The sequence below is a fragment of the Crinia signifera genome, chromosome 7 (genome assembly GCF_055691185.1).
Source record: "Crinia signifera chromosome 7, ASM5569118v1, whole genome shotgun sequence".
Classification (NCBI taxonomy): domain Eukaryota; kingdom Metazoa; phylum Chordata; class Amphibia; order Anura; family Myobatrachidae; genus Crinia; species Crinia signifera.
This window is the reverse complement of record NC_139223.1, coordinates 27111563-27183651: the sequence shown is the minus strand read 5'-3', so window position 1 is coordinate 27183651 and position 72089 is coordinate 27111563. Positions and strand designations below refer to the sequence as shown.

Sequence of the window (72089 nt, the reverse complement as noted above, 5' to 3'; positions counted from 1 at the left end):
GTATCTGTCTCTCATTCCTTTTTCCCCAAGAATGTAACAGTGTAATGTGGGCTAGGTGACACGAGGGAGATTGCTAGACTAATGAGGGAGAGAGGGAGATTGCTGCTATGTCAGGGAGTCTCCTGCAGAATGCAGGAGGGGAGGTAACTATGATGTAACAGTGTAATGTGGGCTAGGTGACATGAGGGAGATTGCTAGACTAATGAGGGAGAGAGGGAGATTGCTGCTATGTCAGGGAGTCTCCTGCAGAATGCAGGAGGGGAGGCAACTATGCTGTATGTATACATACCTCCCAACTTTGGTAGTCCAGCAGTCGAGACGCTGCTGCGCCGAAATTTTCGGGGGGCGTGGCCTAATTTGGGGGCATGGCCTATACTCCCGGCTCCCCCCGCGAGGCCACGCCCCCATTTTGCCGCTATGGGGGCATGACCCAGAGGCTCTGTGAGCCTCTAGCCATGCCCCCAGCCCCCTGGCTGCAGGAATAGACGCTGTGTGCATGCGCACAGCGTTTATTCCCCGCTGCTTAGCAGCTGACAGGGGGGACTCCCGACAGCCCCCCCCACACCGCGGGACACTGCCGCCCGCGGGTGGGACAGCGGGACAGGCCCTGACAATCGGGACTGTCCCGATAAAATCGGGACTGTTAGGAGGTATGATGTATATGTTCAGAAGTGTGTGTGTGTTTATGTATATACACCCTTATATTATACTTAACGTCAGGCTAAACTGATGCGCTATCTGCAGGAGGGGCATCGCACTTCGGTGGACAAGATGCTGATACATCTTATTGGGTTCCATTTCTGCCTCACCTCGTTTTTGTGGGGAAGCAGGAAGTGCTTGATTGCAATGCTAGGGTTGTTCTTTATATCAGGCTGTGGACAAGAGGAAATATACTGGACAGTATATATATGTATATATATATATATATATATATATATATATATATATATATATGTCTTGGTGTTGCTGTTGGTTGCTTGGTTGTGTGTGTCTGTGTCTTATTAGCAGAAGCAATGGTGGGCGTCAGGCGTTAGCACTGTGTGATGGAGGTCAGTCCACATGAGGGACAGCTTAGCATCTAGCTAGAACGGAGGTTGCTGGTCATCACAGGATTAATGCAGCAGGAATTCCATATAGAAACATACAGCATTGGAGAGTGCAGTCAGGAGGATGTGATGCAGTTTACACAGCGGTGACTGCGGACTGTATATAGTACCCAGTGGTGTATATATATGTACCACAGTGTGTCTGTGGCACGGCTCTCTCTGGAGTTACTCAGGGACATGTCACACATGGGGGGCTAATTCTGCATGGATTTCTAAATAGAGTATTTGTAAATCGAGCGACTATTGAACTACTGTATATGTACCGTACATATTGCACAGTGCCAGGCTCCACTGGACGTGTGCTATGTTCCTGAGACTAATTTTAGTACTGTGCATGCGTGGCGGACATTTTGGCTGCATTTTGTTACCACGGATTCAGTGCCTGACGCAGGACTCTGGAAAGGTAAGTATGGGTGTGGTGTCTCAGTGACACATCCCACATCTCCTGATATACTCTGTGCTGCTGGGGCCCTGCTCCTCCCACTATATAACTCTCTGTCTGTGGCTTCCTCCTACCCCCATAGGGTCAGGATTGGAGGTCTTAATGAACCTAATGTGGATCCAATCAAGCCACCTCACATAAGCTTCGCCCAAATTGGTCCGACGGTCAGGGCTGCCGCTATGAATTTTGTGACCCCCTCCTCCCTTCACTTACTGCCCAACTCCTGCTCCCTCATCCCCTCCTTATCTGTGCTGACTGCGCTCAGTGCACTGACTGAACGCAGCATGTCCCGAAGCACAGGCTTCTTCAATGCAGGATGCTGGCGGCCAATTAAACTGCAGCACCGGCTGGTGAGCCAATCAGAGCTTGTGTACCGGCAGTCGCTCTGATTGGCTCAAAAGCCAGTGCAGCATTTTAATTGGCTGCTGGCGTCCTGCACTGACGACCTTTGGGACCTGCTTTTTTCAGTGCACCGAGCGCAGCGCAGGCAGCACAGCGGAGGCAGTCGGGGGGTTGCGGTGGGCAAAATGAGTTGCACGGGCCCTTCCAGAGGCCGGGGCCCGGGACAGCTCTACCCCTATTGGCGGCCCTGCCAACGGTTTCTGAATGGGTAAGGATCATGGGGTCAACAGACTAAAGGGTGACACGCATCAAGATCGACACACATGGGCTTAGGTCGACAGGTCATTAGGTCGACACATGCATTAGGTCGAAATGGGCTTGGTCGACAGTCAAAAAGTCGACATGTGGTTTTTCACTTTCTAACACACGAGAAATATGTAAGAGATTACTACTAAGCAAGTGCTACTGTACATTATACAGCAAAGCCTTAGACCGCCCTCTGCTGGACAACTTACATACAACATCTCCTACATTGTTTTTAGGTTTTGAAAATTATTTTAATGCCGCAAACACTCCTGTAAAGAACCAATATATATAATTTTTACCAACTTATATATATATTAAAAAAGTGATTCTGCTAAATATTATCTTTGTAACAAATGCTATAAAGAAGGAGATCATGCCAACAATTGCAGCCAATGTTCTAATACGTACTAATAGATAAACACAGGTGGACGGACTCTGATTTGGAGGTAAAACTAAAATTCAAGTAACTGCACACCTGGGAAATATTGTGCTGTGCCGCAGGGGGGCAGATGTACCGTGCAGAGAAAGTTAGATTTGGGGGGTGGGGTGGTTTCCAAATAGAAATCTAAATCTCTGTCTAAAAATAAAGAGGTTGCAGTCAATTTATCGACAGACGCGTTACCGACGGTCGTTATACCGACACTTAGACGGCGTCCATGCCTACCTATGTCGACAGACACAAAAAAAAACATAGAAACACATGTCGACGTGTCAGCATGTTAAATGTCAGTATATTGACAGTGTCTGCATTTTGACTTTCGGTCAATGGGGGTCTGTATGATGACGGTCTGTCAAACGTCCATCGGGAAATCATACCAAACCCAAATAAAGATTACATTTGTGGGCTACATGCAAAAGCAGCCAGTATTTACCATGCACATAACAAATCTAAATGTATTTCCTCCTCTTGCATTGCATCATGGTTTGGTTTAGATACAAAGATACTTGCTTATTTTGTGTTACAAATCCCAACCTCAGGCCCAAAGATCAACCAGTAGCATGAAGCTGTCACCATTGACGACAGCCATTGTATGTATTGGAATAATATATATCTTCCTAATGTCCGTGAGACTCCGGAATACCACCCACATCACAGTGAAATTGTCTGGACATGAGGCATACGTACTTCCCTATTTTTAAAAAAACATTTCACTTGAATGGCCACCGAAAGCTCCACGCAATTGAGTGTGTGTCCCCTACTGTGTTCAAGGGGAAGGGATGGCCACCTCCCATCGGTAGTGTGTCTCCTACTGTGTTCAAGGGGAAGGGATGGCCACCTCCCATCGGTAGTGTGTCCCCTACTGTGTTCAAGGGGAAGGGATGGCCACCTCCCATCGGTAGTGTGTCCCCTACTATGTTCAAGGGGAAGGGATGGCCACCTCCCATCGGTAGTGTGTCCCCTACTGTGTTCAAGGGGAAGGGATGGCCACCTCCCATCGGTAGTGTGTCTCCTACTGTGTTCAAGGGGAAGGGATGGCCACCTCCCATCGGTAGTGTGTCCCCTACTGTGTTCAAGGGGAAGGGATGGCCACCTCCCATCGGTAGTGTGTCCCCTACTATGTTCAAGGGGAAGGGATGGCCACCTCCCATCGGTAGTGTGTCCCCTACTGTGTTCAAGGGGAAAGGATGGCCACCTCCCATCGGTAGTGTGTCCCCTACTGTGTTCAAGGGAAGGGATGGCCACCTCCCATCGGTAGTGTGTCCCCTACTGTGTTCAAGGGGAAAGGATGGCCACCTCCCATCGGTAGTGTGTCCCCTACTGTGTTCAAGGTAAGGGATGGCCACCTCCCATCAGTAGTGTGTCCCCAACTACGTTCAAGGGGAAGGGATGGCCACCTCCCATCGGTAGTGTGTCCCCTACTGTGTTCAAGGGGAAGGGATGGCCACCTCCCATCGGTAGTGTGTCCCCTACTACATTCAAGGGGAAGGGATGGCCACCTCCCATCGGTAGTGTGTCCCCTACTGTGTTCAAGGGGAAGGGATGGCCACCTCCCATCGGTAGTGTGTCCCCTACTACATTCAAGGGGAAGGGATGGCCACCTCCTATCGGTAGTGTGTCCCCTACTATGCTCAAGGGAAAGGGATGGCCACCTCCCATCGGTAGTGTGTCCCCTACTATGCTCAAGGGGAAGGGATGGCCACCTCCCATCGGTAGTGTGTCCCCTACTGTGTTCAAGGGGAAGGGATGGCCACCTCCCATCGGTAGTTGACAAACATCATGGGCTAACTAACACTAGCGAACAGGATCGCTCAGAAGCCCCTTTCGCTTAGTGTGTATGGGGCTGAACAGATCATGTTTTCCAGATCTCCTGTGTATCTCAGTTGAAATAATTAGCTCCACACGTGGATCTTTTATGAAGTGTCAGTCTTTAATAAATGGGTCTCTAACTTGGATATCAGGAAATCATGCACTGTTCGGCGTTTCCCAACTCCAGTCCGCAAGTACCCCAATTAGAGAGGTCATGTTTTCCAGGTCACCTGTAGATTTTTAAAATGTGACCATTGGTGATCTACATTGCGCCTGCTGGGTGACTGGGAAAACATGACCTGCGTGGGGTCGGAGTTTGAGAACCACCGTCTTCTCAATGTCCATTTATTTTTCTAATCAGACCTGGCCTGTGTTCAGTCACTGCCGTAGGCTGATTACAGAGCTTTTATGGGAAAGCATCTATTCATTATTGCGCACCTATGTTCTTGCTGATGTTATATCATTCATACTGGATATTTCTCCCCCACCCCCTTCCTCCTCCTGCTGCTGCTATCCTCCACGTCTGAGAAGCCAGGAAGAGAGAGCGAGCACAGATGCCTCTAAGCTACTCCATCAAGGCCTGTGCCTTGTACGGGTAATGGACTGGCCGTGACACTGAATCAATTAGCCGCGGCTCACATGACATGCACACATGTACAGAGGGGACTAGCAGGAAATCACCCAATTACATATGCTTCCAATAGTTCAAGACATTTTACTGCACAATTGCAGAGCAGCCCAATACGTAACCAAAGGCTGGTTTCACACACTCCGGCTCCTGCCGGACGGTGAAATCCCGCACGGCCAGGGAGCCGTGCCGCACACATTAGTTGTGAATGGACACTATTGTGTCCATTCACACGGGACGGCCATGGCCCGGCCGCACGGCTGCAGCCGGATCCCACCACTGGAAGGGACGGCTGCCGGGCAGTGGCCATCCCCTCCATGATAAACTAGTGTGTGCTGCACGGCTCCCTGGCCGTACGGGTTTTAGCCGTCCGGCAGGAGCCGGAGTGTGTGAAACCAGCCAAAGGGATGATTCTGATTCCACACCTACGACAGACGCACTTTCTCCTTCTGGGATGCGGTCATTTGGTCTACAGCATGATGGTCGACAGTCATTAGGTCGACATGGGAAAAGGTCTACATAGTTCTAGGTCGACATGGGAAAAGGTTGACATGGCTCTAGGTCGACATGGCTCTAGGTCGAAAGGTCATTAGTTCGACAGCGTCTAGGTCAATTGTCAAAAGATCGACATGGGGTTTTTCACTGTTATTTTTTGAGCCAACATGTGCCGACAGGCAGTATTTCATGCCCTACCATCATCTAGGGCGTGGTGGGAGAATAAAATAGTGTGCCCGACACATAGCGAGCGCAGCGAGGGGATGCAGTGCACTTTAAACTGTGTCCATGTCGACTGTGTTGACATTCAGGTAAAAAAAACAGTGAAAAACCCCAATAAGACTCTCCTCCAATCCTTCAAGCGTTCCCTGAAAACTCCCCTCTTCAGGCAGCGAATCATATTCCAGATCCACCCCACGACCTTCATAAGCCTTTCCCATCCAAATCCCAACTGTACAGCACAAGCATGCTCACTGACCCCTGGCCAGCATTGCTGGCTCACCTTATCATACAGCCCACCAAGAACCTCTACAATCTACTGACCATTATGCAATAGATAGTACCTAACCTTGTGTATCAATGCCCATTTCCCTACAGATTGTAAGCGTGCGAGCAGGGCCCTCCTACCATTTTGACTGTACTGTCCCAGGTTGTTTTATCCCTATTTCCCATTGAAAAGCGCTATGGAACTTGCAGCGTTGTATAATAAACTTATAATTACCCTTGCCATGGATTTATTTGATTGATTTAAACACAAGCTGTGTTAAAGGATATCCAGCAATGGGAAACAGGGTAACCATAGTACTTCGTTCTTCAAATCCCTGGTTTTAGCACATGAATGTGCATTGATCCGTGATTTTGCTGTGTGAAGGCAAACAACACTCTGCTCTTTACCAGGGTCAGGCTGATTTTAAGGAATTTGCCAGGTTGACCGACACAGCAAATTCCCAGGTTGTGTGTGTGAAAGAGGTATTATTTGTAGTGTTCATTGTAGCACCCTGCATCTTCTAAAACCCATGCAGTTCCTCTTCCCTTCCTGTGGTGTCGCTCTCTGCGGTGGTTCTTCTAGCACAATATGGTCTGTATTTCAGCACAGATATGCAGACCAGACCTGTACTGGAAGCACCACAGCAGAGAGAGACACACCAAACAGGAAAGAAGAACTGCAAGGGTTTTGAAAGATGCAGGGTGAACACTAAAACCTCATACACACTGGGGTGATTCAGGTTGGTTTGCAAAAGCAAACTCCTTACAAAACCATGTGCACTGCAGGTGGGGCAGATGTAACGTGTTTAAACTGAAATCTAAATTGCAGTGCAAGAATAAAGCAGCCAGTATTTACTCTGCACAGAAACAAAATAACTCACCCAAATGTAACGCTCTCTCCAGAATCACCCTCACTATACGATAAAGGCAGATGACGATATTGTTAATGATATTATAATGCATATCGTTGAGTGTGTACGAACGATAATGATGCACACTCCCGTGGATCGTTGTCAACCCCCTTTCTTGTCAAAATTTGGCGGTGTTGTTTATGACATTTTAATAAGCCGGATCTGTTTTGCCGGAAATGGCCGCGGATTGTCGAATTAACGGACGTTTTACAACAATCCGCAGCAGTTTTCACCGAACCACGGACTTTCCGACACTCGACAGCCGGAACATTGAATTCCAGCTGTCTTATGGTGTGTGCACACGGCGAGAATCCCTTGCTATTCAACTTAAGATTCGAGTGCTATGCAATCTCTGCTATCTCTGTACTATTTACATACAATCTGCATTATATATAGTCATTGCTGCCCTGTCTATCTGGGTTTCGATTTGTGCTGTCACAGGAGCGCAAGGTAAAAAACCTGTGCGATCTGCATGCGATTTTGACTATATAGTCAAATCTCACCGTGTGTACACTGCATTAGTCGGAAGAAACGAAAACTGCCCGTGATTTTAACTGTTGGGATTTCCCAACAGTCGGAATACCGAAATAGAATAACCCCCATAGTTGCAACCTGTCACGTTCTACTGTTGTGAATTGTAAACAGAGGTATACACTCAGATTACCGGTTATTTTATTTGTTATTTCCTAGTGAGACCCAATCAGGTCTTTTAGAGGAAGTAGAACATACCATTATATGTGAACATGTCGTATGTATAATAATAATAATACTGAAAGTCTCGCTCCGTGTGACTTCCTCTTCCATCACAGCCCATCAAACTGGCAGGAAGCAAATCTTTGTATACGGACACAGGACCTTATTCTAAATTGCTCGGTCCCCCACGCGATCGCACGGGGGACTGATGTTTTTCTAATATGCATACGCAGAAATGCGCATGCGCTGGGTGCAAACAGGAACTATGAACTGTAACGGGCCCCACACACAGCACAATTTTCAGGCATTTTCTGAGCGTTTTTACTATATCGCTCAGAAAATGCATGTAAATCGCTGTGTATATAGCCCACACAGCGATTTACATGTGCGCACCTCTCATTGAGCTTCCCTCTCATTGAGAGGGAAGCTTGCATTACTAAAGTGAAGCTTGATTACTTAAGTGAGTTGGAAACTGAAGCAGTTCCTTGCCTGTTACCTTCTCTCTCACTCTGTTTTCTACCAAATTTACTACAGACGCTGTCTGTCCTCCCAAATCCCTCTGTCTGCTTTCACTAACCTACCCTCTCACCTTCGGTTCCTCATGGCTGTTAATCTCTCAACTTCACTTTCTCCAACTGCTCCTCCCCCCTCCCATCCCATACCTATCCTGACCACTCGCCCCCGCACCCCCACCCTCCCAATGACCCCCCCTCGCTTCTGCAATCCCAAAAACCTTATCCACATAAATACACAACCCACCCCCCCTCTTTCCTGTGCACTATGGAACGCCAGATCCATCTGCAACAAACTCCCTGCCATTCATGACCTATTCATCTCCAGAGCATTCCACCTCCTTGCTATCACCGAGACCTGGCTCTCCACCTCTGATTCTGTCTCTCCAGCTGCTCTCTCCCACGGTGGCCTCTCTTTCTCTCACACTCCCAGGCCTGACGGTCGCCAAGGTGGCGGTGTGGGTTTTCTCCTCTCAGCCTCATGCACCCACAGTGTCATTCACCCTGAACCCTCTCTCCTTTTCTCCTCCTTTGAGTCTCACTCTATCCGTCTATACTACCCCTACCACCTCCGTGTCGCTGTAATCTACCGCCCCCCTGGCCCTATCTCCCAATTTCTTGACAACTTCGCCGCCTGGCTTCCACACTTCCTCTCCTCTGACCTGCCATCTGTCATTCTTGGTGACTTTAACATCCCCTTGGATAACCCCGCTGATCCTGGCACCTCCAAACTCCTCTCTCTCTGCTCCTCTCTTGGCCTATCTCAGTGGACTACCTCTCCCACCCACATCCAAGGACACTCCCTCGATCTCGTCTTCTCTCGCTCTTGTTCCCTTACTGACTACACTATCTCAGCTTTTCCTCTTTCTGACCATCACCTCATCTCCTTCTCCCTCACTGCTTCCCCCTCTCCCACCCCCCCTCCCAAGCGCATTGTCTCACGGCATAACGTCAACACACTTGATCTTGCTGCCTTCTCAAACACGCTGTGTCCTCTTCTCGCCCCAATCGCCCTCATGTCCTGCCCGAACCTCGCTGCCTCCCTCTATAATGACACCCTATCTTCGGCATTGGACTCTGCCTGCCCTCCCTCCTCTATCCCCCTTCGATGCTCCAACCCCCAACCGTGGCACTCACCTATCACCCGATTCCTTAAAAAGTGCTCTTGCACTGCTGAGCGCTTCTGGAAGAAATCATGCTCCCTTGCGGATTATCTCCATTTCAAATTCATTCTTTCCTCCTTCAGCTCTGCCCTTGCTCTGGCCAAGGAATCCTACTTTAAGTCCCTCATCCTTTCCCAATCATCCAATCCCCGCAGGCTCTTCGCCACCTTCAACTCCTTGCTCTCCCCCCCTCCTCCAGCTCTTCCGTCCTCCATCGTAGCCGCTGATTTTGCTACCTACTCTTCAACCAAAATCTCCTCTCTCAGGACTGCCATCACTGCTGCCATGACCTCACCCTCTCCCTCCTCCCCTCCTACATCTCCACTCCCCTCCTTCCAACCCCTGTCCTCATTTTACCCCACCACTGCTGCTGAAGTCCACTCTATCCTTCAATCCGCTTCTCCCTCCACCTGCCCGCTTGATCCTATCCCCTCCAATATTATCCTTCGTCTCAGTCCATCAGTCTGCTCTCACCTGGCTCACCTCTTTAATCTTTCCCTATCCTCTGGGATCTTCCCTTCCTCCTTCAAACACGCTCTTGTCTCCCCAATTCTCAAAAAAACAAATCTGGACCCCAACTCTCCATCCAACTACAGGCCCATCTCCCTCCTCCCTTTTGCCTCCAAACTCCTAGAACGTCTGACCTATAATCGTCTCCTAAGCCACCTTACCGCTAACTCCATTCTAGACCCCCTCCAATCCGGGTTCCGCCCTTTACATTCCACTGAAACTGCCCTGACCAAAGTCACTAACGATCTACTATCGGCTAAATCCAAAGGCCTCTTCTCTATCCTCATCCAGCTTGATCTGTCGGCTGCCTTTGACACTGTTGACCACCCTCTCCTGCTCAACACCCTCCGCTCCTTTGGCATCACTGGCACGGTCTTCTCCTGGTTCACCTCATACCTCTCCGATCGCTCCTTCTCCGTCTCCACTCCGAGCTCCTCCTCTCCTACTACCCCCCAGCCAGTCGGTGTTCCCCAAGGGTCAGTCCTTGGCCCTCTCCTCTTCTCCCTCTACACCACCTCTCTGGGCACCCTCATCAGCTCCTATGGTTTTCATTACCACCTTTATGCTGATGATACCCTAATCTATCTCTCCTCCCCCGACTTATCCCCATCACTTCTGTCCAAGGTCTCCGAATGCCTCACGGCCATCTCAGCCTGGATGACCCAACGCTTCCTGAAACTAAACATGGCTAAAACTGAACTTCTAATCTTCCATCCCCCGAACATCCCCTCTTCTCCCACTATCTCCATCAGCATTGGTGAAACCGAGATCACGTCCACCGACCAAACGCGCTGCCTCGGTGTCATCATTGACTCCTCCCTCTCTTTCACCCCCCACATTCGTGCTCTCTCACAGTCTTGCCGCTTTCACCTACGCAACATCTCACGCATCAGACCATTCCTCTCCACTGACGCGACCAAAATTCTCATTCACTCTCTTGTCATCTCCCGCCTTGACTACTGCAACATCCTTCTCTCTGGGCTACCTCTCACCCGCCTCGCACCTCTCCAATCCATTCTTAACGCTGCTGCTAGGCTCATCTTCCTCTCCCGCCGCTCTACCTCCGCCTCCCCCCTCTGTTTATCTCTTCACTGGCTCCCCATTCCTTTCCGAGTTCTCTTTAAACTCCTCACCACCACCTACAAGGCTCTCTCCTCCTCCACAGCTCCCTACCTCTCTTCACTGATCTCTATCCACACTCCCTCCCGTCCTCTTCGCTCCATCGCTGACCGCCGACTGACCTCTCACCTAATCACCTCCTCCCACTCCCGTGTCCAAGATTTCTCTCGCGCTGCCCCCCTGCACTGGAACAACCTCCCGCCACCCATCAGGCTATCTGATTCCCTTACCTCCTTCAAGCGCTCCCTCAAAACCCACTTTTTTCGACTAGCCTATCCCTCCTCCTAACCTCTTTTGATCCTCCTATCCTGCCTCCGTTCCTACTTATCCTATTGTATTTCGTTCGTCCACCCACCTATTTTTAGTATGTTAACTCTTATGAGCAGGGCCCTCCTTCCTCACGTACTCACCCTACCTCATTACCTCACCTGTGCTCCTGTCCTTCCCTTCCTCTACTTCATCTTCGGTCTCCTTGACTATTTTGACACCTACTTCTGAACTGATGCTGATTTTAGTTCTACCAGCTATACCCCTATTTATACTGTATCTTTCTACACACCCTGTACGTTACCTTGTAATTTTTTTTTTTTTTTTGTTTGCTATGTACGGCGCTGCGGACACTTTGTGGCGCCTTATAAATAAACGTACTACTACTACTACTACTACCCGCCGTTCTGAATCTGTCCAAGCGTCATAACGGACGGGCTGTTCAATTCAGAGCAGTCGCTCAGAAAGCTCCTGCTCATCTCCCGCATGTGTGGCCGCGGGCAGATGAGCCGGGCTGTTCTGAGCGGCTGAAGCCCCGCTGAACGCCGCCGCTGCAGCTGAGAGGACAGTGGACACCGGAGTCCGGACACCACCACCGCTGCTGATCCCAATGACCCGAGAACACCGCTGAGCCGACGACGTCACACCGCCGGAGACCGCCGCCCCTCCTGATGACGCCGCGGGACAGAGAGGCCGCGATGCTGGAGTAGGTAAGTATATATATATTTTTTCCCACTGTGCCACCTATGTTTGGGGGGCGAATATTGCTATACCACCAACGTAATATCTTTTCATATCTCCATTCTGGGGTGGGGGACCCATGCACTCATTCATATCTCCCCCAATATATAACACATATATATATATATATATATATATGTGTATGTATATACATATATATATATATATATATATATATATACACAGTGCAGTTTGATGGCATGTGCGGCTGTGGACAGTCGTGACAGAATTGAAATCTCCCGTGCTGAATCTCTGACACAAATCTCTCTGTATGTGGCTCATTGTCTGAAATGAGCCACAAGAGTGAAATCTCTTGTGCTGAATCTCCCGTTATGAATCTCTGGCACACATCTCTGCGTATGTAGGGCCCTTAAGTTTGCTGTCCCATTCGCACCCTACAGTGTGGGCGGGGGTGTGTGTGTAGCGAGGGGACGTTCCAATGGGAACGCCCAGTGTTTCCTGGGCATTCCCCAGGAAATTGCTGGGTGTTCCCATGGAAATTAGGCAGGGACGCGGCTGCCAGGGGCACGCAGCTGACCTCAGACGATGTCAGACGCCCACCCTGTTCCCGTACAGGGCGCAAGCAATACTAAAGGTGCCCATAAACTTGTCCGATTTGGGACAATTTCACCAGATCCGGGAGAGAAATTGGGCCAAATGGGATGTGTTTGACACCTCATCCGACCTGATTGGGTCGGACCCTACAGATTGAACCTGCTGCAGGTTCATTCTGTCTAATCAGACCCATCAGCGGCACATCGCGGGTGCTTTTTAGAAATTCGGACTAGTGTATGGGGCCTTTAGGAGCTGAGAGTGTCTTCGTTTTGCATGCTCCTTCCAAATCATTCAATGGTTGGCGAATATGCAATGAAATGGTCCGCGCAGCACTGTGTGTGTATCAGAATAAGGCCCACAGCCTCTAGGACACGGGTGTCAAACACAAGGCCCGCGGGCCAAATCCGGCCCGCCAGACCTTGTCATGTGGCCCATGCAGCCGCCGCCACCCACCCCCGCCTGGCGCCGATTACATTTCTGCAGGAAGCCATCACAGTGTGAGTGTCACATCACATTCAGTGACACTCACATGACTCGAGACTGAGAGACATACCTAACAACATGAGGAAGCCGGTGACACAGTCACTCCGCCGCGGCGCTCGCTGGGAGGTGGAGGGAGGCAGGACAGAGGACACAGACTTGTTAGTGTCACGTGCCCGACTCCTCCTGCGGGTAGCGGCTACGGCGCTGCCATGTGTGACACACGCCCGCCTGACAGCAGTGCCAGTGACACCGTGACGTGCATGCTGCTGCGGCTGCCTGTCGGACTTGGACGCCGGCCCGGCGGTGAGCTGCCTCCAGCAGTGGCATCAGTTGGCAGCAGTGGCATCAGTATATTTACTGTAAGTTCGGCAGTGGGGTGGGCACAGTTGTGTTGTCTCTAGTTGTCCAGACCAGCCTGTCCAGTCCAGAGTCCGTGGCCGGGCAGGCGGAGAGCCAGGCCAGCAGCACACAGCCGCAGCCTGAGCCCACAAATCTGCAGTGCGGCTGCCTCTGTCCAGGGTCATTATCATTATCTGTCCCACTGTCACCACCAGTGCAGAACTCTAGCGAGAGTCCTGCGAACCCAAAGGCCCAGGTCACCTGCTGGGCGATCTGACGTCACGTCACTGTGCCCTGTCCCAGGCTCCCAGCCAATCTCCCAGGCCCAACCAGCTCCGGCTGTTCCACTGTCACCAGTCCAGGACTCCAGGTAGTCCCCTTCTGCGGCCCTTTGAGGGTGACCAAACTGCTGATGCGGCCCCCGATAAATTTGAGTTTGACACCCCTGCTCTAGGACATCTGCCTATCGGGTGCAGCTCCAGGCAGGGTGTACAGACACGATCCCTTTCTATTAATAATCTAAACAAAACCATAGGAACTGTTATACACCCTGATGCCACCGACTCGCAGTGTAAATGAAGAGCGGACACAATAGTTACATGGGAAACACAGCCAGATGGGTTTAATGAGATCACACCAGAAACATTGGCAGTTCGCTCGGTAGCGTCACAGGAATCTTTACAGCGCCCTAAGACAGACACATGATTCTCATAGGTCTTCTAAATTAGTGCAAATAGTGACATAGAAAGAAACAGGAACAAACAAAAATGATATATTTATATATACATATACTGATCAGTGCATATACAATTACAAAACAATATAGAATGGCAACTTAACCACCAATCAGGCAGCGAGACCCAGGAGCACAGAACCAGTCTGCAGCCAACTCAACCCATTGTAAACTGTGCATGCAGGACTGGGCGCATGGAGCAGCAGCTAAAATAAATAGATCAGTGCAGGGTATGCCAGGACCGGATAATAGGACACTAGGCTAGAAGGAGGAGCCCCCCTGCCTGCTGGGAGTTGTAGTACGCACCAACAGTACAAGGCTGGACACCACAGTTTGTAGGAACATGGGCTCCGGTTAGGAATCATAAATGGGAGAACGGTCCTGCAATTTCTGTATAAAGCAGCAGCAGTATCTTGTAACCCTCACACTCCCAGTGCTGGTTAAACTACGATTCCCATGAGCCCATTATCGGTAGCGAATGGTGTTTGAGATACCTACAGGGACCTGTTGGAAGGTGGACTACTTCCCCCGCAGCTTCCTCCTGAATACCGACAGGTTATCAGAACACGTGCCCCGTACAGTAATTCACCGTGTTGCCAAAGTGGACACTTTCTAGGCAGCAGCCAATCAGCTCCTAACTGTCACGTTAGAGGCAGAGTTTGAACAATGACATTCTGGAGCTGATTGGCTGCTGCTTTATCAACTTCACCTTTGACACTTCTCCAGGGTTCCGAAAGAGCTCCTTTCATGATGGGACAGTATAATGTAACATTATATTTTATTAAAGAGTATTTCTTTCATATTTCCATGCCTTTTTACCAGTGGCGTCAGCAGTGTATCGCCCGACAATCTCGCCCTTAGGATTTCTTGGCGACTTTTTAAACGGAAATTGCCATTTCAAATCTATAAAAATTCTAGAAACGTTTAAATTGTGGCACTAACGGACCTTCTCCCGCTCTTCTATTACGGCTCTTGTATACCTGAAATGAGACTGTAAGCTCTGCTGCTGCGGGGGACGGGACGTATGTCCCAGAATAAAATTCTATGATCAACCAGTCGATTGTTGACAATGACAATAGGTCGACACAGGAAAAGGTGTTGACATGAGTTTTTCATGTAATTTTTTTTAACCGACTTATTCTTACTCCAAATGAACATAGACTAGGATTGTTTGCACTGAGAAAATCACGTAAACCCTTTCCAGTGTCAACTATATTCTTGTCAACCTAAAGCCTGTCAACCTGCTCCATGTGTCATGTTGACTGTCAACCTGTGGGGTGGGGGGTAGACGACAACACACTATAATACACAGAGGGGTGAGAGCTGCCTGACTGAACACATAGGACACAAACATGCAAAAGCCTAAAATTGGTGGGACTATGAGAGTTGCACAAGTCACAGTTTCAATATTTGGCACCTCTAATATCTCCGGCCAGTCCACGTATGGTAGCAGAAGGTGATTAGTAAATTAGCCGGAAAGCACCAGAATCATAGAGAGATGGCAGACGTCCCAGCAGGCTGTGCTACGCTGGGACCTATACCTGGAATCACACACTACCGCTGGCAAATCAGCACCTGTGCTGCAACAGGAGACATCCAGGCGTCTGGACAGGACAGGCAAGTCACAAGGTCTGACTGAGCCGGTATATGGTTATTAAAAAGCCTGGCAGGACACAATGTTCCCGTTACTCGTCCCATGACCAATGCAATGTCCTGGGTGGGCAACAGGTGGCATTCTCAGCGCAGAACTAGGCCAAGAGGCTCATACGCTGTATAATGAGATAAGAAGTAATGGTGTCCTGAGGCTGCATGCAGAATATGGGCCTGACCTCTAGGGAGTTTAGCTGAGAATCACTATGGGACATTACGTGCGGTGGCAGGTTGTTTACTACAACAAACTTCACTCCTCCTGTAGCTGGATGAAGGCCATAGAATACGGAGACCTGAAATGAGAGCTCGTCTATTTAAATATCCTCTATTCCCATCAATGTCTGCAAAGAGTCTTTTAATCGGACCCCCAACCATGATTTAACCCTTGAATATATATAACCTGGAACATAAACATCCTAAGATGACGACACAATCCAGTTACTAAATACATGGTATCTGTCACCGGTCTGACACGCGTTACAGGCTTGTGGAACCCCCGTGTGGATAGTTTACGCTTTGGTTGGTTTAAACTCCACTTTCCATACGCAAAATTATCCCAACGTTCTAAAGCTGTGTACACACTGAGCAATATGATCGCTGGCAATATATCGCTCAGTGTCCCGTTATCATCAGTGACCAGAGATGATCGCTGATGAAAATGACACAGTGCCGGGAGAAGAGGCAGGGGAAGTCGCTGGTCGGAGGAGAAAGCTCCATGGAGCAGTGCCCATTAGGGGGCTGAATACGGGAGCGCGCACCCGGCGATTTATCACCGGTGCACTCTCCAATTTCTGGAAATCTGGACTCTTAGCGACCAGATTGCCAGCGATAAATAACCGTGTGTGCACAGCTTCAGGGGGAGATGTATCAAATCTTGGAGATAAAAAGGAGAGATCACCAGTCAGCTCCCAACTGTCAATTTGCAGGCTAAGTTTAAAAAAAATGACAGGAGCAGATTGCTTGGTAGAATGACTCCTACCGCTCTCTAGAAGGGTAGGAGTCATTCTGTCGACACCTGAAATAGGTCCACATGGGTAAGGTTGTCATGGTCGAAAAAGTCGACACCAGCATTGGGTCGACAATGGGAATGTCAACAGTCAAAAGGTCAGCATGAGTTTCACTAGTTTTTTTGTCCCAAATGTGGACATGGACATGTCCATTTTATTCTCCCACCACGCCGTAATGGATGGTAGGGCATGAAATACCATGTTGACTTCTCCATTGTTGACCTAATGCCTGTGTTGACCTTTCCGACCTTACCCATGTCACCTATGTCAGGTATCGACCTTCACAGAATCGATCCAATGACCGTATCCAATCTGGAGAACCAAGCACCTTGGTAGGTGCCAGGCACGTCCCCAAAAAAGACGTCAGCAGGCGAGGCTCATCCACATTCAAAGTGCCCCCTTTCTCCCAGTGCTCTGCCCTGTCGTGATCCTGGAGGGATCGCTAGTACACAGGTTCTCAAAGTCGGTTCTCGGACAACACACGGTGCATGTTTTGCAGGTTCTCTCACAGAATCAAGTGACATAATTAGTTCCGCCTGTGGATCTTTTAGTCAGTCAGTCAGTAATGAGTGCACCTATCAGGTGACCTGGAAAACGTGACTGTGTGGGGTCCTGAGGACAGAGTTTGAGAACCACTGCTCTTGTACTTTATCTCTCTCCCCAAGGTTTGATACGTTTCCCTAGGAGTGATTATCCAACAGCTGCGCGCGCGCTCTCTCTCTCTCGGCCGACGTGTCAAGAGCTGAACTAATAGAAGAACGCAGCTCATCTATAAGTAGAGTAAGGAGCAGCCTCCTCGTGACTCAGGGAGGACGGTGGCTCAGAGCAATTAGATATGCTGAATATTTCTTCATTACACAAAATGCCTCATTCCACTGTGTGCTAGTGCGAGACGTCACGGCTCCAATTCGCAGGACACAGCAGCATTGTGTAGGAATAACCAAAATATATGTGTGTAAAGCAGATCACATCACACCCCACATTCCTCGGAGTTCCTGGTCCTCCTTTCACACTGACACCGGCGGCTGCCTCCTGGCCTAGGATCTCAGCAGCTTAATATCTAGAGATGAGCACGCTCTCGAAAATATCACCGACATGTAAACGGACAAACAAGGCTTTAAAATAAAATCTCAAAGTTCCTTTATGGCCTAAGGTGCAAAACTGCCATGCTCCGGAAACGTCTGTACATCCACAGCTCCCTATGGGAGAAATGGCTTCACATTACATTCCAGGCTTCAGATTTTGTATAAAACGCTGGGGATGTAGTCGAACCTGAGCACAGGAAGGAGCCGCGTCCCCGATTCCCTCAGGTAATGCATTTTGAGAAGCTCCGAGAGGTATTCCACTATCTTGCTGTCCTCCTGAGTGAGCCCCAGCAGCTGCTGTAGGAAAGCCGCCCTGCGCTGCGCAATGGACTCCTCGCTCTCCTTCTCCCGGATCGGGAGGTGCACGTGTGGGCAGAAGGTGAAGAGGAATGCCTTGGAGCTGAGCTGGGTCAGCATGCTCTGAACATGCATGTAATAAGTGCTGCCCTTTCTGATCTGCGTGCGGTGGTCTGCCAGCCTCTGTAAGAGTGTCCCCCGGTACACTGGGCAGCGCAGAGTTTTGTTGTCCGCATCCAAGACGCTGGTGTAACGGCTGTAACGGTTCAGGGAGTGGAGGGTGTTGGCGCCTGACGGAGTAACCCCTCTGCAGCAGAATAAACATCATAATAGCAATTATAGTTAATAAAATGGTTTAAAACATTAGCACAGGCATGTCCAAACTGCGGCCCTCCAGCTGTTGTGAAACTACACATCCCAGCATGCCTTGCCACCGTTTTAGCATTCCCTAATAACAAAACGGTGGCAAGGCATGATGGGACTTGTAGTTCCACAACAGCTGGAGGGCCATAGTTTTGGCATGCCTGCATTAGAACATTATAATATTACCTTGTCCATAACAGTACAAGCTTAGGGTACATTCTAGCACCCTACACCTTTCAAAACCTCTGCAGTTCCTCTTTCTGGCCAGGAGTGTCGCTCTGTTGTGGTGCTTAAAGCACAGCATGGTCTTGATTTCAGCACCATAATACAGACCAGAGTGTGCTTTAAGCAACGCAGAAGAGTGACACCCAAGGCAGGAATGAGCGCCAATACAAGCCTGTAATGAGACAGGGCAGAATTTGGGCGATTACAGCGGGCAAGAAATCTGCCATTTTTTATTGTTATTTGGCCAATTGCTATTTGGCCACCAGAGTTAAGCTGGTCATACATCTACAGATTTATTGTCCGATGTGGCTGGTTGGAACAAAAACCTGGTAATGGATGAGAGCAAATGACAGGTGACCATTTGCTTTGAAATGCTGGAAAACTGCCAAAACCTGTCATTCAGATTCAGGTTATTGCTCCAACCAGTCAGACTTGACAATCAATCTGTAGATGTATGACCAGCTTAATGGAAGATGTAACAATTTAGACTACATTCTGATATAAGGCGTTATGGGAACAGAACAGTTGCCCACATGGGTGTACAGCTGACAAATTCTATATTTAAAGTCTATAAAGCAAGAGGCATCATTAGAACAAAAACTTCTGGCAAGCAGTCATTTATGGACATCATGTAATGCAATTAGGTAAGGCGTACTGCCTGAGGTGTACAACGTGATAATGTGAGGTGTGTGTAGGGGCCAGATACACGAAGCTTCAAAAGTGATAAAATGGAGAGTGATAAACAGCCAGCCAATCCGCTCCTGCCTGACAATTTTTAAACAGACTGTGACATGGCAGGTAGGAGCTGATTGGCTGGCTGTTTATCACTCTCCATTTTATCACTTTTGAAGCTTAGTGCATCTGGCCCTAGGTGATGTAGGTGGGTATTCAATCCCGGCTGCTATTACCAGCACTCAACTATTTAATGCTGCAGTTTCTGACAGCATTGAAGGTGGTTTCCAACAAAAGAGATCAGATTTTCAAAAAAAGTCGGATCTGTTTTGTCGGAATCGTCAACGGAATGTCGATTTGCGCACTTTCCGACACTGTTTTAAATCGGAAGAAACGAAAACGTCCCAGGATTTCAACTGTGGGGATGTTCAGACAGTCAGAATCTCGAATTGAATACCCCCCTTAATAGGATAACTTAGGCTGGGTATGCACTATATCGCCCACCCACCGCCAAGGATATGACAACTGGACAGGCGAATATAAACGCCCGCCCAGTTGTAATGTCTGACTAGACCTATAGATAATGTACATTCTAGCGCCAGACCCCCTTTCAAAACCCATGCAATGCCTCTTTCCTGCCTGGAGTGTCGATCTTTGCTGTGGTGTGTCTAGCACAGTCAAGTCTGTATCACAATGCAGACCAGAATGTTCTAGTCGCAGCAAAGCAGACAGCGACACCTCAGGTAGAAAAGAGGAACTGCACAGGGTATGAAAGGAGCAGAGTGCTAGACTGAGTACTTTTCAAGTAGCTGATTGCTCAGTGTATGTATTTGTAGCTTGCAAAATAGTATGATTAAAGGGGTACGGGTAATGGTAGACATGCATTGGATCGATAGGGTTGGAAGGTTGACAGTTAAAAGGTTGACATGAGGTTCACTTTTTTGTCCCGAATGTCAACATGGACACTGTCAGTGTACCGCTACGCTCAGCACACTATTCTGTTCTCCCTCTATGCCCTAGTGAATGGTAAATACTAAATACCACATATTGGCTTTAAAAAAAAAAAACATGTGACAAACTTATGTCAACCTTTTGACGATCGATAAATTGTTAATGAGATGCATGACACAGATATCGTTAACCCCTTTAGTGTTTTTTTTTTGTAAGGTAGCGTTCCCCACTGGGCGAGTTTTTTAGCGGGGACTGCTCCCTAAAAAACACACCACTGTCTCTCTTGGGTCTTGGCAGCACCGCTGAGCACTAGATCAGCCGCTGCCCGGCCCGACGTTACACAGTCACATCGCAGCCTCTCACACAGCTGGGGGTGGGGGAGAGAATTTTCCATTTGCCAGTCTGGGCACTAAAGCACTGAAAATTCTCAGGATTACCACGGTTAATGATATATCATGAACATCGGCCAGTGTGTATGCTCAATATTGTTAACGACCATCCCACCCCCGCCTCATTGTCTGAACATGCAGCTCAATCTGACAAGATAGTCAGCAGCAGTGTAGGGGTCCCAGTGACCTGTGTATATGTTTCTCCAGCAGCATTGCTGATATAGGTAACAATATTAGCGCTGTCGGGAACCTCAAATCGTGCACCCAGCATATAGCGTAAATAAGAATTTGTCACTCTCCCATTACAGCCCAGGTTTTAACACTTTCCATGCTTGTTTCTAGAATGTAAATCACACTGAGGTAATAATTAAGTCACTTGTGCTTAACCACTGATATGCTTAAAACCTGGCCTGTTGGAAACTCATATTGCCTAAATTACAAAATTAAATCCCAGACTGAAGACACCGCACATGAGATCACAGCATAATTTCAGTTCCCTTTTCTTTGAAGTGAAATAATTACTCATGCAGAGAATGATGATCACACAATGGCCTTTATTCTGGTTCACTCGCAGAGGCAAATTCCTTCTCAAATGGACAAAACCATATTCACAGCAGGTGGGGCAGATTTAACATGTGCAGAGAGTTAGAATTGGGTGAGTTAATTTGTTGCTGTGCAGAGAAAATACTGACCGCTTTATTTTTACACTGCAATATAGATCTCACTTTGAAGTAAAACACCACCCACATCCAATTCATTCTGCACAAGTTACATCTGCCCCACCTGCAGTGCACATGGTTTTGTCCATTTGAGAAGGAACCAGAATAAGGGCCAATTGCTTATGAATACAACACAGGACACTCCTTGTAATATATAAAATACTTTACCTCTGTAGACCAATCAATTTCCACTTCTGAAAATCCACTATGTGCAGTGGGGAAGTCACCCAGGGCTTTACTGGCTTGGCAACATGTCCGTAGTTGGGGACAAACACAGACAAAGCAGTCACGAGTCTCTTCACAAAGGCTTCCTCTTCGCCCAGCACTACAAGAGTTCTCCCACTCAAGAGAGAGTAAATGGCGGGGTGGGAGAAGGGGTACTGTCTGATGAACATCAATGCGTTTTGGCCAGCTTTTCTTTTTTGGCGGTTGGTGACATTGGTGATAGGGGGTGGGGAAGGGGTCCTGTCAGAACATGTAGACGCACTGCTTCTATAACTTGTGGAATCGGAGTACTCATCAAGAGTATGTCTTTCTGCATCTCTGCTGCTCAGTAAGTAGCTCAATTCGGGAGTAGGGACTATTTCCCTAGTAGTATTGTCCACCTGTTCTACCAGGAAGGTCACCTGACTAGAAGGCTGACCCAGGTGTTTGCCTGCCTGCGGGGGGACTCTAACAACAGGGCTATCAGCACAATGTTCTAGCACTGTATCTCCAGTTAGCTCTTCTGGACTTGATGTATCTGCCCTTATACAGCAAGCAGGGTCAACCGCCACATCATCCTCAGAGGCGGCATAGCCCTTCATGGCATCCGCCTCATTGGCAGTAGGACTGTCGTGCTGCTCTCTAATCAGCTCCTCTACACAGGGATCTTCTTCATCAATAGCTATTTGGTAGGTTCCCCGAAAATCCTCGGGGATCACAGTGTCAGAAGTACATGTGCTTAGAACCTCAATACTGTCCTCACTAATGGTTCTTCTGCTACCTGCCTTCCTCCTCGGAGGCTGCGGACTTGGGTGCAGCCTCAGGCATGGCTGACTCTCTGAGTGAATGAGTGAGTTCGACTTCTCAGTCCTTAAGACCTCAATGCTGTCGCCGCTACTGAAACTCCCTTTGGCATCGACATCAAGAAATTCAACATGTCCATGGTTATCGCCGGTACACGGGGCAGACTCCTCTCCATCACGTTCACCATTAAATCTCTCCTGCTCGATTTTGATAGGAACAGACTCCACGCTAGACTTGTATGATTCTGTATTTGCTAAAGGCTTCGAGCTTTTAGGGTCTTCCATGAATCTGGAGCTTTGCATAGGTTGGGGAATCAACAAGTTATCAGAGTACTGCCGGTCCGCCAACTTCGAATCCCATGTGGACACATCCTCAAATAGGAAATTTGCAATGGCTTGTTGCCCCAAGAGGGTCTTATCAAGATGACTCATTAATAAGTAGCTGACATCCCCCCTATATCGTTTTTCAACGCCTGTCAGTAGGTTGATTGTTTGCGTGAAGAAGTAAATATCAACCAGCTCCTCCAACGTCTTCAGCTTTTTATCGAAGCATTTGGACGATTTGGCCTTGATAAACTTAGGAGTGTAAGAGGCCCGAGGGATGTACGGGTCTGCCTCGTTGGTACCTTCATGTTCAGAGGCTGCTGCCTGTTCCGACTCTTGTGGAGTGGCCTCGTCTGGGGAGCTTTCTGGGATGTAAGGCTGGTACTCATCATCTTTTAAATGCCTATAAGGGTACAACCGTATTTGTTTCAGCAGGTCCTGATGCTCGATGATGGATTTCTCCACGTTGGCCAGCTCATTGGCTTTCTCGATGGCCTGGGTGGTGTAGAAGCCCTTGTCATCTGTCCTCTGCTGGTCCTCCATCTCAGTCAGCAGCACCATCCGGGTGTAGTCCAGGTCTTTCAGCTTCTTCTCCAGCTCATTCGCGAAGGCCTTGCGATTGCCAGTCTTCAGGCAGTCCGAGGCCTTGGAAAAGTCACCGGAGAGCTCCAAAAACTGCTGCATGATCTTGTCCTCATCGGTGGAGATATAGGCCATGCAGAAAGGCCGGACGAAGCCCCGGGCCTCCAGGTCATACAGGGTGAGGTGGTGGACGTAGGCGAAGGCGCCCTCCTTGGAGTCGCCCAGGACCACCTTAGAGTCCTCCACGAAGTTGAGCTTGGGGTAGGAAGTGCCTGGTGGGTGGCCAACGAAGGAGGCCTGGTAGTCCACTGACATAATGCGCAGGGAGAAGTAGTTCAGGTCGAAGACCCCTCGGACCTGGGGGTCGTCCGGTATGGTGAGCAGCGGCTGCGGCCCCACCTGCTCGGAGAACTCTGAGATGAGAATGAAGTCCCGGGAGAACTTGGCTCCGGACAGCCGGGACCAGGGGCTGCTCTCCGCCTCCGAGTAAGGGAAGAGGGGCACCGAGTACTCCTCCGGCAGACCGGGGGAGCCCCGCTGGGGGCTATCGTACTCTTCCTCCCTGGTGAAGGCCACCAGGTCCGGAGACCCGATCATCGTCCCTTCCGATGACCACCCGACAGCAGCCAGCGCCGCTCTCCGTCCTCCCTCCTCTCTCGCTCGTTCACAGCAGCTGTCTCACAGCAGACAGGGGGAAGCCATCTTGGAGGATGGACCACATGACCACCGCGTGACGTCACGCCGCCTCTGGCCGGAGCTGGGAAGCTAGACCAAGCCAGAACCTGGGGAGACCAGGGGCCGGCTTTTTAGGTTGGGCGGACCGCCGACGTCCTTCACCGGCCTGACCCGAACCCGACAGCCGACTAAAAGTCGGTGAACGGGTGCACGTTGCATGCCGGGACTTGTAGTCCGGCGCCGGTCACGTGACACGGGGTAGTTCTTTGGGGAAAACATTGGGGGAGGGGCGCGACGGTGCGCATGCGCGGTACACAGGATGGCCGCTGTGGATATCAGAGGTGGGTATGTTGTCTCCGCCGCTAATTAGCGACATAACTGAGGCAAATACGCTCATACTTCATATACTGAGTCCTTGCAACGTGTCTGCCGCTATACTGCAGCTTGTGAGCCCTCATCTGGGGTTTGTGCTCATACAGCCACCACCCTGTGTACCCAGGCATAATGGGTTTGTGAAACCTCATTCTGGTCCCTATGTACCCAGGCGCTGCCGCTGTCACTACTGCAGTCTGGACGCTATATACCCATTCATTTTCAGTAATATAGTATATCAGGCATGATATATGGCCCTCCAGCTGTTGTGAAACTACAAGTCCCATCATGCCTTGCCACAGTTTTGCTATTAGGGAATGCTAAAACTATGGCAAGGAATGCTGGGATGTGTAGTTTTACAACAGCTAGAGGGCCACAGTTTGGCCATACCTGTAGTATATACTGTACTCATGCATTGTAAAAAATACCGGCTGGTTCCAGACCTCATTCTCCTTTTATACTGGCAGATAACTTGCTAGGTATATCCTGGGTTGACAGCTCTTGGATCCCAATATTAAACAATGCGACTGTGCTTGACTACTTCTCGGAGAGGAGCAACCCTTTCTACGACAGGACCTGCAATAATGAGGTGGTGAAAATGCAAAGATTAACACTAGATCATCTCAAGTAAGTTCTCCAGAAAGCCATATTGTCAACATTTACATTTATTTTCATGGTAAAATTTATTTATAATGATATTATTATACATGTTTTTATATTAAAGATGGTTGTTGTAAAGTGGTGTGATAGGTCAACCAGCAGGACCAATATATGCTTGCGTAGCCCTTGGGATACAGGGGAAATGTATTCAATCTTCTACAGCAGGCATTCCCAACCACGGTCCTCAAAGCACACCATCAGTACAGGTTTTAAGCCCCGTACACAAGGGGGAGATATATTGCTCAGCCATATATTGCTAGAAATATATGGCTGAGCAATATATTGCTCAGTTTCTCCTTTTCATCAGCGACCAGAGATGGTCGCTGATGAAAGGTAACCTCTGCCGGCAGTGCCGCAGCGGTAATCAGCTAGTCGCAGGAGCATGTTCCTGCGACCAGCGATTAGAATGGGGCTGAAAACGGGAGCACGCACCCGGCGATTTATCGCCGGGGCACACTCCCAATCACTGGCAATATGGTCGCCTGCGACCATATTTCCAGCGATTTCAGCCCCAATCGCCCCCGTGTGTACACAGCTTTAGAGATATCCAGGCTTGAGCACAGGTGACTTAATTAGTACCTGAGCTAGTTTGATTCAACCATCTGTGCTGAAGCCTGGATATCACTAAAACCTGCACTGTTGGTGTGCCTTGAGGACCGTGGTTGGGAATGCCTGCTTTACAGGGTCGAGTGATAAAGTGAAAGGTGATAACACATCAGCCAATCAGCTGTGTTTGAAAAATGACAGTTTGGAGGTGATTGGCTGGTATGTTTTCAACTTCTGCTTTATCTCCCCTTTACCAGGCTTAATACGTCTGCTCCAGTATAAAGGTGCCCATACACTAGTAAGATTTATCTTTAGATCTGGCTGGTTGGAACAAAAACATGGCTATGGATGAGTGACAGTTTGTCAGTTTTCCAGCATTTCCAAGCAAAGGGTCAACTGTCATTTGCTCTCATCTATAACCATGTTTTTGTTCCAACCAGACTGATCTGCAGATAAATCTGCGTGTGTATGGCCACCTTTAGGCACGCTGCATTGATTGATCTGTGTTGAAGAATCTGCTGACCGCATAAGTAGCTGTAGTAGATGTACCATCGGGTACCGGATGGCTGACAGACAGTCGGGATTCCGACAGTCATTACACAGACATCGGAATCCCAATTGTTAAAACCCCGACACTCGGGATCCCGACGGCCACCAGCTATTCGCCTTCGTGGGGGGTGGCGAGCGTAGTGAGCCACTGTGCCCACAGCGTGGCGAGTACAGCGAGCCCGCAGTCATTACACAGACATCGGAATCCCAATTGTTAAAACCCCGACACTCGGGATCCCGACGGCCACCAGCTATTCGCCTTCGTGGGGGGTGGCGAGCGTAGTGAGCCACTGTGCCCGCAGCGTGGCGAGTGCAGAGAGCCCGCAAGGGGGTTCGTGGATGGCAGGGCATGAAATACTGCCTGTCGGTTTAACAAAAAACAGTGAAAAACCCCATGTCGACCTAATGACCCTGTAATTCTAGACACGTGTCGACCTAATGACTGTTTAACAACTTGCTGGTGACCCAATGACCATATCCCAGTCTGCCCACCCCTGCATCCTCCACTATGCTATACTGCAGTAAAGACAAGCCATTGGGCCAGATGCAGCAAGCTTCCCAGAGTGATAAACAACCAGCCAATCCGCTCCCAACTACCATGTCTGTCTTGGAAAAATGACTATTAGGAGCCGAGTGGCTGGTTGTTTATCACTTTTTGAAGCTTAGTGCATCTGACCCATGGAGATAAATCCAAAATCATTCATGTATCTCTGCTATGGAAACTCCCAATAAGACAAGAACCTTAAGCTGCCATTCTTTCCGTAAGGGATTGTGCAGGGAGGAAATTGGCTATTCCATGTTCCACCATTGTTCTGTAGCACAGACATGTGACTACCATCTATACTATAAGAAGGCTTTGTAATGTACTTTATTCTGACTGTAAGCCCGCCATAGTTACATGCTGTCATATCCACTGCTGCTAATTGTGGGACTTCTCTGTTAGTCAGATGGTCGGTGTGGAGTATATATTGCTGCATGCTCAGGAGCCCATTCTGTTCATCATCAGGAAGCAGCAGAGGCAGTCTCCTACACAAGGTGAGTTATGATGCTTTTCTCTGTGGGCTTATTGAACATCAGTGTGTATCTGTGCCTCTGATATGACCTAGCCATCAGCAGTGATTCTGTGATCTCCGTCTGTCAATAGCAGTTTATGGGTGAGATGCATCAAAGCTAAAAATTAGGTGAAACCTCAGAAAAGGCCATTATTCCAGAGGTATGGATGCATTTCTGATATGTGCCGTGCTTCAGAATGCAATATGTTCTAGAGGTTGGACCTTGTAGTGCGTCTGCAATCTGCGCTGGCTCCTGTTCCCACACAGACTCTTCTGTAAGCGCCTCACCCTCACATACATGGAACTCTGTAACTCCACTGCTCCCTACATCTCCAACCTCATCTCCCTACATACTCCCTTCTGCCCTTTCCAGTCACCTCTCCTCTACCCTGGTCACTGCATCCCATGGAAGTAAGATTTCCCCCATGCTGCCCCCTTCACTGGAACAAGCTCCCTAGCTTTATTAGACTCTCCCTGACCTTGCAAAGCTTCACATGAGCATTGAAAACCCACCTGTTCACTAATGTGTATCCTTCTGCATAACCTAGTGCCGAGGCTGCTCTCCCTACCTGCTGCCTCATGTCCTGACCATCCCTGCCATGCTCACTTCCTGCCTTAGGCCTACTAGCCTGCATCTGATGTCACCTGTCTGTCTCCTCCACCGTCTAGATCAGGAGTCCTCAAACTATTTTGCTCTGGGACCCCATCAGATAATAAAAATGACAGGACCCCAGTAAGTTACTGCAGAAGGTCATCACAGGTGTAGTCAGCAGACAGCACATACATGGCAGCATTGTGGAGGCACAGAGTGATGGGAGGAATCTAATATACCATAACCCATCACATCACATGTGTAATCAGCAGACAGCACATACAGGGCAGCATTGTGGGGGCACAGAGTGATGGGAGGAGTCTAATATACCATAACCCATCACATCACACGTGTAGTCAGCAGACAGCACATACATGGCAGCATTGTGGGGGCACAGAGTGATGGGAGGAGTCTAATATACCATAACCCATCACATCACACGTGTAGTCAGCAGACAGCACATACATGGCAGCATTGTGGGGGCACAGAGTGATGGGAGGAGTCTAATATACCATAACCCATCACATCACATGTGTAGTCAGCAGACAGCACATACATGGCAGCATTGTGGGGGCACAGAGTGATGGGAGGAGTCTAATATACCATAACCCATCACATCACACGTGTAGTCAGCAGACAGCACATACATGGCAGCATTGTGGGGGCACAGAGTGATGGGAGGAGTCTAATATACCATAACCCATCACATCACATGTGTAGTCAGCAGACAGCACATACATGGCAGCATTGTGGGGGCACAGAGTGATGGGAGGAGTCAGATATACCATGACCGATCACATCACACGTGTAGTCAGCAGACAGCACATACATGGCAGCATTGTGGAGGCACAGAGTGATGGGAGGAGTCAGATATACCATGACCGATCACATCACATGTATAGACAGCAGACAGCACATACATGGCAGCATTGTGGAGGCACAGAGTGATGGGAGGAGTCTGATATACCATAACCCATCACATCACACGTGTAGTCAGCAGACAGCACATACATGGCAGCATTGTGGGGGCACAGAGTGATGGGAGGAGTCTAATATACCATAACCCATCACATCACACGTGTAGTCAGCAGACAGCACATAGATGGCAGCATTGTGGAGGCACAGAGTGATGGGAGGAGTCTAATATACCATAACCCATCACATCACACGTGTAGTCAGCAGACAGCACATACATGGCAGCATTGTGGGGGCACAACATGATGGGAGGAGTCTGATATACCATAACCCATCACATCACACGTGTAGTCAGCAGATAGCACATACATGGCAGCATTGTGGAGGCACAGAGTGATGGGAGGAGTCTAATATACCATAACCCATCACATCACATGTGTAGTCAGCAGACAGCACATACATGGCAGCATTGTGGGGGCACAGAGTGATGGGAGGAGTCTAATATACCATAACCCATCACATCACATGTGTAGTCAGCAGACAGCACATACATGGCAGCATTGTGGAGGCACAGAGTGATGGACGGAGTCTAATATACCATAACCCATCACATCACACGTGTAGTCAGCAGACAGCACATACATGGCAGCATTGTGGAGGCACAGAGTGATGGGAGGAGTCAGATATACCATAACCCATCACATCACACGTGTAGTCAGCAGACAGCACATACATGGCAGCATTGTGGGGGCACAGAGTGATGGGAGGAGTCTAATATACCATAACCCATCACATCACATGTGTAGTCAGCAGACAGCACATACATGGCAGCATTGTGGGGGCACAGAGTGATGGGAGGAGTCTGATATACCATAACCCATCACATGTGTAGTCAGCAGACAGCACATACATGGCAGCATTGTGGAGGCACAGAGTGATGGGAGGAATCTAATATACCATAACCCATCACATGTGTAGTCAGCAGACAGCACATACATGGCAGCATTGTGGAGGCGCAGAGTGATGGGAGGAGTCTAATATACCATAACCCATCACATCACACGTGTAGGCAGCAGACAGCACATACATGGCAGCATTGTGGAGGCATAGAGTGATGGGAGGAGTCTAATATACCATAACCTATCACATCACACGTGTAGTCAGCAGACAGCACATACATGGGAGCATTGTGGAGGCACATAGTGATGGGAGGAGTCTAATATACCATAACCCATCACATCACACGTGTAGTCAGCAGACACCACATACATGGCAGCATTGTGGAGGCACAGAGTGATGGGAGGAGTCAGATATACCATAACCCATCATATCACACGTGTAGTCAGCAGACAGCACATACATGGCAGCATTATGGAGGCACAGAGTGATGGGAGGAGTCAGATATACCATAACCCATCACATCACACGTGTAGTCAGCAGACAGCACATACATGGCAGCATTGTGGAGGCACAGAGTGATGGGTTATGGTATATCAGACTCCTCCCATCACTCTGTGCCTCCACAATGCTGCCATGTATGTGCTCTCTGCTGACTACACGTGTGATGTGATGGGTTATGGTATATCAGACTCCTCCCATCACTCTGTGCCTCCACAATGCTGCCATGTATGTGCTCTCTGCTGACTACACGTGTGATGTGATGGGTTATGGCTGGGGTAGCCAACCCTAGTACTCAAGAGCTACCAACAGTGCATGTTTTGCAGGTCTCCTCACAGAGTCACAAGTGAGCTCATTAGCTCCATCTGTGTATCTTTTAAAATGTGTCAGTGATTAATGAGTGCAGCTGTGCAGCAGCTAGGTTGTCTGGAAAATGTGAACTGTTGGTAGCTCTCATAGGCTAGGGTTGGCTACCACTGGGTTATGGTATATTAGACTCCTCCGATCACTCTGTGCCTCCACAATGCTGCCGTGTTTGTGCTGTCTGCTGACTACACATGTGATGTGATGGGTTATGGCATGGGTCCTCAAACTGCGGCCCTCCAGATGTTGTGAAACTACAAATCCCAGCATGCCTTGACACAGTTTTAACACTCCTTTATAGCAAAACTGTGGAAAGGCATGCTGAGATTTGTAGTTTCACAACCTCTGGAGGGCCGCAGTTTGAGAACCCATAGGTTATGGTATATTAAACTCCTCCCCTCACTCTGTGCCTCCACAATGCTGCCATGTATGTGCTGTCTGCTGACTACACGTGTGATATGATGGGTTATGGTATATCAGACTCCTCCCATCACCTCACACGTGTAGTCAGCAGACAGCACATACATGGCAGCATTGTGGGGGCACAGAGTGATGGGAGGAGTCTGATATACCATAACCCATCACATCACATGTGTAGTCAGCAGACAGCACAGACATGGCAGCATTGTGGGGGCACAACATGATGGGAGGAGTCTGAAGTAACAGACAATTCAACAGATTTTTTTAGACTCCTTGAATCACTGACTTAGATTAGAACAAGCATCAGTCTGATGATCAGCAACATGGAGTCGTGACCCCATGCTGACAAGGTCGGGACCCACTTTGGGGTCAGGACCCGCAGTTTGTGAACCGTTGGTCTAGATCGTAAGCTCCATGGAGCAGGGTCCTCTTGTTCTCACAGCCCCCTTCTCTTGCGCTTCAGTGCAGTGCTCTCTTACTTAGCGACCGCCTATACCCATGTCGTAATAGTTCATCTCTTCCAACCACAGCCTGCTCCTGGCAGTATGCGGACACCTCCTTTGTTTCCCTACATCTCAGCTGTACGGTGTACTGAGAACTGTGCTGCTAATCGTTACCTGTGCCCTGTTTTCAGTTACTGTAATGTTTAGATCTGTGTACCCTGTATTGATCGAATGTGTGCCCTATGTATGGCGCTGCCAATCAATTGTGGCACCTAATAAATAAAATGTAATAATAATAATAGTGCCTAATAAAAGCCTATAGGCCGCTTATCAAAAAGTTCATGGAGGAGGATCTAACCTGATCCCGCCCAGTGTCCCCTGTGAGGCATGCACAGATAGGACTTCCAGGTCATAAGTCCGGAAGTCCTATCATCAACAGACTTCTATCAGTAGAGTTGTCCTTCATGATGTCATTGAGGCATATGGCGTTATATGATGACCTGTATGTTACTGAATGACCCAACTTGGCTTGGATCTATAAGTCCTGCCAATAGAATAGACCTAAACACTATTCTATGTAATCTGGTTTAAAAAGAAAAATGTTTCCAATTTAGCCACAGCTGCGTGTGCCTGATTTGGAAATGCATTGTGGGTATTATTGCAGCTGGATTATCTCTTGTGTGGCCAGATCAGAGCTGTATGTGGCCCCTTCAGCCGCCTTTTATTATAACTCTTAACCTTTTTGGTACTTGTGTATTATCACGGCGCCCAAGATTTTCATTGCAGGGCATCTTATCTGATCGGCGATGCGATGCGATCCCATCCGATTATTATTTGTACAAGCACCCTGATGGGTGATTACTATGTTAAATGCACCCCCATTGTTAACGCCACCCTCACTATCAACGCCAACCTGAAGCGTAGCGAGCGGCGGCGGCACGCGTCCTCCGACCTTTTCATACCCCCACTATCCACGTCGGCGTGGAGTTGATTTTAGATAGTGTGGCGACTGCAGCGAGCCCGAAGCGTGGCGAGCGGACGCGAATTACTTCACATGTATTCCGCGTCACCTCGCGGGGCGCACTGTGCTCGCCACGCTTCAGGCTCGGTGGCTTAGTGGATAGTGGGGGTATATAAAGGACGGAGGACTCGTACCGCCGCCCCTCACGGGCTCGCTGTTTTTGCCACGCTTCGGGTTGGCGTTGATAGTGGGGGTGCATTTAACATTGTAATCACCCATCAGGGTGCTTGTACAATTAAAAATTGCATCGCATGGCATGCCATTTTAATGGCATGCGATGCTATGCAATATTTTATTGCACTGTGTAGGTGTTTTGACCCGAAAATCGCATCCCATCGCATACCACTAATTAAGGTATGCGATGCGATGCAATGGGCGCCGCGATAATACACAAGTACCACCTTTTTTTTATTTCCAGACTATTTTATTGTTCTTTTCTTTTTGAACTTTGTTTTTGTGTTCTTATGTGTTTTCATTCTCTATGCCATGATGCGCAGAATACCTTTTTTATGTATGACTTCCCTGTTTTAGTCCCAGATCATAGTTATACTGGCATTTAAAAGACCTGTATCTAATTGTGCTAACACATTGGGCAATATGTGATAGAGTCCAAGTTTGCCCTAGGTGTGGGATGCCGGCTGTTCTTGGACAGTTTTTAAAGCGGCAATTCTTTCCATGGCAATATTTTGCCTTATAAATGATCGCCGCTTTAGAAAAAAAAAAAAACCTCCGTCAGAGATCAGCCGACATCTCGCACCTTCCTTACGCTCGGACCCTGTTTGCTGACCTCAGATTCCATTTATTTTGCAGCTGTGCCCCTTGCAGATTACTACATTATTGCCGGAGTGATCTACCAAGCTCCAGACTTAGGATCTGTGATCAACTCCAGAACGGTAACCTTCATGTTTCTTGACTCTTCCCAGCCATGTGCTAAAGTTTACATTCACCCACGACATCGCTTCCTGAGCAGCACTGGGAAGCTTGGAAATGGTTATCCCAGTGGCTAGAGGTTCCTCTCCTAGACTGTGCTCCCATTCTCCCTAAACCGCATTAGGGCATTGAAGAGGTTTCCTATTAATGATTTAGAGATACAGGGCCGTATCCGATGTGCGGTGCGTGACCTGGGTTATTGTGAGCATGCGCACAAAATCAAGTAGCCGTGAGAGCGCACTGTATGACCTCTGTATTACTGTGAGAGCGCACTGTATGACCTCTGTATTACTGTGAGAACGCACTGTATGACCTCTGTATTGCCCTGAGAGCGCACTGTATGACCTCTGTATTGCCCTGAGAGCGCACTGTATGACCTCTGTATTGCCCTGAGAGCGCACTGTATGACCTCTGTATTGCTGTGAGAGCGCATTGTATGACCTCTGTATTGCCCTGAGAGCGCACTGTATGACCTCTGTATTGCCGTGAGAGCGCACTGTATGACCTCTGTATTACTGTGAGAACGCACTGTATGACCTCTGTATTGCTGTGAGAACGCACTGTATGACCTCTGTATTGCCCTGAGAGCGCACTGTATGACCTCTGTATTGCTGTGAGAGCGCATTGTATGACCTCTGTATTGCCCTGAGAGCGCACTGTATGACCTCTGTATTGCCGTGAGAGCGCACTGTATGACCTCTGTATTGCCGTGAGAGCGCACTGTATGACCTCTGTATTACTGTGAGAACGCACTGTATGACCTCTGTATTGCCCTGAGAGCGCACTGTATGACCTCTGTATTGCTGTGAGAGCGCATTGTATGACCTCTGTATTGCCGTGAGAGCGCACTGTATGACCTCTGTATTGCCCTGAGAGCGCACTGTATGACCTCTGTATTGCCGTGAGAGCGCACTGTATGACCTCTGTATTACTGTGAGAACGCACTGTATGACCTCTGTATTGCCCTGAGAGCGCACTGTATGACCTCTGTATTGCCGTGAGAGCGCACTGTATGACCTCTGTATTACTGTGAGAACGCACTGTATGACCTCTGTATTGCCCTGAGAGCGCACTGTATGACCTCTGTATTGCTGTGAGAGCGCACTGTATGACCTCTGTATTACTGTGAGAACGCACTGTATGACCTCTGTATTGACCTGAGAGCGCACTGTATGACCTCTGTATTGCCCTGAGAGCGCACTGTATGACCTCTGTATTGCCCTGAGAGCGCACTGTATGACCTCTGTATTGCTGTGAGAGCGCATTGTATGACCTCTGTATTGCCGTGAGAGCGCACTGTATGACCTCTGTATTGCCGTGAGAGCGCACTGTATGACCTCTGTATTGCTGTGAGAACGCACTGTATGACCTCTGTATTGCCCTGAGAGCGCACTGTATGACCTCTGTATTGCTGTGAGAGCGCATTGTATGACCTCTGTATTGCCCTGAGAGCGCACTGTATGACCTCTGTATTGCCGTGAGAGCGCACTGTATGACCTCTGTATTGCCGTGAGAGCGCACTGTATGACCTCTGTATTACTGTGAGAACGCACTGTATGACCTCTGTATTGCCCTGAGAGCGCACTGTATGACCTCTGTATTGCCGTGAGAGCGCACTGTATGACCTCTGTATTGCCGTGAGAACGCACTGTATGACCTCTGTATTACTGTGAGAACGCACTGTATGACCTCTGTATTGCCCTGAGAGCGCACTGTATGACCTCTGTATTGCTGTGAGAGCGCACTGTATGACCTCTGTATTACTGTGAGAACGCACTGTATGACCTCTGTATTGCCCTGAGAGCGCACTGTATGACCTCTGTATTGCCCTGAGAGCGCACTGTATGACCTCTGTATTGCTGTGAGAGCGCATTGTATGACCTCTGTATTGCCCTGAGAGCGCACTGTATGACCTCTGTATTGCCGTGAAAGCGCACTGTATGACCTCTGTATTACTGTGAGAACGCACTGTATGACCTCTTTATTGCCCTGAGAGCGCACTGTATGACCTCTGTATTGCTGTGAGAGCGCATTGTATGACCTCTGTATTGCCCTGAGAGCGCACTGTATGACCTCTGTATTGCCGTGAGAGCGCACTGTATGACCTCTGTATTGCCGTGAGAGCGCACTGTATGACCTCTGTATTGCCCTGAGAGCGCACTGTATGACCTCTGTATTGCCCTGAGATCGCACTGTATGACCTCTGTATTGCCCTGAGAGCGCACTGTATGACCTCTGTATTGCTGTGAGAGCGCATTGTATGACCTCTGTATTGCCCTGAGAGCGCACTGTATGACCTCTGTATTGCCCTGAGAGCGCACTGTATGACCTCTGTATTGCTGTGAGAGCGCATTGTATGACCTCTGTATTGCCCTGAGAGCGCACTGTATGACCTCTGTATTGCCGTGAGAGCGCACTGTATGACCTCTGTATTGCCCTGAGAGCGCACTGTATGACCTCTGTATTGCTGTGAGAGCGCATTGTATGACCTCTGTATTGCCCTGAGAGCGCACTGTATGACCTCTGTATTGCCGTGAGAGCGCACTGTATGACCTCTGTATTGCCGTGAGAGCGCACTGTATGACCTCTGTATTACTGTGAGAACGCACTGTATGACCTCTGTATTGCCCTGAGAGCGCACTGTATGACCTCTGTATTGCCGTGAGAGCGCACTGTATGACCTCTGTATTGCCGTGAGAACGCACTGTATGACCTCTGTATTACTGTGAGAACGCACTGTATGACCTCTGTATTGCCCTGAGAGCGCACTGTATGACCTCTGTATTGCTGTGAGAGCGCACTGTATGACCTCTGTATTACTGTGAGAACGCACTGTATGACCTCTGTATTGCCCTGAGAGCGCACTGTATGACCTCTGTATTGCCCTGAGAGCGCACTGTATGACCTCTGTATTGCTGTGAGAGCGCATTGTATGACCTCTGTATTGCCCTGAGAGCGCACTGTATGACCTCTGTATTGCCGTGAGAGCGCACTGTATGACCTCTGTATTACTGTGAGAACGCACTGTATGACCTCTGTATTGCCCTGAGAGCGCACTGTATGACCTCTGTATTGCTGTGAGAGCGCATTGTATGACCTCTGTATTGCCCTGAGAGCGCACTGTATGACCTCTGTATTGCCGTGAGAGCGCACTGTATGACCTCTGTATTGCCGTGAGAGCGCACTGTATGACCTCTGTATTGCCCTGAGAGCGCACTGTATGACCTCTGTATTGCCCTGAGAGCGCACTGTATGACCTCTGTATTGCCCTGAGAGCGCACTGTATGACCTCTGTATTGCCCTGAGAGCGCACTGTATGACCTCTGTATTGCACTGAGAGCGCACTGTTTGACCTCTGTATTGCCCTGAGAGCGCACTGTATGACCTCTGTATTGCCCTGAGAGCGCACTGTATGACCTCTGTATTGCCCTGAGAGCGCACTGTATGACCTCTGTATTGCACTGAGAGCGCACTGTATGACCTCTGTATTGCCCTGAGAAAGCACTGTATGACCTCTGTATTGCCCTGAGAGCGCACTGTATGACCTCTGTATTGCCGTGAGAACGCACTGTATGGCCTCTGTATTGCCGTGAGAGCGCACTGTATGACCTCTGTATTGCCGTGAGAGCGCACTGTATGACCTCTGTATTACTGTGAGAGCGCATTGTATGACCTCTGTATTGCCGTGAGAGCGCACTGTATGACCTCTGTATTGCCCTGAGAGCGCACTGTATGACCTCTGTATTGCAGTGAGAGCGCACTGTATGACCTCTGTATTGCCCTGAGAGCGCACTGTATGGCCTCTGTATTGCCCTGAGAGCGCACTGTATGACCTCTGTATTGCTGTGAGAGCGCACTGTATGACCTCTGTATTGCCCTGAGAGCGCACTGTATGACCTCTGTATTGCTGTGAGAGCGCACTGTATGACCTCTGTATTGCTGTGAGAGCGCACTGTATGACCTCTGTATTGCTGTGAGAGCGCATTGTATGACCTCTGTATTGCCGTGAGAGCACACTGTATGACCTCTGTATTGCCGTGAGAGCGCACTGTATGGCCTCTTTATTGCCCTGAGAGCGCACTGTATGACCTCTGTATTGCCGTGAGAGCGCACTGTATGACCTCTGTATTGCCCTGAGAGCGCACTGTATGACCTCTGTATTGCCGTGAGAGCGCACTGTATGACCTCTGTATTGCCGTGAGAGCGCACTGTATGACCTCTGTATTGCCCTGAGAGCGCACTGTATGGCCTCTGTATTGCCCTGAGAGCGCACTGTATGACCTCTGTATTGCCGTGAGAGCGCACTGTATGACCTCTGTATTGCCCTGAGAGCGCACTGTATGACCTCTGTATTGCCCTGAGAGCGCACTGTATGACCTCTGTATTGCCGTGAGAGCGCACTGTATGACCTCTTTATTGCCCTGAGAGCGCACTGTATGACCTCTGTATTGCCCTGAGAACGCACTGTATGGCCTCTGTATTGCCCTGAGAACGCACTGTATGGCCTCTGTATTGCCCTGAGAGCGCACTGTGTGACCTCTGTATTGCCCTGAGAGCGCACTGTATGACCTCTGTATTGCCGTGAGAGCGCACTGTATGACCTCTGTATTGCCCTGAGAACGCACTGTATGGCCTCTGTATTGCTCTCATGAAAAAGGATTTGGAACCTGCTCTTGTACTGCAGCAAACATTCACAGATGTTACTGATCCGCGTTATCGTCTGCTTTGGCCAGATTATAATTGGTCATTTTGAGAACCTTTTTCCCCACTTAGGACATGTGAGCAAATATGAGGGAGGTAATCCTACTTTCCCCATGTGATCATTATCCCAGGTTTTGTAATGGAATTTCACTTTTCTACACTCATGTTTACAGTAAATGACAAAATAGTGTGGGAGGTAAAAGGCATTTAATTAAATTGGTAGGCTTCAGTGCGAAGGTGTGACCAGGGGTCATGGTAAAATGAACGGAAGATATAGCCTATTGCACAGGGTCTCAGAGTCGGTCCTCAGGACCCCCACACAGTGCATGTTTTGCAGGTATCCTCACAGAATCACCAGTGAAATAATTAGCCCCACCTGTGGATCTTTTAAAATGTGTCAGTCGGTAATGAGTGCACCTGTCAGGTGACCTGGAAACCGTGACTCTGTGGGGTCCTGAGGACCGAGTATGAGAACCGCTGGCCTATTGAATACTGCTCCAGGATTATGTCTAACCTTGGCCTGTTCTATGTAGTTCTATGTAGTACCTTTTTTATATTGTGCATTTCTCTTTCATATGTATTGTTCATCTTGATGTGAAAATCTTAAATAAAATGAAGATCTTCCTGCTGGAAACCCTACCTTATACTAGCACAATGGAACCTTGCTTCTGATTGCATTCTCCTCCTTATAATAACTTGATAATATTTATAATGTGGTTATGAAATGTTTCTTTTTTGTGAACTTTTTGTTTTCTTTTTAGCTTACCGCAATTCACGGGGTCCAGTCCGCATTTGATGAAGCCATGTCTTACTGCCGTTACCATCCATCGAAAGGGTACTGGTGGCACTACAAAGACCAGGAGGAACGAGGTACAATATGTCATCCAACTGAGAGCAGGGCGATCGGATTCTCTTACCATCACGCTAAAGTACATTAAGTGCCAAAAAGAGTCGTAATATCAAGGGCCTTCGGTCACCGCTACAATATGTGAAGTGTGGTCTACTTATTCAGATGGTGGCAGAACTTATTTATTAGTTTATTTAAAAACAAAACCCTTTTGACCATTTCAGTTAGGCAGTGACCACGTGCTTTCAACTAACCTCCAATTTTGTAATTGGAACTGACCTTCAGAAATGATTTATTATTTATTTACAGTTTCTTATACAATAGGAAACAGGGATGCAACAAACTGGGTAGTAACAAACGGATATAGAGGTGGGAGGGCTTATCTATAAATATGCTGGCTTCTTGGTTTTAAATGCTGTTGGTTTTTGTGATGTTTGGTACATTCCATGTGTGTGGCTATATCAGAAGTAGATCCAGACTTCTGTCATCAGTCAGGAAAAAAAGTCCGGGCAGTGTCGCTGTTTAGCGCACAAAGAGGGAAGCGATTGCCATTATCCCTGATGGAAAAAAGAATTGTGATTTTTTTTTTTTTTCTCCCTATATGTTTGTATACAGGCAATCTTAAAAAAAACTCACGAAAACACACAGGTTTAGTGAATACTGTCTGTTTCCGCTGCTGAGAACGTCTTTCGGGTCAGACTTCCGATCCTCCAATGTATTAATAGTTTCTCCTGCAACCTAACCCTTGTTTTCCCTGCAGACTAATCCTAATGTCGTCATTCTGAGGACATTTTCACAATGTCGAATCCATAATTGCTGACATAGTGTTGATATTATGAATCTCTACAATGTTATTACCGACCTTTTGATTATATCCCAGTAATGATGACTAACCATATGCCGGCAAGTAGTTACCGGCATATGGATTAGTCACTACTGCAATAAAGACAGACTATATACAATGGCACAGGACATTTTGGAAACACGGACACTAACGTTCCTTCTGATGGGGCTGGACGGAACTCAGACTCTTAGTAATTATATTTCCATAGGTGAAGTCAGAGAGAACGTGAAATTACAAAGTACAGTACCATTGCTTGGAACAGGTTTTGTTGTATACAACATTTATTAATCTTATGTTAGTTAGAAGGATTCAATCTCATTACACCTCCTAGGGTAGCCAAATTCATTTACCTAATACTAATACGCAAAATCTATTGGTTTGGTCTTTCATTAGTTTTTGGTTTTTTTTCCAGATAAAGCGAAACCAAAGGCTAAGAAGAAGGAAGAAGCCAGCTCGCTCTTCCAGCGACAGAGGGTAGATGCGTTACTGCTGGAACTCAGGCAGAAGTTCCCTCCTAAGTTTGTCCAGGTAATGCAGACTCTGATAACGCTTGCACCATGCAACGCAAATAAACTCTTAGGGGTAAGTATACTGATACCCCTTTCACACCAGAAAATGCAGGGACCCACCCTGCATTTTCTGTTGTGGGAAGGAGGCGGGGAGTAATAACCCTGGGTTGCTGGTCCTCAGTGCCGGCCCGGGGTTTCACAACAGATGACAGGTCAGACGGCAGGCGCAGATGACGCAGCTCACCGGCTGCAGTGAGGGCACCGGAGAGCTGTGTAATCTATGAAGGATTCTGGAATGTGACCTTTCTCTAGAGCACGCAGTTATCTCAGAGCCTTGGAAATGACTGTCCGACAGGGTCTCTTTCAAACAGGTTTATTCACACCCACTCCTTAGCTCGTTGGTCATATACTTATACCATGAAACACAAATGATTCCTCCCCCTTATGGGAGGGGATATTACCAAATACATACATGTTTACATGCGACACTCCCCTAGTGTGGAGTTACAAAGTCTATAACTGGTTTGAGTAATTTTACTATGCCATCTCCGATGACATGGAAGAGTGTATTTCCCCATATGGGTATCATTAGTAACTTTGACTTATTTACAGAACCTGAAACTCAGAAGGAATAGATTTTAACCCATTCAGCTTCCTGTACACAAGATAATTATATATAATGCTAGTACATATGGGTCTTTATAATACTTTGTACTGACAAGAATTATGCTATGGTATAAGTAACATAATGTTGATTAAGATAAACTCTATCATTAACTCCCTCCTTTTTATAATAATTAAACATTACAATTTACATTGTTTACATACAGTAGTAAACAAAGTCAAAAATACAAAAAAATTATTATAAATATAAGAAAACTCATAGTGGTCGGACATCTTACAATTCAAACTGCCTAACCATGCTAAGGATTAGTCACATCAGATGGTTCTAGTGGGTTATGGCCCTGAGGACAAGGTAGCTTCTCCCTGCCGTCAGAGAGCAATTGGCTGTTCGCTCACATCCATCGGAATAGACTGATTCTCTGCTTTCTGTGTCCTTCCAGATATGAGTTTTTTAAACTTGGTTGTAGTTGCAGCGGACTGACACTGTTTTAGACAAATAGAGAAAACACACATCAATACCTTGAAAGCAATATAAGCAAGTATACATAGTCCTATAATTTTTAGGCCAAACATGAGAATTCCCATAACCCATCCACCGATTCCTGAAAACCATGTAGATGGATTTAGAAAAGACAGCCAGCCCCAATCACCTCCTAGAGTGTCAGGTGTATTATGCTTAGTGGCATAGATCTTTTTTTCTTCTTCTATCTCTTGTACATGTTTTTCTATTGTCTCTTGTGCATTGTCAGTCTCATTAGTAATAAATGTACAACACAATATTCCTGTCTGGGTATATAAGGTCATACAATAACCTCCTGTCTGTGCCGTTAAGTGATCCAGAACTAATCTGTGTTGTAACTGTTCTTTTTTTACCTCTTAAATCTCTCTACCTACATATCTAAAGGTGTTATCATATATTTCAGTAATGTTATCTAATAACATTGCAAGTGATTCAACTCTATAATATGATTTTGAGCCAAATAAATCCAAAAATCCCATTCTCTCATGCCAGGGTGTGTATATTAGCTTTCTTGCCTTTTTTCCTGCTTCCTTTATTTCCCTTCTGTCCCTGTGTATGGGATTATACTTCCTTACTTGGCCTTCTTGGCCTTTGATTATATTTTTTAGATCTTCATGATTTATCACTTGTGCTGCAGGTACTATGCGTCCTAGGGTGCAATTCCCATAGTCGCCATAAACAAGCCACTTGTAGGCATATTTCCCACATAAATAATATAGATTCTTTGGGAGAATTGGAGGTATGTTGTCCCACATTCTCCTTAAGGTTTCCAATCCTCTTTCTGTTGTTAGACTATCAATTACAAACTCGTTGGAATTGCTTCCTGTATCATTCAAAAAATCAGGGAATCCTGGCCCTGGCCATACTCCAACATTTATCATTTTCCATGGCACAGGGTCCCTCTGAGTTGGTGCTGAAAATACTTGAAATGGAGGTACTCCTGGTGTGGGATTATAAGGGATAGAACCAACTCGGAAAGGAGCCTTTGTGCAAGGGTAAAATGTTCCCAGGTAGGTGTTTGATGGGAGATATGTTTCACCATGATCAGTTATGGTTTCACTTTTTCTTTTCTTAAACTCAATGCAAAAAGATACATTTGGGGTAACTAGGTGTGCTAGCAACTTAGGTGGTGTTTTGCGTAAGTATTGGTTTACTGATGCCTTGAATGGGACATCATCTGTACGGTTATCATAAAATTCTGTCCATTCATCAAATGTGATGGGGACGAATGTCCACTCTCCTCCCCCTCCTGAAGTAGGACCATGTGAACAGATCCAACAATTCGTAGTATTAAGGGCATTCCCTACCAAATTATGCAATTGCAACAACATGTTTTGGTTTTCTCCAGTAGGGGCCTTACACCATTCTATGCATGTTTCCTCAGGTGGCTGTCCACAATACTCACAAATACACCTTGTGATGAGTGGTGAATTCCTACATTCATGGTTAGGGTTTACTACTTCCCTTTTTTTCACATAATGTGGTTTGGGATAGACTATAGAGGTAACTTGTACTGTACTGTTGTTATTAACATAATCTGTTGCCTCTAGTATTGTACATAACCATATTATTGCAACTATTGTGGTTGCCAAACACAGAATGCATCCCCATAGACTTTTATCGGGTTTAGGCCCCAATAACATCTCAGCAAACTGCATCTTCAAACTTAACTTGTAATCGTTTACAATGGGAGGCATGAATCCATGTGTCCCTCCCCTGTAGCTTTACTGATGTTGGTGTAGTCAGTAGGACCTGAAATGGACCATCATATCTGGGCTCAAGCGATTTTCGTACGTGTCTTTTGAGATACACCCAATCTCCTGGCTGGAGATGATGCGGATTGTTTTCTGCTGTAGAATCTGGAAGTGAAGCATAAGCTGCGACATGAAGTTCAGTTAGTCTTTTAGTAAGTTCTTTTACATAACAGGTTAGATCTGCATGTTTATGCACAAGTTCTTGTGGGTAGTAACATCCTATCCTAGGTATGCTACCAAATAGGACCTCATATGGAGAGTATCCTGACTTTTTATGAGGAATGGTCCTCATACTAAAAAGTGCTAGAGGTAAACATTCTACCCATGTTTTACCTGTGTCCTTCATTGCCTTCATAATCTTGGACTTCAAAGTATAATTCGTTCTCTCCACCAAGCCAGAGGCCTCAGGCCTGTGAGCCGAGTGGAAAGCCTGTTGTATACCCAAATCCTGCATTATGTGTCTCATTACTTCACCTGTAAAGTGTGTCCCCCTATCTGACTCAATGACATCTGGGACACCATATCTACAGACAATTTCTGAGAGGATTTTCTTAGCTGTATTCCTTGCTGTGGCCTTTGCTACAGCGAAAGCCTCAACCCATTTTGATAGAATGTCCACTATTACAAGTGCATATTCATACACTCCACACTTGGGCATCTGAATGTAGTCAATCTGCAGTCTCTGAAAAGGAGCTGTTGCTTTTGGTATTGCCCCTTGTGGAGTTTTTACTCTTATCCCTGGATTGCTTGTTCCACAGATCCAGCATGCTTGTGTATGAAGTGTTGCTACTGATTGGAATCCTGGAGCAATCCATCTCTCTTTAGTAATGGCAGTCATTTGATCTTTCCCAAGGTGGGTCTGTCCATGAGTGACTTGGCACATGGCTGGGTATAGTACTCTGGGTAGACCTAACAGTTCATCTTTTTTCCAGAGCTCTGTTTCTTCATCTTTTGCTGCACCTTTCCTTTGCCACTCTGCTTTTTCCACTGGACCTGCTTGGTCTTGGAACTTCTTTAATTGCTGCATATCTGCCATGTGTTGTGGTTCTTCCGATTCCGTCACGACCATGTAATGTCTTCCTTCTACTGGCTGGGCTTTTGCTGCTCTCTTAGCTTCTGCATCTGCAAGATTGTTTCCTCTTGTTTCTTTTGTTTGATTCTTTGTGTGTGCTTGAATTTTGATGATGGCAACTTTGTGTAGCTTCATTAATGCTTGAAAAAGTTTTTTAATGAGGTCAGCGTGCTGTATCTGTTTACCTGTAACTGTTTTAAAGTCTCTGCTTTTCCAGATCAAACCATAGTCCATTGTCACTCCCCAGCTGTATCTGGAATCTGTATAAATGTTCGCTGTTGTATGCTCTGCGTGCTCCAATGCTTTAGTAAGGGCGACAAGTTCAGCTGCTTGTGCTGATAAGTGTGCTGGTAGGGCTCCAGAAGTTACTACTTCAGTGTCAGTAGTGACGGCATATCCAGTGTAGGGCTTGCCATTTTCATAGTATCTGGACCCATCAACATATAGTTCGTAATGAGCATTGGGTATGGGCATATCTTGGACGTGTGGCAATGTCTGGGTCTCTTGTTCCATCAGAGCAAGACAGTCATGGGAAAAATTTTGAGTATTAGTATTTTCCTTTTCTTCCTCACTTTCAGCTTCTGTATCGACTTCCATTCTCTGGGCTGTTGTAGATGATACTGTGCTGACAGAAGGCGATTGTCCCCTTATTCTCCCTCCTTTTGAACATTGATGTTCATACTCCTTTTGTTCCGGCAACAGAGCTGGTAAGAGTGTGGCAGGATTGAGGGTAGTGCACCTCTTGATTGTCACATTGGTTGCACTCAATAGGGACACTTCGTACTTGGTGAGTCTTGCTGATGAAAGGTGTTTGGTTCTTGCTTGTTGTAGGATTTCTGTAACGGCATGTGGTACTTGTATAGTTAGTTCATGATTAAGAACAATGTCTGTGCACTTGTCCTTCAATACAGCAGCCGCTGCAACAGCTTTAATACAAGTAGGTGATCCTTGGATGATATTGTCAAGCCTGCTGGAATAGTAAGCAAGAGGTCTTTGTTTTGCTCCGTGGATCTGTGTTAACACTCCCAAAGCATGTCCTCTTTCCTCATGACAATATAAGGTGAAAAGTTTAGAATAGTCTGGCAGGCCTAAAGCAGGTGAAGAAGCAATGGCCAACTTTAGTTGCTGAATTGCTTGAGCCATGTCTTCATCTGTCGGATGTGGACCCTCTGTTTTGATGGCATTGTATAATGTCTGCATGTAAACTGATGCATGAGGTATCCAGTCTCTGCAATAGCCTACCAGGCCCAGGAATGACCTGACTTGTTTCACAGTCTTTGGTACTTTGGTTTGCAGTATTAGCTGCTTTCTGTCTTCTGTCAGGTGTTTGATGCCTTGAGAGATACAATGTCCAAGAAAGATGACTTTTTGCTTACAGAGCTGTAGTTTTTCTTTTGAAGCTCTGCAGTCTTGTTCTTCCAAGAACTTGAGCAGGGACACTGTTTCTTGTTGGCATTTGTCTTGAGTTGTAGTAGTTAACAAGAGGTCATCGACATACTGGATAAGCTGAGTCTCTTCTGAGAAAAAGGGTCTCCAAGCCTGGAGAACCAGTGACATGGCTTCAGAGTAGTCACTGGGACTATTAGCAGCCCCCTGGGGTAATCGTGTCCAGCAGTATTGTTTGCCATCATGTGTAAAAGCTAACAGTTCTTGAGAGTCTTTAGTGATAGGTACCGAAAAATAAGCATTCGCCAGATCGATCACCGTAAACCAGGCCCCTGATGGTGGGATCTGATTCAGCAAGGTGTGTGGATTAGGCACAATGGGACAATTAATTAACAGTCTCTTGTTGACCTCCCTAAGGTCATGAACCATTCTGTATTGGGTCTCTTCGGAACCGGTGACATTCCTTTTTTTCACAGGAAACAACGGCGTTGACCATGGGGATCTACATTGAACAAGGATGCCGGACTGTAGATAAGCTTGCAGTTGCTTGGTGATGGCGGCTCTTTGATCAGGATTCAGTGGATATTGCTTTACGGATACTGGTACTGTTCCTGGCTTTAGTTGCAGTTGGACAGGTTGCACGTTCAGCTTGCCAGTGTCCATCTTCCCCTTAGACCACAGCTTGTCCGGTACTTGGGATGTGATCCAATCTGGGAGGATAACTTCAGCAGAATCTGTAATAGATGATTGGGAGAGAAAAACATACACAGCGGCCTCTATTTGAGGTAGTGAGTCTTTGGGTATATTGGATTTGTATTTGATGCCAGTCTCTGTATATTCAATTGATGCTTGCATTAGTTGCAGAATGTCCGCTCCCAACAAGTTTACTGGACATGTAGATGAAGTAAGAAATTCAATAGGTATTGGTGTGCATTCATCATTGACAAGTAAAGAGGTTGGCTTACTTTTCCTAAGTGGGAGCGGCTGTCCACCCAACCCTGTACCTTGTATGGTGTTTCTGGACAGTAGCTCACTTGGAACCTCTTCTTCTCTTAGTACAGTGAGAGTAGCACCTGTATCAATAAGACATTCAAGTTTGTGTCCTGTGGGAAGAGTGAGAGAGACAGTACCTTTTGGAGAGTTCATTTTTTCTTCAAAGTAGAATGCTGCTACACCTTTTGGAGACGGAAATTGTCATGCCTGTTTTTTGTAAGGCAAGCCATCTGTCAGATTCTTGTTTTGCAGCCATTTTTGATATTTGTGACAACTTTGTTTAAAATGTCCCAAAGATTTACAAAAATAACATCTCCTTGCCATATCATTCCCTTCAGAATCATGTTGTACTGGTCTTACCATTGATGGTTTGGTACCTGCCATCTTTGGACCGCTAGAAGGGTCTTTTTTGTTCCAGGGTTGGACGACATTAACCTGAACAATTGGTGTTTTATTGCTCTTCTTCTCCTTTCTCTCTCTCTCCGTATCTTCCAGGCCTTCCAGAATCTGTAAGATTGCACTTATATCCATAAAGTTAACTTCAGGTCGTATAATAAGCAATTGGGCTCTCAATTCAGGACGAAGCCCATACAAAAACTTAGTTTTAAACAGTCTTTCATTGGCTGGATTGTCAAGTGGGTAACCTTCATTCTCTTGTCTAGTAACGACTTTATCATGATACTCTTTTACTGACATTTGCTTTTGTTGTATGTCCGGCTGTGCTGGCGCCTGAGCTGCCAATCTATGACATCTGTGAGTTACTCTGTCTCCCAACTGCACCCCACTCTCTGTTGTGTATTTATTTTGTGGTATATCCACTATGGCTGGTAACCCAGGGTGGAGGGGATCAATGGCAACATTTGGCAAGGTTTGTATTATATTCCATTCCCCTGTACCTGCGGTTGCTCTTACAACCTGTTCTAAATCTACCCAACATGGTCTGTGTATGATAATAGCTTGTCTGACTTTTTTATCATACTCTAATGAGTTCTTTCTTATATCAGGTAAATCATTTACAACTTTCATTTGATCAGATGCAAACCATGGGATATAGTTCTGTCTCTCAACTAATTGCTGTACCTGGTGGCCTGCTGCATCTGTGATCATTTGAGGGTGATAGGTAACTCTAACGGGGTACATAGAAGGATCTGATTGTGATGCTGACACACTACTGCGTGGAAGACTATATATTTGGACTGGGTACTGTCCAGGCCTGTCACTAGGAACTGGATTGCCATAGAATTCTGTTTGCTTGCGTGTCCTAGCCTCAGATAAACCTTCTCTGGTTGGACTCTGATTGTAATCTTTTAGTCTTATTACAGATCTTACTTCTGGGTCACATGGTAAAACCTCTGACCCCACCCAATTTCCACAATTTGGACATTTTGCATCTCCTTCTGGTACACAAAACACACATATTGGACACTTCCTTTGTGGATAATAATTTCCAATTTTAAGGGATTGTAATTCTGAGGTTGGGTACAGTTCTTCAGTTCCCATGCCTGACCTGGGTATACCAGTAGTACTTCTCCCCACTGTTGTGATTGCAGTTGTGGTGCCCCCTGCTGTGAGCACATCTAATTGTTCTATGTTCTGTCCCCCAACTGCCTCGGGTTGTTCAATTACCTGTGGCAGTTGGTGTACAAGTGGTGCATTATCTACCTGATTATCTGCTTGTGGTGGTGCATTAGGTCTTGGTAAGTGGTATGGTGGTGGACTTTCAAATGACAACTCCTGTTTCTGTTTCTTTTCATCTTCTATTTCTTGTGAAACTGTAAGCCATATATTAACTGTATCAATAAGATTATGTTTCTGTAACCAATGTGCGTTTGTCGCTTGGAATCGCCTCCAAGCGTCAGGATCTAATGTCCCTGTTTTTGGAAAATTAGCCCTTTGTAAGATTAAACCGATTGACTTGATCGATTTTCTTCCTTCTCGTAATGCCACAACCTGCAGTGGAGATTGCTCCATACCCTTAGTACTGTTCCCTCCCATAGGTCAATTACCTCCTATGGGTGTGGCCTTTATCCACTTGCGGGAAGCAGTGTATAATGTTGCGCAAATGAGAAAACCTGTGCACTTATTGGTTGAGGTTTAATATATAAATGCGGCCTTCAGTTCCCTGTTTTTAATTTAAGCCAAAAGAAATCATAACCACTTATCAGGACAATAATATGATACCACTTTTATAACCTGGGAAGACACCCTATTCCGAATACTTTAAAAAAAAAAAAAAAAAAAATGAATAAACAGTGCGTGTTGTATCCTTAATGCCAAAATACTTATGTGTTTTCTTTCTGTTTAAGTACTTCCTTTACACTGCTTATAACTATTGCTGAAGTGTGGGTTTGTATGCCCACAAAATACCACTTGTGTGTGTGTGTGTCAGTTCAGAGAAAACAATTTGGGTAATGATCTTCAATTAAATGCTGAAGGATTCTTGCTTCAAATATAACACCCAACTCTTAAAGTCTAATCTGAGCTTATCAGGCTAAATTCTTCCACTTATCAATTTAAAATGTATTACTGCAAGCTATTCTGTTATATGCACCTTACGCTTGCTGCTGTTTAAATGACAATTAGACAGATGATCAATCACTCACACCCCAACATATACGTAAACACTTCTAGTTTTATAAGGGCTGTATCCTAATTGGTTCAAAATGGCTTCCAGGGGCCTTCTTTGTAATAAGGCAGGTCCAGCCTATAACAGCATATTCCAAATGAAAGTCTTTGAAGCTTTTTGAACTTTATTCACACCTTATAACTTATTTGTGTTTACAAGACAAACAACAAAATACGCTTTTAGAGCACTTTGTCCGGCGTTAACCAGAAGTAATACCGGACTCAGATCGCTCCACTTACAAGCCTCGTTAAGATGGCCAATTCATACAACATGAAACATGTGCATACAAAATTCTGACAAAACAAACAAAAACTCCAAAAAAAAAAATAAAATAAAAATAAAAATGAATAAAAAATAAATAAAATGAAAAAAAAAAAAAAAAATTATAATAAATAAATAAAAAAAAAACAACAACACAACTTATGCAGTCATATCCAAAGCTGTGCGATATCCAAATGCTCTATATATGGGTTTTTTATATGAGGTTTGCAAGAAAAATGCAAGTGTATATTTATGCTCTGCCTTTTAAAACAGGGATTCTGAGAGAGTAAAATATATACATATATTTATATATATATATTTTTTTAAAAAAGAGATTCCACTCACCTCAGATCCCTCTGTAAATAGCAGACACAAATGTACGCATTCTTTCTTGCTTCTGTCATCCCGGACGAGCCCCCACTGAAGGATTCTGGAATGTGACCTTTCTCTAGAGCACGCAGTTATCTCAGAGCCTTGGAAATGACTGTCCGACAGGGTCTCTTTCAAACAGGTTTATTCACACCCACTCCTTAGCTCGTTGGTCATATACTTATACCATGAAACACAAATGATTCCTCCCCCTTATGGGAGGGGATATTACCAAATACATACATGTTTACATGCGACACTCCCCTAGTGTGGAGTTACAAAGTCTATAACTGGTTTGAGTAATTTTACTATGCCATCTCCGATGACATGGAAGAGTGTATTTCCCCATATGGGTATCATTAGTAACTTTGACTTATTTACAGAACCTGAAACTCAGAAGGAATAGATTTTAACCCATTCAGCTTCCTGTACACAAGATAATTATATATAATGCTAGTACATATGGGTCTTTATAATACTTTGTACTGACAAGAATTATGCTATGGTATAAGTAACATAATGTTGATTAAGATAAACTCTATCATCTACATACGCCACCTGCCCTGTCATCGGCACCCGCCACCTGTGTGGATTCCTATCTGACAGCACGCACCGAGGACCGGCAACCCGCATGAGTACCCCTACCCCTTTCACACCAGTACCCCTACGCCTTTCACACCACAACTCGGCAACAGCCCTGCTCCATAGCAGGGTTGAAATCCTGGGAAATATTCCCAGGATTTTGGCCCGGGAACCTTACACACCAGCGCTAATCGTGGGTTGTTCCTGGGCCCAACCCGGGAATTTAGGCTGGTGTGAAAGGGGTATTATGGGAGTTCTATTGGAGATAGGATGTTCTATCTATTATCTTCTAGAACAGGCAGCTGTTGTGAAACTACAAGACCCATCATGCCTTGCCACAGTTCTGCTGTTAGGGAATGCTAAAACTATGGCAAGGCATGCTGGGATGTGTAGTTTCACAACAGCTGGAGGGCCGAAGGTTGGACATGCCTGATCTAGAAGGTGATGAATACATAAGAAGCAGAATCTGATTGGTTGCTATGGGCAACATCCCATCTTCAGTAGAACTCCCATCTTAGTAAATTTACCCCTTAGTGTTTATTAAATCCGTTGTACATTGGGCGTGATCGCTCAGGTCCACCAGCTGACGTGGGCTTCATGCACGCGCAAACCCCGGGAGCGAACTCTCTTGGCAAGCTGCACACACTAGGGTGTCGCCCAGTGGTGGGAGTGTATGGGGCCGGGTGCAGGGTACTGCTGAGCATTTCATGGGCGTGCCCAAAAAGACAATGGGCTCGCCCCTGGAAACTATGGCCGTACCCCTGCGATTGGGGTGCCCATGCATCCTCGGGGGAAGGGCGGCTGACGTCGCGTGGCATCAGCTCCCCCAATTCGACGGATAGCGGGCGTCTGAAAAGTATAGCCTGCTCGCTAGGCAGTGAATATATGCTGACTAGTGAGCAGGTCTGAATTGGGCCCATTGTCTACTAAATCCAGGAACTTTCTTTCTGAACAGTTAATTCCTCTTTTTGTTTCTGTATTTGGTGCCTAAATTGATAGTAGGTTTTTTCTTTTATTGCAGCAAAAATCTGGGGAGAAGCCAGTACCAGGTAAGCTCTGTATCCTTATTATCACCACACGACATCGTTGTCCCACCTGAGAGCCTTATAATCTCCTCTCCTCAGTGGCGCTGCCTGATGGAGTTGTTGCGGCAGCCTGCAGACAATGATTGCTATTGTTATATTTCACATTTACGGCGGGGGGGTGGGGGGGTGGGGGGGGGGTATACAGTCCGAGTACACCGGAGGTGCCTGATGCTGCCAAACTCATAGTATTTTTTAAAGAGGCAATCATGGGTCTGCCTTGTAAATGATTACTGCTTAAAAAAAAAACACATCCAAGTTCGGCCGGCGAATTCCCACGGGTCATTACCGACATCTTCCATCGGCCCTACATGCAGGACGCAGATGGGGAATACCATTAGGGAGGGCCATGCTGCCGATGTTGGGCTTGGAACACATTGGCCCTTATTCAGATCTGATCGCAGAACAAATTTGTTCTCAAAATGGGAAAAACCATGTGCGCTGCAGGTGGGGCAGATGTCACATGTGCAGAGAGAGTTTGATTTGGGTGGGGTGTGTTCAAACTGAAATCTAATTTGCAGTGTAAAAATGATGCAGTCAGTATTTACCCTGCACAGAAACAAAATAACTCACCCAAATGTAACTCTCTCTATACATGTTACATCTGCCCCACCTGCAGTGACCATGGTTTTGCCCATTTTGAGAACAAATTTGTACTGCGATCAGATCTGAATAAGGGCCATTGTGGAGTGTGTACCCAGCTTTGGATAAATGATGTATAACCACTGCCGTGCTATGTACAATTTGGGCCTGTTTTAGAATTTAAAGCACTATAGCACCTTTTGCATACATGGGGGAAAAAATGTGTCCATACTCCTGAATGTGCCCAGATATAGGCAACTCTAAATCTACAGCGTAGACCTGTCTAGCGCAAATTTGCACCCATCCATTTAGAAAGGTTTATTATTCCTGTAGAATGTGCAGAAGTATGACTTATGTCCTACTGTCTAACCCTGACACTCCAGATGTTGTTGAACTACACATCCCAGCATGCCCTGCTACAGTTTTGCTATTTGTCCATGCTAAAACTGATGCAGGGCATGCTGGGATGTGTAGTTCAACATCAGCTGTAGTGTCAAGGTTAGCTATCAGTGGTCTATCAGATTTTGACCTAGACTAAACCGCTAGCCCCAGGAGCTGTTGTGTAATGACATCACGTGAGCTTGTTGTGAATTGAGGCATTAATGATGTCTGGTTTTAATTTGCTTTTAGTTGAACAAGTAAAAAAAGAACCAGAACAACCGGCTGAGATGGTGAAACAAGAAGAAAAGGAACCAGTTAAAACGCCTCAAGGACAAGCAACAACCAAAGGGCCGCCGGAGAAACGAATGAGGCTACAGTAGATGTTGGTCTCGGGTTTTCTCAGATCCCTGGGGATCAGCTACATGGACTGGAACTTTTTGGATAAATAAACAGTGTAAATAGGCGAATATGTGTCGATGCGTTTAGGTATAAATGGCCGCCCAGCCGCTTTGTGCAGGGTATACTAAGAAAATGTTTGTATCCTATTGTTTTCATAAAAGAGAAAGTCAGAAGTAGAATGTGGTGATTTTTGTGATGGCACCTAGTACCGCTGACCCTAGGACTATTTGTATCACCTAGTGCCGCTGACCCTAGGACTATTTGTATCACCTAGTGCCGCTGACCCTAGGACTATTTGTATCACCTAGTACCGCTGACCCTAGGACTATTTGTATCACCTAGTGCCGCTGACCCTAGGACTATTTGTATCACCTAGTGCCGCTGACCCTAGGACTATTTGTATCACCTAGTACCGCTGACCCTAGGACTATTTGTATCACCTAGTGCCGCTGACCCTAGGACTATTTGTATCACCTAGTGCCGCTGACCCTAGGACTATTTGTATCACCTAGTGCCGCTGACCCTAGGACTATTTGTATCACCTAGTGCCGCTGACCCTAGGACTATTTGTATCGCCTAGTGCCGCTGACCCTAGGACTTTGTATCACCTAGTGCCGCTGACCCTAGGACTATTTGTATCACCTAGTGACGCCGACACTAGGACTTTGTATCACTTAGTGACGCCGACCCTAGGACTTTGTATCACCTAGTGCCGCTGACCCTAGGACTATTTGTATCACCTAGTGACGCCGACACTAGGACTTTGTATCACTTAGTGACGCCGACCCTAGGACTTTGTATCACCTAGTGACGCTGACCCTAGGACTTTGCATCACCTAGTGCCGCCGACCCTAGTACTTTGCATCATCTAGTGCCGCTGACCCTAGGACATTGTATCACCTAGTGCCGCCGACCCTAGGACTTTGTATCACCTAGTGCCGCCGACCCTAGGACTTTGTATCACCTAGTGCCGCCGACCCTAGGACATTGTATCACCTAGTGCCGCTGACCCTAGGACTTTGTATCACCTAGTGCCGCTGACCCTAGGACATTGTATCACCTAGTGCCGCCGACCCTAGGACATTGCATCACCTAGTGCCGCTGACCCTAGGACTTTGTATCACCTAGTGCCGCTGACCCTAGGACATTGTATCACCTAGTGCCGCCGACCCTAGGACATTGCATCACCTAGTGCCGCTGACCCTAGGACTTTGTATCACCTGAACGGATTTCTATTTCCTGCCCAAGTATATTACATTAAGTACACAGAGGAAGGAAAGAAAAGAACTTTCCTTCTTTTCTTTCCTTCCTTTGTGTACTATATCACTCTCTAGGGAGCACCTCCACCTACATAATTTACAGATATAAAAGTATCTTATTATATATCTTTCTGGGCGCCCGATTTTTTTTCATTGCATGCCACTACTTAAGGCATGCGATGTGATGCGATTTTTCATTGTAAAGACCCAATTTTTAATTGTATAGTCAACCATGGGTGATTTCATACCCCCACTATCCAACTACGCATGGAGTTGATTTTATATAGTGTAGCGAGCGGACACGGATTACTTTACATGTATTCTGCGTCCCCACGCGGGGCTCGCTGCGCTCGCCATGCTTCGGGCTCGGTGGCTCGCTGTGCTCGCCACACTATATAAAATCAGCTCCATGCGTAGTTGGATAGTGGGGGTATGAAATCACCCATGGGTGACTATACAATTAAAAATCGGGTCTTTACAATGAAAAATTGCATCGCATGAATTGGGATGCGGTCATCTATTAGAATGAACTTAGGTCTACAGTCATTAGGTCGACCCCATTAGGTCGACTGGCAGGAAGGTCGACCTGACTTAAGGTCGACATGGGCCAAGGTCGACATGACTTAAGGTCGAATTTGCATAAAGGTCGACATGGGGAAGGTCGACTGGTCATAAGGTCGACATGGGTTTTTCACTGTTTTTTGAGCCGACATGTGCCGACAGGCGGTATTTCATGCCCTACCATCCACTAGGGCGTGGTGGGAGAATAAAATAGTGTGGCGAGCGCAGCGAGGCACCGTGCCCGAAGCATTGCGAGCGATGCGAGGGTCCGATTCTCATTGCCAACTGTGTCCATGTCGACTGTGTCGACATTCGGATAAAAAAACAGTGAAAAACCCATGTCGACCTTATGACCAGTCGACCTTCCTCATGTCGACCTTTATGCAAATTCGACCTTAAGTCATGTCGACCTTGGCCCATGTCGACCTTAAGTCAGGTCGACCTTCCTGCCAGTCGACCTAGTGGGGTCGACCTAATGACTGTAGACCTAAATGCAGTCTGACGAATGATCCCATTCCCATGATTTGTATGCCACTATATTGCATGCGATGCGATGAAAAAATCGGGCGCCCAGATATTACAGAAGTACCTTTTTATTTTTGTCTTGTCAATACAATCTGCTCCTCAGGACACCTTGTACACTTTGCTATCTCCAACAAGTTTCTTGTTAACGGTGTGTCACTGTGGCCTTCTGTACTATGTAGTGCACATGTTATTACAAACCGAATCATTTAGGTGCTAAACAATATCAAATCTAATACAACCACCATCATAGTGACGGCAGCTGCTGAGTGTATATATAACACTATTAAAATAAAACAAAGTTTAGTTGTCTCCTGCGCTCTGAGAGTGCAGCTCAGAACGCACTTAGGGATACCACCTCCTTAATACCAAACAATATAATGAGTGCTCCCACAAGCGCTGTCCCAACAATGCAATCTTTTCCAATGCAGGAGTTTCTCAGTGTTTCAGGTATTCAATCTAAAAAAGGATACTAACAGAAGAGGCACAAAAGTCTGTTAACACAAATAAATTCAACCGATTCCACTAACGACTCGCCTCATAGAAGAGATGCGTTAATATAAAGGTATCTTTAATCACAAACCGTTTCGTATTTAAAAATGTGGAAGTCTGGATATGGAAAAATGAAAGGATGCACAAGTGTCCCTGGTCTTCGGTAAAATGGCGCATCATTATCTTCACTAGAGAACCCCTCTGTAAGGGAGCTTCCTTCTTTTTTTTTTTTTTCAATATCTTTTTATTGGTTTCGAAAATAGTTCAAACATACAACCAACGTAAGCATTATGGAATACTCAATGAAAAGTACATATCAGCTGTACCGCTTATGTAACAATAAAAGAACATATTGTGTCTACTTTATCGGTTTCAGGTGATCTTTTTCTGAAGCATATCTATTCTTTGATTCACACAATGCAAACTCGAAACAAACTACAATACATGTAAATAGCCCATAGGAATAGTATGGGGGAAAAAACAGAAAAGATTAAGGAAAGGAATATTCAGAGAAAAGAAAGGGGGGAGGAATTAGAGAAGTAAAGGGGATTGTGGTTGGTAATCACAAACATATATAGCCATCTATATTTAATTATTCGCCTGGTAAGTCTGTGTAGATTTAAACTCCATCCATGGGAGCCAAATCGCCGCAAACTCCTGGGTGCGTTCTGGAGGTACCCTCAGGTCTTCCATAGTCATATACAAATCCACTCGTGCGAACCATTCTTTAATTGTGGGGGGGGAGGTAGATCTCCAGTGTACCGGTATAACGGCTTTCGCCGCACCATTCAGAAACTTTAGTAGTGATTTTTTGTAGGACCTCAGCGCACCAGGGTATAGGTTTAACAGCCAAAAGGAGGGGTTATCAGGTACGTCCGATTTCACTATAATCTTAGTAATTGACATAACTTGGTCCCAAAAAGGGCGGAGCGCCCCACACGACCACCAAATATGCAGGGGTGAGCCAACTCCATCATTACATCTCCAGCAGGCATTCGTTACCCCAGGGAACATTCTTGCAAGGGTTTGTGGGCATCTATACCACCGTGAAAGAACCTTAAATTGGGTTTCAATTACAGAGTAGCTGAAAGAACTGACAAAGGTGGCCTGGAACATTTTCGACCAAGTCTCATCGTCTAATTCCAGACCCAGGTCTCTATTCCAGGCCCGGGCATAGTTTGGCAATGCATTATATTTATTTTCTATAAGGAGAGTGTAGCCTCTCGAGAGCAGGTGTAAAGGGCGCGTTGTTTCCCTGCACATACCCTCAAAAGGTGTCAAGGCTCGGCCAGCTGCCTCACGTACATCCCTCCCTTGCACAAAGTGTTTAAGTTGGAGATATCTCCAAATCTCTGATGGAGGTAGCCCCCATTTCTCCTGTAAGTCTGAAAGGGGTAATGCCTTGTTCCCGTCCATTAGCTGGCCCACCCGATGGACGCCATGTTGTTTCCACTTTTCAAATCCTAAACTAGCAACTCCGGGGGGGAACATAGGGTTATCAAACAGTGGAGTAAGGGGGGATATTAGGGACGTAACACATGAGAGTTTCCTCAGTCTGTTCCAACAGGTTATTGTGGGGCCTACTGTGGGATGTATTATGTTGCCAACCTTGGGAAGCCAGGGGTAAAGCTCAATCGGCAGGGGGAAAACCTCGCTTTCTATATGTACCCATTGTTTGGCATCTATTGAACGCGTCCATTCCAGAACCCGACTTAAAATCACGGCTTCGTGATAAACCGTGAAATTAGGGAGTTGCAATCCACCCATTTGCTTCCTTCTAAAGAGTATATCATGTCTGAACCGTGGTCTCTTACCCCCCCATATGAATGACCGGACTTCATTCTGTAAGTCTCGGAACCAGGCCTTCGGGATATGGATAGGTAGCGTTTGTAGAAGGTATAGGACCCTTGGGAGAACATTCATTTTGATCACACTTATTCTTCCTAACCAAGAAAGGCGTTTATTGCCCCAACTCCTAAGTTCGGCGCGAAGTGTGAGCAATAACTGCCTAAAATTATCAAAAAGGCGAGACATATCAGGGGACAACACAACACCAAGGTATTTAAGGCTAGAAGGGTGCCAGGCGAAAGGGAAGGATTGCCTAAGGTGTTCTATATCACGGGGGGCCGAGGATACATTAACTGCAGCGGATTTGCTCATGTTTATTTTAAAATTTGAGAGATTCCCAAATGTCCGAAATTCTGCCATAAGATTGGGGATAGAGATAACGGGGTTGGTCAGTGTTGCCAACAAATCGTCCGCAAACAGCGCCAGCTTATGGTCCACTCCCTTCACCCTTAAGCCCGTGATATTTGGATTGCGTCTGATGGTGCATGCCAGAGCCTCCATACACAGTATAAAGATCAAAGGGGAGAGGGGGCACCCCTGTCTGGTCCCGTTGCCAATATGTACCGGCTCTGAGAGGGTCCCATTGATCCTTATCCGTGCCGTGGGAGACCTGTAAAGCGCCATGATGCGCTGCAAGCACTCCGGGCCTAGCCCAATGTGTCGCAGCACCCCTTCCATAAACACCCAACTTATCCTGTCAAACGCCTTTTCGGCGTCGGTCGACAGCACTACCATGGGTATATTGTGTGTAGAGGCCTTATGAATCAAGTCAATAGCCTTGACCGTGTTGTCCCGTGCCTCTCTCCCAGGGACAAAGCCCACCTGATCAGAATGTATTAGGTCCGGTATTAAACGCTTAAGCCTATTTGCTATAACTTTTGCGTACAATTTGATGTCTGCGTTCAATAGGGAAATGGGGCGATAACTAGCGCATTGACTCGGGTCTTTATTTTCCTTCGGGATCACTGTAATGTGAGCTGACACTGAGTGAGGCGAGAAACCACGGCTCGTCGATACCTCATTGAAGGCAGTCAACAGTTTTGGCAAAAGTAAGTCTTTAAAAGATTTATAATATGAAACAGAAAAACCGTCAGGTCCGGGGCTCTTTCCAGACGGGGTCTCCTTTAGTGCTATTTCCAATTCCATCAGGGAAAAGGGGGACTCCAAACTGGCGCTGTCCTCTCCCGACAACCGGGGAAGACCCGCCTCACGGAGGTACGTCTCCACCAGGTCATGGGAGGGAGTTTGCGCCCCCCCAGCGTTAAGGTTATACAATTTGGTGTAATATGAGTGGAACGTTGCGGCTATATCGCGTGTAAGGTGGCGCTTGGCCCCCCCCGAGTCCTTTATCATGTCAATATATAACGTGGCTCTCTGGGAGCGTAGTGCCCTTGCCAAAAGCCTGCCTGGTTTGTTGCCCCACTGGTAGTAACGATTTCTACACAATTTGTAATCACGTTTGACGTCTTCAAACAACAAGGTATTAAGTTGAGATCTCACCGCAGTGAGTTCCTTAAGCGTTTGGTGGGAGGGGGTGGACTTGTGGGATGTCTCCAATGAACGCAATTGTTGTAGCAAGTCTAATTTCCTACTCATTTTTTCTTTTTTTAACATTGCTCCCAATTGTATGAGTTTCCCCCGTACCACACACTTATGTGCTTCCCACACTGTGAGACCCGTGACGTCAGGTGTTTCATTTTCGGAAAAATATTCCGTAAGTGTTGTAGTCAATTGTGGTTTACATCTAGCGTCAGTGAGAAGGTTTTCATTTAAGCGCCACGTACCCTGTTTAACATTAGTTATGGCCGTCGTGATAGTCAAAAATATAGGAGCATGATCTGACCAAGTCGTCAGGCCTATATCTGTATCTTGGATCAAATGTAGATACCTATGGGACATTAAAAAATGGTCCAATCTGGAGTACATATCATGTGGTCTAGAGTAAAATGTGTAGTTTCGGTCTACTGGGTGTTGTAGCCTCCATGTATCTACCAATTGGTGTTCATGTAGAACCCTCCTAATCTTACGATGTGAGGCCGTAGAGGGCCTGCCTGCGGGACCTGAGGTGTCCATTTCCGGCTGGAGTGCCCAATTCAAATCTCCCCCCACCACCAAAACGCCTTCCACCAGCGGGGCAATCTTATCCAAGACTATAGGTAGGTAGGAGTGTTGCATTTGGTTCGGCACATAAAGATTAACAAACGTGTAGGTCTGTTCATAGAGTTTACACTTTACCACTAGTGTCCTGCCCTCCTCCAGAGCTATTGAGGTCACGTCTTTAAAGGGGAGTTTCCTTGACAGGAGGATGGCCACACCCAGTGACTTGCCTTTTGTATTGTTATTATAAAAGGCCGTTGGGAAGTTACGGTTCGTCAACGTGGGAGCAGCATCAGCCCGAAAATGCGTCTCCTGTAGGAATGCTACATCAGCCTTAAAAGCATAGAGGTCTCGTAGGACCCTTGAGCGTTTCTCGGGAAGATTTAGGCCTTTAACGTTATAAGAGACCAGCTTAATAGCAGTTAGTCTCGTGTTAGCCGCCATCATGGGTCGGGTGGTGGGGGGCGGGACCCGCGCAGGCTCTGGAGGAGGGGTACCAACCACATCGAGAAAAGAGACAGAGGTGAGGAAAGGAAGGGAGAGAAAGACAAGTAGTTATAAGAAGAAACAATCCAGGAAGTAATATTACTATGTTCATCATATGAAAATACTTCATCTAAAAACACATACAAAATCACAATGCCGCCCCTTGAAAATCCGAACATACAAAACGTATCCGGTTCCAAGGGAAAAAAAAAAGGATGGCGGCATGGGGGCACTGGGGGGTCAGCACCGACAACAAACCTCAACTTTGCAAAAACAATGTTAAACCCATCGTAACCTTTAAGAGGTTGCGGCCAAACCTTTATCCATCTCTTACTGTATTTAAAGTCCCATCACGGTTACAGTTGAGTCCCTGTTTGTAATCCTTACGGTCTGGGTCGAAGATCATGGGACTGGTCCTGTGACTCAGGTTCACAAGAAAAAGCGTATGGTCAGGTCGCTTGCTTGGAAAAACCAAACCCTCGAACAGTCCAATCGCAATGACACAACAGGGTTAGGGAGTAGACCCTCAGTTAGAGGTAGATCTTCTTGGTGACCTCTGATCCAGCGGAGGCCTAGGGTTTCGTTGGACCACTTGCCAATCGTTGTTAGGATGAGCTAATTCTGGCGGAATAGAGTGCACTAATGGTTCTTGCCAATCTGGAAGAGCAACTATAGGAACGTCCATGGCTCGGCAGAAGGCCGTCAGGTCGTCTGGGCCCCTAAGAGTATAGAGCTTGCCGTTATGTGTAGCTTGCAGGTTGAAGGGGTATCCCCATCTGTATTTTAGGCCCAATTTGCGGAGTTCGGTTGTCAGGGGGCGGAGGGCTCTTCGTTTTTGAAGGGTTGACCAAGATAAATCCTGGAAGATCTGGATCTGATGGTCTCCCTGTATGGCATAGTCGCTCTGCCGTATTTTGCGTAAGACATCTTCCTTCTGAGTGTAATAATGTAAGCGGCAAATAACATCTCTTGGTCCATCAGTTGGTGCGCCCCTAGGTTTTAAGGCACGGTGGGCTCTATCAAACTCAATTTGAGTCCCCGGGTCTTGTCCCAACAAGCCATTAAACACTTTTGTAAGATACTCAATGAGACTCTGTGGTGGGACGTCTTCAGGGATGCCTCTTATCCGCAGATTATTACGGCGCCCCCTGTTGTCCAGATCATCTAAACGGTCGTGCAGCTGTTGCAGCTCCACCGCCTGACGAATGACTGCGGTCCTCAGATCGTTATGTGAGGCTGCAGAGTCCGCGGTGAATTCTTCCACAGTGGTCAAGCGAGAGTTTAATTGCGTCATCTCTAACTGTATGGAGGCAACTTCTGAACGGACGGTCTCTCGCAATCTCTGTTCTAGCTGATCCAAGTCACGTTTCGTCGGCATAGTGCTCAGCATCTGCAAGACTTGGGATATACCTCCTGTATCTTGTGCGGGCACCTGCTCCACAGATCGGGTACTTTGAGGGTCAGGGTCGGCAAATTGTGTTAGGTTGGGCGTAGGCGGGATTACGGAGTCACCTGGCGATGGAGAGTTCTGTTGCGTTAGAAACTGGCGCATTGAGGGAGGCTGCGCGGATTCCGAGTGGTGCGCACTGGGACCCTTCTGAGATTTACGGCCTTCCATTTGGGTGGTCTTCTTGCCCTTCACCATGGGACTTATGATTTTATGCCCTTCCAATGAGCTCTAGATTCTCAGGCAAGGAGGGTCTAGGGCTGCTAGTCAGGTTGTCGAAGTCGTTGTCAGCACCTCCCCCCAGAAAGTGGCTACTGCAGCATCAGCAGGACATGGTTGTCAGGCGTGCACGTACCATCTCTGCACACCCAGGGGCCCAAGTGCTCCGTAGGAGGGGGCAGCTCTCTTATGTCCACTTTGGGGTAGGTCCCAGCTACCCTGGTGTATAGGCAGTCAGTGTCCAGTACCTGGGCACCTGTGATGCTGTGCTACCTGGTCTGGGGTAACTGCTTATTTCCCTACTATCTGGTTTGTGTCAGTTCAGTTCAAGTAACCCCTGTGGGCTTCTGTCCCCTAATCAGGGGTGCTGGGTCTGCCTGCTGTAAGCTGGGGTCGTTGGGAAGTGCTGCAGTTCCCTATTTCTTGTGCCTGCACTTGTACTTGCAGGCCTCTGCCACACGCAAGATGGCCGCCGTTTCAGGGTTAGAGTGAGGGATCAGACTGCTGTGTTTGTGTAGGGACAGGGCAGAGGACCCACCTTGAGCGCTGTGGAGGTCTGGGAGGCTATCTGGTAGGAGCCTGGGTGGCTGGCTTGTCGCTGGGACGTCTCCCCGCTGTTTCGCGCTGTCCGCGCGTCGTGGAGCTCGCGCTGCGGCCCGATGTCAAAATTGAGGTCGCGGCTCCCGGTTCTCGGGTAGGCCGCAATCCGCGAGCGACCGCAAAGCGGTCACCCCGACTCCGCTGCCGCCCGCCGGGTCTGCCGCTTGCTGCTGGGGCTCTCGGGCGGTCTCCTGAGCTGGATGCCGCCCTCAGGTGCCTGATTTAGCGCTGTATTGGGCCCGATTAGGTAGGAGCTCCTGGCGTCCACGTCTGCCTTCAATGGCCGCCTAGCCACGCCCCGGGAGCTTCCTTCTGATTTGCAGACCATAGTAGCAGAAGTCATGGCCGCTACTTCTGCATTGCGCATTCCATCTACCAGAAGTGGTCGGAAATAAACTTCTGGTCTGGGAATATCCGGCAATACTTGGTAAATAGCCCCCAGAGGGATTCTGGGTTACCTTGAAGCTTTAAGGTGCTAAAATGGAGGGAATTTTTTTTTCTTCATAAACATGACCTGGATTATGTGGAAACAAATTCAATTAATTGATTGGAAAGGATTTTACAAATATTTTATATGCTTTAGGGTACTGAGTGTTAGGTTGTTTAATTGTATTTTCACATAAACCACACACTAATACAAAGAGTTGTGGTGGTACACCTTCATCCACCACTGGGTTTGTATTGAGCATGTGACTTGGATTGAAGTAAAAATATGTGGATAGAGACCATTTTCCCTTACAGCAAGGGAAGGACACCTGTGTGTCTGAACCGCATAGGTGGCAAAAGGGAGTCTCTGAGGTAAATTTATTAATACCCCGTTCTCACTGCAGGCAAATTCCCGGGTCTAGCATGTCGACCCGGACATTTGCCTTTTAACACGGGTTATTTTGCAGTGTGAATGGGTCGCATACCCAGATCTCATACACGGGTAAAACCCTTCTTTTTACCCGTGTTTGAGATCCGGGTATGCAGACACGGGTTGACCCGTTCTCACGGCATAAAAACCAGTGTTAAAAGGCAAATTACCCGGTAGAACTTCTTCACCCGGGAATTTGCCTTGCAGTGAGAACGGGGGTCCGTCCCTGGCATTTTAATGCCGGGTAAAAGCCGTGTATTTTTCACTCGCAGTGTGAACACGGTATAAGATGGGAATTCTATTCAGAACCTATTATCTTTTGGAACCTTGATGGCTAACCTCGACACTCCAGCTGTTGTTGAACTACACATTCCAGCATGATCTGCATCAGATTTAGTGTGGCCAAAATAGCAAAACTGAAGCAGAGCATGCTGGGATGTGTAGTTTAACAACATCTGGACTGTCAAGGTTAGCCATCAAGGTTCTAAAAGGTGCTCAATAAATTAGTAGAATCTGGTTGCTATCATCTTCATTAGAACTCCCACTTTAGTAAATTTACCTCTTTGTGGTGAGGTATATTTACCCATTTCCATCGGATACAGGCTGCCTTTATTCCTGCTCAGACCGGGCGGGAAGGAGAGGGAATCCTGTAATATTGTAATATTGATCCACTGGAGAACTTAATATATGGTATTTTACCTATCATTGGACCTTTTATTGAAAATAAATAAGTTTATTGGAAGGTGTGAAGTCATCCATGCATGCACCTGATATTGGGGATGGCGATATGATGAAGCACAAAGAAACCTTTATATGAGCATAGGTACTAGATCCCATGTGAGTATACAAGGGGGCACCTCACGTAATGTGCGTCATCTCAAAAGGGCAACAGCTCTTAGTGGGGTATGGGTCATAGGGTCGATTCAATGAAGGTCAATATCAGTGGTTCCCAACCCTGGTCCTCAAGTACCCCCGACAGTGCACGTTTTCCAGGTCACCCAGCAGGTGCACTCATTATTCAGACACATTTTAAAAGATCCACAGGTGGAGCTAATTATGTCACCTGTGATTCTGTGTCGAGACCTGGAAAACATGCACTGTTGAGGGTACTTGAGGACCAGGGTTGGCAACCACTGGTCTATATACATTAGGTTGACAGGGCTTAGGTCAAAACCTGAAAAAGGTCACCAGTCAGAAGGTCAACACAAGCACCAGGATGACAATAGTCGAGAGTCAAAAAGTCAACATGAGTTTTTTTTATGTTTTGTCCCGAATGTTGCCGTAGTGATCATGGATATCCTCTATGTGTACTGTACCCATTCGCATGACTCGCTGCACTCAGCACACTATTATATTCTCCCACAACACCACAGTGCATGAGAGGGTATGAAATACCGCCGGTCAGCACATGTCGGCTCCAAAAAAAAGTGGAAAACTGCTGTCGACCTTTCCATGGTCGGCCTTCCGACTCGGTTGACCTTCAGTGGTCAGATGCAAAGAGAAGGGGGGTTATAGAAACTGGCTACCTATTGGCGCTATTGCAGCCTTGAGTCTGTACTAACCCACAGCTATCACCTAATAGCAATTTACAAGATCATACAATACAAAAAGATTTGGGATTCCAGGCTTCTAAGGCGCAAAGAACAGTGGTGAGGCTATCAGGCGGCGGTGTTTGTCTTGGTCTTATCGTTATCTTCAATATTCACACTCGATGAGATATGGAAAAAGAACCAAAATGGGGAGAAAAACCAACTGTTATGTACTGTTCCTCATTTAAACTAAAGGCAGTTATGAGAGAGAAAAATACCCTGGTATATACTGCCTTTTCTGTTTCACATGGTGAAGGTCTATGGTTCCTGTGGATAAAGATACCTTTATACACTTAAAACAGCACTTTACAGTGTGAGTCTGGGTACGCTCTCTGTACACATTCTCCTTTCAGAGATCATCACTTATACCTACAATATTGAATGATATTTTACACATTGTATATGTATTTCACTTTATTTATGTCGACTGGATGGAAATCCCCACAATCTACTGAGTAGACAGAGGACGCCGAACAAAGAACCTGCTACGGGCCTGCTTACCATCTGAAATACCGTGAGTGGGGTACGCCCATCCTGTCTCAATATTTTTATTTTTTTCACAAAGAAACCTTTATAGGTGTACCCCCACCGTGTATTTGGTGAGTGAGGTACGCCCACAAAAAGGGAAAAACTTTGCCCCGTTCCTTGGAAACTTTTGTTCTAGGAACTAGACAAAGGATATACACTAATACGAATATCTCGTTTATTTGTTCACTTGTATGCATGCACACGGGGAGAACGAAAGGTTGACGTAAAGAACCAGAGGATCCCTAAAGATAACGCTACGTGCCTGTACCCCTCCGCTAATACCGTGAGTGGGGTACACCCATCAATTTTTCTCTCTCATAACTGCCTTTAGTTTAAATGAGGAACAGTACATAACAGTTGGTTTTTCTCCCCATTTTGGTTCTTTTTCCATATCTCATCGAGTGTGAATATTGAAGATAACGATAAGACCAAGAGAAACACCGCCGCCTGATAGCCTCATCACTGTTCTTTGCGCCTTAGAAGCCTGGAATCCCAAATCTTTTTGTATTGTATGACCTTCAGTGGTCAACTAAATGAATGCCAACCTTCATTGAGTCGACCTAGTGACCATATCCCTCTGAGTGTATTTACGTGATTAAAGATACCTTTATGTGAGTGAACAGATCTCACTTCTATAGGGTGAGGCGTTAGTGGAGGCTGTTGACAAAACTTTATGTTGTTCATCTGGTTGTGTCCTTTTTGAGACTGTGGGGCAGATTTATTAAGCTCGGTGAAGTGATAATGTGGCTGGTACTTTATCACCGGCCAATCAGCTCCTAACTGTGAAGTTACAGGCTTGGTTTGAAAAATGACAGGTATGAGCTGATTGGCCGGTGATAAAGACCAGACACTTTATCACTTCACCGAGCTTAATATATCTACCCCTGAATGTCTGCTACACGGAGAAACTCCTGCATTGCAAAAGATTGCGTTGTTGGGACATCGATTGTGGGGTCACTCATTGTATTGTTAGCTGCTGAATGAGATGGTCCCAGTTATAGAACAAGAAAATAATAATTGGTGTCATAATACAAAACTCCGGATTGTGCATAGACTGAGCACTTATGTCATTTGGTCTTTAACCTTTGCCAAGCAAGCCTGTTTATTCATCATAATGACCTGTAATATTTACCTTATATAGGATATCTAATCTTTTTTACACAACATTATTTATTTGAATTTATATAACACATGTGAGCGACGCTGGAATTTTTAGCGGATATTTTGCGCAGAGATGTTGGCACCCAAAGGGTTAAGGAGGACACAGCCATTGGGGAGGCTGTTACATTCTGAGCATTGTGATTGGGGACTGTGCTAAAAGCCAACAGCATCAGCAATGGAACAAAGGCTAAAAAAGAAACTGTATATAATTATCCAAGAAGTACTGTAGGTTAGATGGAAATTGCGGGATAAAAAAAAACAAACAGTGGTAGATACCATTTACTACTTCTCATTGGCCAGTTATAGTATTGCATTCATATCTCACTGCAATCTAGACTGTCACTGGATTGCTAATTAGTCCTTTGAGTGCGCAATTTCATCATTATTACCCAAACGGACTCATGGCGTAGTATTTGCTTGATGCCTAAAACCAGCTCACGTGTAATGTTCCACCTGAGGGGGATGATGGAGAGAATCCTGCCCCTTGACCACATTTTCCCTTACCGCCAAAACTGCTAGCACAGGTTTTTTTCTTTATTTTTATTGGCTGGTGACCTAAAGCATATATATATATATATATATATATATATATATATATATATATATATATATATATATATATATATATATATAAGAATAAAGTGTGCGCTGCGGAATATGTGTGCGCTATATTACTAACTTAATAATATTGCCACTGATTGTGAAATTGGACAACTTTAAACAACACCTGCATGCTATCACCAATAGCACTGACTGTTTTATATTATAACTTTAATATTCTGAATAACAAATCAGCTTTAAGTAACAAGCACAAACCCAAGCAAACAAAATGACCTGTCCCTGCCATGACAGAGCAGCCCAGCTGCTGAAGTGACTGAGCTTTGACGTCACTCCCCGCCAGGCTGCGGCACAGAACTACATATCCCGTCATGCCTTGCGCTATCTTCCCCACCTGGTTGGCTGCGTCTGCAGAAACTGAAAGTGCTGTGGGGTACGGGAAGAGAGAAGGCCCAATCCGCAGCAGCAACGACTAACAGCGCGGGAAACAGCAGAAATAGTAATTATCACGTAAGTTATCGCTGTATCACGCTCTGCATCCCAGAGAGATCCGTCCCTAGGCGCATATTACGTCTGTTGGACATTCCCCGGGTCTGTGTGAGAGGAGGAGATCATGTGGGTCTCTTACTGGAAGTTCCGGCCCCTGTGTCTGTGCTTAGTGGTAACTCTATCAATGTAATAATGTACTCTATCTATCTATCTATCTATCTATCTATCTATCTATCTATCTATCTATCTATCTATCTATCTATCTATCTATCCCATAGAGGGGAGCAAGTGACTCTCAGCTGAAATCTGGACATGCTGTCACATGTAGTCCACCAACAGCTGGAGAGCTCCTGCTTCCACCTGCCTACACTGTATAATGCACCTGAACCCGCCACCTCCACTGTTTGTGAGGTATCTGATTATATACCATTTGCAGGCTGTAGGGCAGGCATGTCCAAACTATGGCCCTCTAGCTGTTGTGAAACTACACATCCCAGCATGCCTTGCAATAGTGTTAGCATTACCTAACAGCAAAACTGTGGCAAGGCATGATGGGACTTGTAGTTTCACAGCAGCTGGAGGGCCATAGTTTGGACATACGTGCTGTAGGGCATTGTCCTGTATATATGGCAGGGCTTCGTGCAACAGTAGATATATATTTTTTTTTTTATGTAATCAAAATGACATTGACAAGGCCATAGCGATCAATATGTCATCGCTAACAAAGACATGTATGTTCTGTACATTACTGGTTCCTCTGTGTAAATCCAGTGGGTACACTTTAAGGAGTTGTCGTTTGGAAGATACAGAATATTTATTAAAGTTGGTTTATTCAAAGCTTGCCCATTGTTATGCTTCCATCTGTTGAAGGGTCTTTCTCGGTCATTAAACAGGTGTATCTTGAATCCTCACTTGGTCCCTATCTGGGTGCTGAGTATACAGAGGCCAACATGACTGGCGCAGGCTCCAAGAATCCGCCTGTTCTCTCGTAATGATTTTTCGGAGAAGTCTTCTAGCGGTCAGCAGGCTTAAGCTTCCCATTCAACTCGCCGTTCGCCATTGCGCTCAGAAATATGCAAATATGACCCTGAGGATTCCCGTCCAGAAGGTCTTGTGCGTTGCTGAGAAAAACGATGCAGCTAAGGGGATCTCAGATCTTCTGTCCAACAGCCGCATGAGGAGGGTGAGACTATGCATGTAGTGTTTTGTTTCAGAAACTCCCCTCCCTGCTACTGGCTCCTTTCACGGGACCGCAGGACAGGAGCAAAACACACGCAAACTATTCCTAACACCTAGAACAGTCATGTGCTGCATTTTCTGCAATACACTATTGTACTTTTTCTGTCTTTGCTATCTACAGAGAGAAGGATTTTCCAAGTTTAACAAGATCTATGAATATGAATACCACTTGTTCGGAAAGGTAATTAGTGATCCATACTGAGCATAATGCAGGCATGTCCAAACGATGGCCCTCCAGCTGCTGTGAAACTACAAGTCCCATCAAGCCTTGCCACAGTTTTGCTATTAGGGGATGCTAAAACTATGGCAAGGCATGCTGGGATGTGTAGTTTCACAACAGCAGGAGGGCCACAGTTTGGACATGCCTGACTTAGGCCCTTATTCTGGTTGGTGCGGATATGTCCGCGTGCGTTCGTTCCGCCGATGTTTTGTGTCTGCGCATGTGCAGAGGCATATCTGCGCATGTGCGAAAGGGACATACGTCCAAATTCCGCATGAATTGTTTACACTACGAACAGGGGGAGGAGAGGGGCGTGAAGGGCTGTTTGGCCTCATTAACATATGCATACGCCCCACGTTTCATGGGCGTTCTCATGGAAACGCTGGGCGTACGTATGGTAATGCGGCAGTGACGCACGTGTAGGGGGCGGACATATGACATGGCCGGATGTCAGCTGCCCGCCCAGATCCCTGCTTTTGCACTGAGAAATGCCCGTGTGGTCTGAGCTCGCGGGAGCTGCCTGACCGCTCGGTCCTGCATTCGATGGTATGCGACTATCGAATGATGGGGGAGGTTCCCAGAGATGGAGGAGGTGTATACATGAGAAATCAACTCGTGCTCTGTGCGGTCAGCGGCTTACCGCATTCGGACGGAGTGAGCGATCCGTAGGGAAGGCGGGGTTTAGGACGCACGGTCCTGGCCGCATATTCGGCTCCAGCCGCACAGACCAGAATAAGGCCCATTGTGTTCCTATAACCAGGAGAACAAACAAATGAGCAAGGTGCCCCAACTTTCCTCTGGAGTGCAGGGAATGGGCTCAGCATTTTGGTTGACTGTAGCTAGGGAAGAAGGATCCACTTCCTCCAGTGGCACCATCCCCTGATTTCCCAACCTAATTTTGAGACTTTACTTTGCATGTGCTTATATCTGGGGTTGCATTGATAGTGGGATGGGATGCAAGACCTTTTTTTTATCCACATAGCCTAGATCAGGGGCAGACAGTGTGCAGCACTCCAGTTGCTGTGGAACTACACATCCCAGCATGTCAAGCCACAAGATTGCTATTAGGGCATGCTACAATGGTGGCGGGCATGCTGGAAGGTATAGTTCCACAGCAGCGTTGTCTACATGTGGCCTAGATGATTCATACAAATTGTGCGAAGGATGTTACACATCGGTAATTCTCATAACTGACAAATTAATGACCGAATTCCAGAGGCTAACAATGGCCGTTCTGCACTGAGTTGATTCTCGGATGTTCTCTAGACTTGTTGCAGAGTAAATCCAATTTATGTTCAATTATTAAACTGTTGATCCTTGTTCCGATTTTTGCAGGACGTAACGGTCATCATGACCTCAGTGTCTGGACATTTGCTGTCGCTGGATTTCCAGAGTCACCTAAAATCCTGGTTGGTATTAATTTGGTATATTGTGTCCAACTCCCGTTGGGGGTTGGGGGAAATCTCATGGCCCCACTGAAGTTTGGTAATAACGATGCTCATATTGATTTGCCACCCAATAAACAACAACTGTGGGGATTGTATCAGACTGGCAGTAGTAATTGTTGGCTATTGAGTACAATGTGGATTTCTCTTACAGCAATGCCACGGGGACACTGGACCGTAAGATTGCAGGTTGGCTGGAGGATTTATCACTTAAACTATAACTGTAGCTTTATATTGGAACTCCTCCCCCCTACAACTCCGTAATGCGATTGTCCTTTAAAAGCCCTTGAAGTGAGGCACATTTTTGGGGGATACTCAAAATGCATGCTAGGCACCCTGGGGTGCAATAAAACACTTGCATGGGGTATCTCGGGTTGGTGATCCAGGCCTAAAATAAATTATTTAAGGTTAAAGTGGTATTCAAATCCAGTGCACGTGGCTGCCAACCATCACATGTTTAAATCAAACCACAATTATGCCCACCTGAACATAACTGATCCACAGGGTGGCAGATAAGCCCAACCAACTTTATTTCATTTTTTTTTTATTTAGCAATAAGAAAATTTGGGACTAGGGGTGAAAGAAATATCTGATCCTCTAGGGCGCTGTGATTCAAGAATGTTTGGGAACAGCTGGCTTAGACCTTTGTTTATTCTAGTGGGGGTGTGACCAGTACCAGTCCGTGTGTCATTCAACAGCTGGAGAACTGTACGCTCTAAGTGGGTGTTGCCAGAGGAACGTGTGGACAGAGGAGTAGGTAGCTGCACGTCTTGTTCCACCAAAGCCAGGAGATTGCCGCTGCATTTGTGGAATGCAGTTGCAGGGGGAGGAGCTCCAATTTAAAACTACAGTTGGGTAAACCAATTGGGGCAGATGTATTAAGCCTTATAAAGGGGGAGTTGATAATGCACCAACCAATCAGCTATGTTTAAAAAAAAAAAAAAAAGACAATGTACCAGGCTTAATGCCTTCGCCCCATTGTTCTATATTGCAGCTTCCTGAAAATGGTTTGAATAAAATCAAAAACATAACTACTACTCAAAATCATACAATATAGAATCAAACACGCTTTGTTCACTGTATAAATTAATGTTCTGTGTCCAGGCACAGCTGTAATCCAGTCTCCCTATTTGATGCTGAGGTTGAAAAGATCTGTCCTGATGATTTTGTAAATATCAAGGTAAGATGTGTATGGCTTTAGTATTGAACATGACTTTGCCAGAGCAGATTACACGGAAGTCTTTATTTTAAAAAACAGTATTCTAGCTCCAGTGGTAGTTCTGGATAAGTGCTGCAGTAGGAGCATGTTGTGATTTTTAAACAACCAACATCTCCCCTGTCCCTTCTAAATGTAATGTAAAAATAAAGGAAACTACTGTACATAGTGATCATGTGTTCCTATGAATCAGACATTGAGCGAGATACGATCGCTGGGATGCCGGACTAATGCCCGGTACACACCAGGACCATGGTGCTCATGAGCGGGTCGTCACAGGAACGCATGACCTGCTCACGAGCTGATGGCGCTGCCGACCCACCGTGAAAATGCAACTGATGTGATCGTGACCCCCACTCACTACAATGGCGATTTCTGAGATTCTACCTGCAGCAGCCAGGATCTCATAAAAGAGCAACCGACCCGCGGGGCCGCGCAT

General features: G+C 46.7%; 3 protein-coding genes across 5 annotated transcripts in view; 2 read left to right on the top strand and 1 right to left on the bottom strand.

Moving 5' to 3' along the window:
* Positions 1 to 13941: 13941 nt before the first annotated feature.
* SMCR8 (SMCR8-C9orf72 complex subunit) lies at positions 13942 to 24223 on the bottom strand. Its single transcript, XM_083152646.1, has 2 exons — positions 21606 to 24223; positions 13942 to 18425 (listed from the first exon to the last, which is right to left on the bottom strand). The coding sequence occupies exons 1-2, from the start codon at positions 23945 to 23947 to the stop codon at positions 17972 to 17974; spliced, it is 2796 nt and encodes a 931-aa protein (XP_083008772.1). The 5' UTR covers positions 23948 to 24223; the 3' UTR covers positions 13942 to 17971.
* On the top strand, positions 24114 to 52881 carry MED6 (mediator complex subunit 6). Its single transcript, XM_083152647.1, has 8 exons — positions 24114 to 24366; positions 24865 to 25024; positions 27096 to 27187; positions 33167 to 33249; positions 38749 to 38857; positions 40091 to 40206; positions 51396 to 51423; positions 52669 to 52881. Exons 1-8 carry the CDS (start codon positions 24345 to 24347, stop codon positions 52797 to 52799), a joined length of 741 nt encoding a protein of 246 aa, XP_083008773.1. The 5' UTR covers positions 24114 to 24344; the 3' UTR covers positions 52800 to 52881.
* A 14533-nt stretch (positions 52882 to 67414) lies between these two features.
* Positions 67415 to 72089, top strand: part of TOP3A (DNA topoisomerase III alpha) — a 20641-nt gene continuing 15966 nt past the window's right edge. The window contains exons 1-5 of one of the 3 annotated variants that reach the window (XM_083152642.1): positions 67415 to 67551; positions 68424 to 68713; positions 68891 to 68950; positions 70325 to 70398; positions 71539 to 71614. In XM_083152642.1, the coding sequence (XP_083008768.1) occupies positions 68522 to 68713; positions 68891 to 68950; positions 70325 to 70398; positions 71539 to 71614 (402 nt within the window). In that variant the 5' untranslated portion in view covers positions 67415 to 67551; positions 68424 to 68521. Of the gene's footprint in view, positions 67552 to 67588; positions 67717 to 68423; positions 68714 to 68890; positions 68951 to 70324; positions 70399 to 71538; positions 71615 to 72089 lie in introns of those variants that run through there. The other 2 variants (XM_083152643.1, XM_083152645.1) reach the window with 2 other exon arrangements.

Bases quoted from the DNA above. Each gene is read 5' to 3' on its own strand.
- SMCR8 (XM_083152646.1), bottom strand. From the start codon at position 23,947: ATGATCGGGTCTCCGGACCTGGTGGCCTTCACCAGGGAGGAAGAGTAC. The intron at 18,426-21,605 runs GTAAAGTATTTT...ATTCTGCTGCAG, and splicing joins AAATTGATTGGTCTACAGAG to AGGGGTTACTCCGTCAGGCG.
- MED6 (XM_083152647.1), top strand. From the start codon at position 24,345: ATGGCCGCTGTGGATATCAGAG. The intron at 27,188-33,166 runs GTGAGTTATGAT...TTTATTTTGCAG, and splicing joins GAGGCAGTCTCCTACACAAG to CTGTGCCCCTTGCAGATTAC. The intron at 40,207-51,395 runs GTAATGCAGACT...CTTTTATTGCAG, and splicing joins TCCCTCCTAAGTTTGTCCAG to CAAAAATCTGGGGAGAAGCC.